At 43.9% G+C, this 72089-nt stretch overlaps 1 protein-coding gene across 1 annotated transcript; it reads right to left on the reverse strand.

Annotated features, from left to right (window-relative positions):
* Positions 1–519: 519 nt before the first annotated feature.
* On the reverse strand, positions 520–21096 carry LRRN1 (leucine rich repeat neuronal 1). Its single transcript, XM_075158587.1, has 2 exons — positions 20881–21096; positions 520–4340 (listed from the first exon to the last, which is right to left on the reverse strand). The coding sequence occupies exon 2, from the start codon at positions 4106–4108 to the stop codon at positions 1958–1960; it is 2151 nt and encodes a 716-aa protein (XP_075014688.1). The 5' UTR covers positions 4109–4340; positions 20881–21096; the 3' UTR covers positions 520–1957.
* Between the last annotated feature and the right edge of the window lie 50993 nt (positions 21097–72089).

Consider the following 72089-nt stretch of genomic DNA (forward strand, 5'->3'; position numbering starts at 1 on the left):
ATAGTAGCATAAGTACTTGATTTAAATGCATAATTAATAGCTTCACTCAGCTTTACATTGAAATGCAAGATCAACAAGGCCTGTATCTAAGGGACGCACTGAAGTTTTTGCACCAAAGCAGCTTATTAGTGAAACTACGCTGATAACTTTTCATTTTCAGGCAGTTGGCTGAAGGGGAAAAAGAAGTTTGAAGCTATTTGTAAATTTTGGGAGGGGTCTTTGATATATTTGAGAAGCTAGTGAGTTAAAAAACTTCAAACAACCTCAAAACCCAGGCACATCCATTATTTTAACAATTAACTTTTACTTACCAAGAACGTATTTGATATGTAAAAACATGTAAAAAGTTGCACATTGATAGTGGTCATAAAGTGTAGAAAATTCTGTGCTTCTGATTAGGTATCTATTATAACTGTAGCCACGTACGTCACCAGAAACCCACCCTGCGTGTGACTCGTGCAGTCCCTGCAGAGAACTTTCATGGGTTCAGAAAAGACAACGTACAAAGCTTCTGTAGGTTCAACTGTAAATTATGCATTTATATTATACATAGAAACACCACTGCTTTCTGAGTTTTTGCACTTCTAACATATTAATTCAGTAAAATACTTGAGTACTGGTTAACTTTAAGCCTGTAAAAAATAGTTCAGTAGTGGACCCAAACATATCACTGTCTTGTTAGTTTTAGCTATCTTAATTTCTGCTTTTGAAGGAACATTAATCCAATTCACTTTTTTTTTTAAAAGTATATGCCAGGATTCAGCTGTTTTATTTCAGTTTGGTAGCACTGAGTTGTTTGGGGTTTTTTTTGTCCTAACTGATCATAATGACAGCTAAATGTCAGCTTCATTTGTATCTTAGCTCAAAATATAAACAGAAAAGTGTACAAAAAGGAAGATGTTTTGTTACAAACTCAGAGAATTATTTTTGCCGTGTACCTTATGCCAAACAGTTTTGATTCTGCATGTGACTTACAGTCCAAAAGCCATACCCATACATTTTTCTGATTACATTATTTCAATATTTTGCATCTAGTGCAGAGAAAACACTGCTATTAAAATAAATGCATTTTAAAAAATTGGAACTTTGTTGAAACATAATTCCATCGAGGAAAAAAACACAGTATTTTTATATAACATTATGGATATATTTTATGTCAAAACATGATCACCAGTCAAACTAGTGACATCTAAACCCAATACATTATTGTGACTTCTAAAATAAAAAATCAGAACAAAACTAAATCACCATGCGTTGGTGATTTAAACACAACAAAACTCTAGTATTCTTCCAAAGTGTCTACTAAATATAATAAAAAGAATAAGAGAACAATTAACATTTAGTCTGTTACATTAAAAAATTGGATGTACATATTTCTATTGCCTGTTAGCTTTACCTAAGCCTTCTCAACTACTACAAAAATAAAAAGAAAAAAGAAAACTCAGTGTTCAAAGTCGAAAACATTCAAATCAGTTGATACAACATTACAGTACAGTCAACTAACATCATTCAGGGTCTCCTTTTCTCAGTGTACGAGTCCTCAGACCAGCGTTACAAACCTAGTTCAATGCAGTTTCAAAACTGTGTGTTAGCTTTGCAAGATACTGTACTCTAGTGATGGCTTCAGAAGAATGGGGTTGTGCTACTTTTGAATCACAGGGTTACCCCAGCCTCTCATTAATTTTATTCAGCACTGTAGTTAGAACAGCATTAAGTTTAGCACAATAACTAAAAAAAAGGGAAAAAAAAAAAGAATTGGAAGCTAGGTGAAGCTGCCATTTGTGTCAAACAATTGCGATACGCTATACTAAAAAATTCTGAAATATCCACCTGTCCTCACCGCTCTGCCACAAACTAGCAAAGTCAAAAATACAAAAGTCTTCAACTTCTCATTTTTGCAGAATAAAGCAAAAAAGTCTTTGTGCTCCTTACTACCAGAAGCAAAATATCCTCTGAGTTACCACATGTAATAGCTTCTGGATGTGTCGACTTGGGTTGGCTTGGTCTCTGCAGAACCATCCTTGTCTTTTTCACTGTCACCTTCCCAGAGATTAATAAGTGGTGGGTAGAGCTCATTCAGTGGGATTGAAGAGGTCTTTTGCATATATTTTTTCAATGAGTGGTGGTAGTTCTTTCTCTTAAATCTTTTTGCAATATAAACAGAAATGGAGGCGAGGCTAATGACAGCAAACATGGATCCCATTACTGCTGCGAGGGCAGTGCTGGTTTCTTGGTCTGAAATATCTAGCGCAAAAGCTGCATTTTTTGTTGTAACATTAACACAGGACTTCTGTGTCTGCTGATGGATATTTGACACCGTTAGACACACTTCATAATCTGTAGATGGTTGTAAATGCGTGAGGTTATATTCATGCACATCAACCGGGACCCTAGCAGTGTACGTAATGTGAGGGTTGTCAATCTTCATAGTGGCCGATGACCATTTTAAATTGGAAGTCATGACGTTGGAATTAACTTTCCAAGAAACTAAGATTGAATGCGATTCGGCTTGCTTAACGTAGATTTTCAGAACCTGGGTACCATCCAAAAGTGTTCCGTTCACCCGGATAGTAGCAACCCTCGTGTCAGCCCCTTCTATGTTTTGAGCAACACAGGTGTACCTCCCGGAGTCTTCAACCTGGATGTTAGAGATTTCCAAGGTGCCTTCACTACTCAGCTTGTATTTGTCAGAGAGACTTTCAACAGTTACTTTATTGCCGAGAGGAGTGACCCAGTAAATTTCTGGCTCAGGTTCTGCCATGGCCCGACAATCTAAAAACACTGTCATGCCGATGTCCAAGTTTAAGTGATTTGGAAAGGTCTCATGAGAGATCATTGGAAGACATTGTTCATTTGAATCCTGTATTAACACTTCCTTCACCTGCTGTCCTCTGTATTCTGGAGGCATAGCGCAAAACATGGATAGAGGTTCCATGAAACGGATATTGGTTTTGTTTGAGTTGATCCAGTGAATGACACAGTCGCACCTGAGCGGGTTACTGTGGATACTGATCTCACGCAGGTTTGGAAGGGATTCCACCGTCTTTTGGTAGACTGCATTCAAGGCATTGTTGTTCAGCATCAAGCTCTCCAGGGCAGGAACGTTGCGAAATGCCAAACGATGTATGTAAGACAGCTTTGGATTGTTGGTGGCTTCAAGCTTTGTAAGTTCAGGCAGGTTGTCCAGCGCATACCTATCAACAGAAACAAGTTCTCCCATATTATTGATTCCAAGCTCTTTCAATCTGAGCATGTTTTTAAAATCACCTTCTTGAATTTTATGAATGGGATTTTTGTTGAGATCCAGGAATTTTAAATTTGGAACTTTCTCAAGTGCAAGCTGAGGAACTTTTACCAATTTGTTGTCATAGAAGGAAAGACTTTCAAGACTATCCAAGCCTACCAAGGCATTGCCGGGAATGTCTGTGAGATACATACCTGCCAAAACTAGACTCCTTAAATTTGAAAGTGGTTTGAAATTCATATCTAGTATTCCAATCACTGGATTTTCTCCAATCATGAGAATCTCTAAGTTAGGAGTAGAATCAAACCAACGGCTGTCAATAACCTTTAGTTTGTTGGAGTTGAGATGTAATCTTAAAAGATTCTTCAGGCCAGAGAACGCATTTGCAGAAATGCTGCTGATCTGGTTGTGATTTATATATAGCTCCTGAAGATTGCAAAGGTCTTGCAAGCAGTAGTCAGTCATCTCCGTTATCTGGTTTTCCTCCAGGTGCAAAGTAGTAAGTTGAGTGAGATTTGAGAGCCCCACATCTTTGATACTTGTGAAGTTATTTTGTGAAAAATCCAATTCTGTTAAATTAAACAGCTGTTGGAGTTCATCTGTGGTCTTTGCAATGTTGTTGCTTTGTAACAGAAGGACTTGAGTGTCACTGGAAAGATTGCTGGGGATTTTTGTTAATCGAAGGTCATTGCAGTCAACTGTTGTGGCTTCCCTGTATGTTGACTGTGGTGTAAACCATGGCCTGATTTCACATACACAAAGCTGTGGACATTCGTTACTCTGTATGGAAGACTCAGTTAATGAATTCATTAACAATTCTAGCACCAACTGGCAAACAGTTAAAACGACTCTAACCTTTGCCATGCTGGTCAGCTAGTGAGTTCAGCTCTCCAGCCCCTTAAAATAACAACAGATTGAGAGGGTAATTTGTTATCAGGCAGAAAATGTAAAGCTTAAAGTTTAAGGTGAAAGGCTTGGACATCCAGAAGGTGAAAGATGATTTTCTGAGTTTAGAGGAGACAAGAAATGGTCTGAAGACTCTCAGCTGCTCCTCTGTGTTCCAGAATCTTCTGCAAATCAGTGTCTGAAGAAGTTCCTGAAAACAGATTAGGGTATATGTTATGCTCATCTCATATACAGTTCATATATTATTTAATTTCTTCATCCTTTAAAGAAAAATATCTGAAAACAATCATTATTTTAACATCTCCCTTACAAAAATCCTCATCTGTAATAGTTATGTAGGGTTTGGAACTCTCTTCTACTTGGGATTTACATGAGAAAACTCTCTGATAGTTCCCAAGTGAGTGACTGTAACGATGTATGCAATCATCTGAAAATAAAACTGTTGGATACCTTTCAGTTTTACTCTGCAATATTTGTTTGAATGGCTTGAGAAGTGCTAAAGATCAGGGACATACTTGCCAGTGCAGCTAGGTCTCAAATGAGTGTTCAGAGCATAATCCTGATGGGAGTCAGGGTGCCAGAGCTATCCCCAGGGCTCGGATTTCAGGTGCATGGAATTAAGGCTCAGGAAGATGTTGATTTATAAGTTTCAAGCCATATGAACTTTGCCAAAATTCGTCTGAGTTAATCAAATAGGTTCCAGATAACAGCTTAGATTTAATCCAGCTAAGCACCAAACAATAACAGTAAATTTGATTGAATGAATGTACTGTCCTTGATTCACAATGCAGTACAAACAACTAAAATAAGGACAGTCATCATATGTGAATTGTTTACCACACAATTTATATCTTTTTAGCCTGAAGTTGCTCATGCGAGAGTATGTTTAAATTAACCCAGCAGTGTCCAGTGTACCTCAGAAAATCTGTTGTGTCATGGGTCTTTAAACACATATTCAAGAAAAATCTAAGCTCTTAGTAAAGTCTTTCTCATTCTCACTTTATTGAAAAAGTAAACTCTGGGAAACAGTTTGTTATCTGCAAACCTATGTATTACTGCTGCTGTAAAAAGCATGGACACAGTTTTGAGAGTTTCTGTATGTGTACGTGTAAAAACGTGCAATTCGGGGCCTGTGGTGCTAAACACAACAGCTGCCTATCTTCCCGTTCGGAAGGATGTTGCGTCAGTGATGGTGATGCTGCATGAACTGATTTTCTCCAACTAGTGCTTGTGGTGGTGATTTCACGTGCCTAGCGGTATTCCTCTTGGCTCGTTGTGCACATCAATATTGGCAGATAAAGTACATCTTTGCAGCATTTCACAGTGAAGGTTAAACAGGTTAGTGCATGTGTTCAACAAGCTTTGAATTAAATACAAAGCATACGTGAGCAAGGCATGTGACAAATCTGAATAAGGATTTAAAGAGCAGACCTCTTGAAATTCCGAGGCGACACTGTAAATCTCATGCTCTAATGATTGCAGTTGAGACTTCTCAAACAAAAGTTTTGTCTTTTTATGTAACTCAAATAATCAAGTTGTGCTATATCTGAGACAGAGTACATAACAATGATAAAATGCAATAGCAGAAAGCAGGAAATAGAATCTTTTTCAATTACAAGGTAGTGAAGCTATTCAAAGTCCACAAAAGATATTACTATATAAAATAATGAAACTAAATACAGCTTTTAAAAATAGTTTTAAAATGGTAATCTAGATAATGGTGACAGGAATACCACTTATGCAACGCTTTTACTTCAAAATCTGGTGAGCATATTAAATAATGAAATTATAATATTTTATTTCAGATTATGATACAATGCTGTAAGCAGAACACACCGAATGGCATTTTTATTTTGGCATGCTGGTTTTTGTTCTGTGGTTGTTTTGGAGGAAGGGAGACAGGAATGTTAGCCAGAAAGCATTTGACCCTGTTGAGCTAAATTTTTCTCTTTGGTAGCTGAGACTTGAATGAGAGATGAGAAAACCATGGTGGCAGGGGAAAAGCCAGATGCAGAACAAACATTCCTTCTCAAATAACTTTCAACTGATGGAAGAACTGAATAAGACATTAACTGCATTAACAAAAATAAATCCTAACGGCACCGTAATAGTAAGGAATATATTAACACAGAGTGATGAGGAGGCTGGCATAAATTGAGTTATGCTGACTTTAATGGATGCTTCTCTCAATTACAATCCATTTGTAGCTGACCCAACCTAGACAGTTATAGGAATACTGATGATGTCCAAAGTTTAATTGATTTAATTCCAGATTTTTCAAATGATAGTAGTTGCCAGTTAATAATGCAGGCAGTGATTTCATCTGGTAACAATTTTAGACAGGTACAGGAGGTGCTTTGAGCTGCCATTACATGTGGGCTGTTCCCTCGCGCAGGGAGATGTCTCTGGTCCAGCCCTGCAGCCTTGGCTCAGCGAGGCACGACGGGGCAGCAGCCTGCATCAAACCAGATGCCACAAGAGGCAATATTGCTCCAAATATTCATGCCTTCAGAGTCTCTCCTGTAAGTTTTTTCTAAGTAGATGAAGAGAAAAGAAGTCCATGCCTTATAAAGCTGTGGGCCCTAGTGATGTTTTAGTACTGATTTAGTTCTGATGTAGTTATACAAATCATGTAATACTTTAAAAATGAAACTGCCCGAAAAAAACTTCAAAGCGTCTTTAAAAATACGTTGGAGCACATCTAGATTTTGGAAAAAATTCAAATTTGATCCTTCCTTTGTTGAATATTTATATCCTCGTACTTGCACATTACATTTATTGTTCATCCTTGGTAAGAAGGCATTTCTGTTTTTATTGAATAGAGTTCTGGGTTTATGATCACTGTAGACATATAATTTTACAAGTTACTAGTGACACTTTCTCTTCTCTAGCTATTTTCTACTGCAAATGGATTTAATTTTCTTTAACTGGAAGGTGTTCTTTAGAAATGACCTGCACATTACTGTCTCCAATCTCACCCAGCCCAGGGCAGCTTGGATGAAGCTATAAATGAAAATCCAGTGTAATCAAAAAGTAAATTCTGATCGGCTGCACATGCCTCAGTCCATTTTAGTGCTGTGCTTATGTGAATGGCAGCCCAGAGGCCACAGCACGAGGGAAAAGCCAAGTCATGGACTTCTGCTTTAGCTGCTGCTTATGCTGTAAAACCCCATCCATCGCTCTGATAAAACTAAAGAGGCAGCTGTTAACCGTGAAAAAGTGCACTGCATTTTTTTTGTATAACTAAAGAGCAATGGCTGCCTTTGTTCTGCCGTTTATATCTATATATGATATGCTTGACCATCTCAGCTCTCACGTTTGTAAGAAGCAGCTGCCAGCTCTCTGAGCGGTCACCGACAGCCGTCCCTTTGCCCCTGGATGTCTTGGCTTTCCCGTCTTCGCAGTGTTGGCAGGACTGGTCCCAGACACCTCTGTGACATCTAGTGTCCAAAGGAATAAAATAACACAATGTTTTTTGCTGGAAGACTGTTTCTTGAATGTTAGATTCTTCTTAGGTTCTGAAATCCTATCTAGAATTACAATCACATCTTTCCAAATAAAAACTAGGCAAGATATGTATGTAGGAAATCTTTTTTTTTTTGGTGGATGAGCTGGAGCACAACCAGGTTTTGAAAACAAAATCTGTGACAGTATGCAGTTCCAAATAGCCACCAATGAATAATCACCAAGCCCATGTGGATAAGCCAGGGGTGGTTCCTTTGAAAGTTCCCAACTCACTGGAATCAGGGAGACTGAATTGAGAAGAATTTGAGCGTTAGCATGTGCCCCTTTCCTGCGAGGCATCTCAGCATCTTGCCCAGTGAGATCCTTTTTGTATTAACTTGTATGTCCCTAGTAGCTGAGTGCAGTCCAAGCCAAAGACAAGTCAGGGGATCGGTTCAGAAGATCTTGGCTTTTGAAGGCCGGGGCATGTGTCTTAAAGAAACACCAGTTCCAGAGCAGGGGCAGAGGAGTGGCTCCGGGCTTCCTGGGTTAAGGGAGATTATCAGTCCTCAAAATCTCCCTTAGGACAGAGTCATATCACAATTTTTTTTTTTTCCTGAAAATGGTATTTAATATGGGTCATGTTATTGATGGCACTTGTTTTAATTCTGTGTTAAATTTTTTTTTTAAAAATACTGGATGGGGAAGCTTCCCCTAAACAGTAAGGAGGTATTATACCTTATTTTCTGGGAGATAATGAGCTTGTAAAGGATAGCTTTTAGCATTTTCTGCCTTCCCCTCATTTATTAAATTCGTATTTTCTAGTGTACTGAACCACTACAACAGTCATAAAAGCTGTTAATTTGGTATCAACAGAAATAATGGTTAATTTTATGGGAGAGAGACGGAAGGGCTAAATAAACACACTTGCCATAGCACCTCTCAGTACCTAGTGCATTAAGAAACCACATTTCTGTCAGCAAGCAAACACACGGCAGCTGTCTGGGATATTAACTTGTTCATGCTTCTTGTGGGCAGAAAACGTGAGCATCATTCTTGTGTCTCCCATCCTGGAAATGCAGTGGGGAGGGTTTGTGTAGGGCTTCCCTTTCCAGCTAGGTTGCAGAAACTGCTTAATAGTGAGAATTTCTTTGGCCCAAGAAATCATAATGGGGGAGTATTTGGTTATGGAGCAGAAGATCCTTCATTTCAGCATGCCTGTGGGGTGGAAAGAGGTGTGTGCTGGCAGCCGTAGCCTTGCTGATGGCTGTTCGAGTTTGTCTGGTTGTTCAGGCGATCCAAGGAAAAAGTATGTTTAAGTCCACAATGCAGCAAGAAGAAACGATAAAGGGACAATCGTGAAATAAACTGTTCATAAAAAGTGTTCATAGTTAACTTGCTAACTAGAAAAAATAGATGTTAAACATTTTTTCTTGGTAGTAGGAAGACGAAGTATTGCCACTTCCATGACAATTGTATTAATGCCCGCTATTAAAAATTGCTGAAAAAAGAAACAATATAGTTTGCCCATGGATATTTGGAAGTCTGTTTTGAAACGGCAATACTACCACAGAAAATCTTCTCTCTCCACAGCTAAATGGTTCATTCTTGCAAAATTTCTTTTATATTGCAAGTAACATCAGCACGGATTTTGGTTGGCAGCCATATATACTAGATGTGCCTAGGTAAAAGTCTGAGGGATTAGATACATGATGAAAATTACCTTGAGCTAAGGCAAGCAATTTATTTTGCACTTGCTGTGAGCCAGAAGCACATACTGATCCACAGTACCTACCCATCTCTCCACAGAAACATTTTCATATATTGAGCCTAAGTAATGTAGCTAGTCTTTCGGAAAATTGTCTGTTGTACTAATGTTCTGCTAATGACTCGTGCAGCCTTCTTGTTTCCCCATCATCATTGTTTGTGAAACCACTACCATATAAACACCCTCCATCATCAGTCAATTCGGGAATACTTGTCCTGGGCTGCTACATCCTGGATCCAGGTGTCATTAGGAAAATGCATGTTAGACAGCCCAGCACCCATGCCCAGGGATCTGGAGCGTACTGCAATGACCAAGTATTAGTGCCAAGGCATAAGAACGGGTGAAGCTTCAGCTAGAACACGGTGATCGAGAAATAGGAATTCAGACTGGGATCAATACGAAGTGTTACTCCATAGTCAGGGAAGGAGAGAGCCTGTTTAGACAGGGGACACTGAAAGACGTTGGCTTGGTTGGTCTGGCAAAGATCTAGCCTGAAGAACTACTTACGCTAGAAGCAACACTGGAGATGAACTGGCCCATAATGAGCTCAGACTGAGTTCGTTACAGTCAAGTTAAGACAGTTTGACAAGTTTAAGGAAAAGGTATTATGTGTATGTTGGAGGTAAAAAGGGACTTGCCTTGCTTTGAACTTCAGTAGGGCCTTTGCAGTTCTACATCCACCCATTTTCTGCAGAGAAAAACTGAGCTATTGGTGCCATACTACGGGTGAAGAACAACCTTTGACGGTGCTTTAGGAGAGAGGCATTTGAGTAGTGCCACGTGAATATGTACGTGCACCCACTAAATCACACAAGTAAGCACAACACAAAACCTGGTCTAAAATGTGTTACTAAAATCGGGGCTTACTCCAGTCAAGAACATCAGTGACCTTGTACATCCTAGAGAAAGAGGCTGGACTTGGACTTTGAGTTTAATAACCAGGATATTTGCAGTTAACCTACAGAATGGGCTCCTTTCCCAGGAATCAAATTTACAAGTGCAATCCTGTCTATTTAGAAAAATACTGAGGAGTCATGCCTGATAGTAAGCCTTTTATATTGAGGTTTTTGAAGTCTCCGATGTCATCAGGAAATAAGCTATCTACAAGCCTGAATGGTGTAAAATACAGAAAAGTCAAGCTGAAAATGATGTGAGTCAGTTGAAAGAGCATACCAGAATCTGAAAATAGGAGCCTGTTATTAAAAGCAAAGACAAAAACAAGGGCCTATAGGACATGTAATAATGGTATAAAGCTTCAAAACACATCCTCAGGGATTTATAATATTTAAGGTTTGGGGGGCATTTTGCAAATAATGCCTACTTTTTCTTCTTGTCTGTACACATATTCCATCAAAAAAAAGTCAGTGTTTAATTATAGGGAAAGCTCTGGTGAGGAAGTGATTTGCTGTATTTCAAGACAACCTTAGCATGCTTTATCTGTATTCTTTTGAAAAATACTAGCCTTATCTCCACGGAAGAAATGCAAAGAGCATCCTATTCATAATGCCTGCACTGCAGAAACAGCATATTAAATCTTTAAATTTTGTAATTTATTGGGGTTTATTCTTACGACTTGCAACTGATACAATGGTTTTCATTAAAATATTGAAGTAAATTTGCAGGAGAGAGAAAAATTATTTTCATTCATATACTGATCTCAACTACAAGGGGCTGGATACCATGCAGAGTACAGCTACTGTATATTGATGGCCCATCAAATCAACCATGGAATTGCAACCCAGCTTCTGTCATCTGTTTGAAAATCTCTTACAAATTACCATTAACAAGTCATATTAGAAACATCAGGAATAATAAGTGCTTTCCAAACAGTGGGTTGTCAAATTATATAGTCTGTTTGTTTTTTCTTTAGGAAAGAAAAAACTCATAAAACCATTTAAAAGCCTTGAAAACCTGAAAGGCAAGATGTGTTTGTACAGTAGTAATATTCTTACATTAGAAACCCAACTTATTATCTACTTTCATACTATGCTTATTTTCATAAAATAGATTAATCTTGGGACAATATGCGCTGTTCTTTTCTTGCCCATGATTCTAGCTTTCATGTCCTGCTGCACAGGGTCTGCCCATATTCAATATCAAGGCAGTAGAAAAGCTTTTATTTCATTCAATGGAGAAGAATCATGTCTGTGATTATTATCCTCATTCCACGTAATTACCAGATAAAATTATTTGACTAGATCAGCTTTCCTGACAGCCACCAAATAACTTCCACTGTCAGGTTAAAAGCCAGTTTCATGAGACCTTCCTTGGAGCTCTTCCCTCCTGCACTAAAATGCAGGACAACTACCTGCAGTTGATGGAGGACAAACTGCTGGGGAAAAGCTTTCATTTCCACCTGTACATGCTGTAATGCATTCATAGCCTTCTGTATATTTTAAATACGAGGGAGAATTTAAACCTAATTGGTTTTAGCTTGTACAGTGTCTAAAGTTTACGGAGCATAACTAATTTTGGAAGACCTGTTCCAACTATTTTTTGCATTTAGTGTATCTGCTGGCTGAAGAATGAAAGAGGACCAAGACTAGAGAAATACTGCTTCCTCTTCTAATCATATTTAAAGAATAGAAGTGGAATTCAGTCTTGGCATACTTGGGATCTCAGAACCACATGGAAGGACCTGAACATCTTGTTACCCATGGGAGCACCTACCTCACTAGGGTTTCATACTAGGACAACTCAGATAATCTCTGCTTCTTACTATCTATCAAAATCAGTATAGTTCAAATAAAAATGTTAAAAAGAGAAATCGCTCTAAAAGAGGAACAAAGGCATTAAAAGATGGGGTTGGATTTTGGAGTAGAATTTCCTTTTTGGTTTTTGTCTACTCTTGAGAGCCAAGGCAGCTTGGCTAGTGGAAGTGAAATTATTATGAAATTATTATGAAATTATTATTTCATAATAATGAAATAAGGAGCACATGAGAAATATTTTTAACCACAAGAAATATGGATGCCAGAACTCCACAGGATTTTCACGAAGCAACAGAAAATCCTCTTCCTCTCTTTTTGCTGACTGGTTTTCTGGCAGCATGATTATTTTGCTTCCTACACAGTTCTAGATCAAACTCCAGTTTTATGAGTCATTCAGGATCCCCCACAGTTGGGAAAGACCCTGGCGTGTAAGTAGTTGCTACTACCATAAAGGATGCCAGAAAATCCTGTGCTAGAAATGGTAGCCAATAAATAAAAACTGAAGTGAGTCAGTATCTCAGTATATGTTTATAAAATCAACATAATAGCACTGGCTGTAGGAAATGCAGAAGACTTGTTATTAAAAAAATCATATGTATGCATATGTATATGTAATAAGGCAGCCATCTATAGCTTCAATTGTTTATCTTCAAGCTTTAATTGTTTATCTTTTTTTCTGGTCCTTGTTATACTCTACTTTGATAATTCCATTTCCTGTGGCTGTACTATGTGTTTAGTTTTCAGTTATTAGTGATTAAGTATTAAACTGTATTTTACTGTTAGCCTACATCTACACAGTTTATACATGTAGTGTGCTTACACAGACTTAGAATAAAATAGACTTTTATTGATTTTTTTCCCCAGGAGTTATATGCTTGCAAGATCAAATTCTCTATTTCTGAGCTATATTTACATATAAATGTTAATAAAACCATATATTGAATTGACTGATATGGAAACACCTTATTGTTCACTCAAGACTGTGAACATACCAATAACAAAATAAATGGATTTATCATGGGAGATGCTGGGATTAATATAAAGGCTGTTAGCATCAAGACAAAGATTTGGAACTCAACCAAGTCGAGGTGGGGTAGAAGGAATTCCATTAAGTGGACACAGATTTGGTTTTGGTACTACTCTGAACTAAGGCTTTACTCTGATCTAAGAAAAAAGTTATTTTCCCTCCAGTTAGAGAGCTGTATTACATGACCCTCCCCTATCCCTTTTCACAAGTCTTTCCGCACTTTCGAATGGGCTTCTACGTGAAGTTTTTTTTGTTTTTTCTGAAGACTTCCTTCTTCCATTCACAACTGATAACCCAACATACCGTTAGACTGTACTGAGAAAATACATGTTTTACGGAATATATGTTTTCCATCATTATTTCATTCCAAAGTTGTTTAAGTAGTACTGCTTGGAATGTAGAGCAGGTCATCTGCCATGTCATTAGGAAAGGAAGGCTTATTCAACTGAGAATGGTAAAAATGCTAATAGCCTATATTTAGCTATTTCTCTTTATCTCACTATCACCTAAATTTTGAGTCTAACTTTGTTTCATGCAGAAAACAGATCACAATCTTGCTTTGAGATGTTCATGAGATTAATAGAGAGAGAGAAAATACATCATATTTAATGCATTTGTATGTTTAAGAATAGACCTATAAATTGTTCCTTTAGCTTTAGTCCTCAGTTTTGTCATGGCAAAGTCAGCATTTTTCCCACAGATGGGTTTATTTCATAAGTGTTTGCAAAATACAGAGGTACTAAAATTGCTGCCTATTGCAGAAAACATAGGAGAAGTTATTCCTCTCAAAATTTCAAGTTATTGATACTTTATAGATAAAGTCTTTACCTAATTAAGATGATTCATTCAGGCACAGTAATGTTTAATTTGTATATACTAGACTAGTTTCACTTAAAGGGGGCAGAAAGATAAAGGAAAACATTTGCCAATGAATTTATAAAGAACACTTACTTGGTTTTACTCGGTGCCTTATGCTATGATGAAACCATTTTAAAAACCTGTTTTCAAGCAGCTATTTAAAAACTTTTCTTTTTGTAACTGGTTCACTTAACTGGTTGTTCATTTACGGGTAAAATAAGTTATTTTTGCAATGCATTTACAAGTCGCTGCAATGCCTGTTATGAGTGGTGGATCTCTGTAACGATCAATATTTACTCTATTTCTGTTAGAGTGATGGATCATTTGTAATTGAAAAATTTAGCAAGGCCAATCAGTAGCTCATCTGCATCCTAGTAATTATATGCAGCACATTAGCAAGGTATGCATTTACTAGGTATTTCTGGACTTGCTTAATCAAATAAATCGTATGATGCATGAAATAACAGAAAATGTAGGATTCATTATATCAATGATAAACACTTTCAAATTACGAAAAGACAATCCAAGCTTTGATTGATATTTTATAAAAAGCTATTCTACCAAATTTTGGACAAGCTCAATAATTCTTCTGAATAACTTTTATGTGTTTCTTAGAACTTAGTCTGATTCTTCACCATGTTGCTGACCAACCCCTGAAAACTACAGAAAACCTGGGCTTGGTCCAAGTAGCCCAAACCTTTTGGACCGCATGCAAACACGGGAGCTGAGCTGGCGTTGCGGGGCACGTGCTGGAAGCGTAGGTACCCTGTGCAGTGCTTGTCGTGTGCTGCAGTTGGGGGTTAGCGAGGAGATTAGTGTGAATCCAATTTTTACGTAAAGACAAACTCTAAAGATTGCATTTTACTTGATGACGCAACTTGCATTTGACTGTACAAAAGTAGTTATAAATTAAATAAAATTAAGCATTGAGGACTATATGATATGTGAGACTCCAGTATGGAGGAGAAACCCCGGGAACATTTCCCATGAACTGAAACAGCCCCTAGTCTTCTCCAAACCATTAATGTTATCTTTAAAACCTGCCTCCGATAAAATAAGGACTAGTGACCTCTGGTGAAATACTCCAGTGAAAGGGCCAAAACCAGCAGTTACAGAGAAGGAGATCTGGGTTAACTGCGTTGTCAGTGGTGGAGTTTCTCCAGTTTTGAAAGGTATTTATTGAACACAGAGGAATCTGGTTTTGATCTCAGCCTTAACCTTGTAACTTCTTTGGTATTGAATATGTGTATATGAAACCAGAACTTGTATTTCTGGAAGATAATATTGAATACACTTACAAGGAGTGTCAAATGGAAATAGCAGACTCATGCTTACAAAAGTCTCCTCTGTCCCAGTGTCAGCTATGCCATTTTTCAGTCCTGCACTTCACTTTCAGACCTCCTGCTTGTCTACAAAAGCAACTCTTTTGAGATGAAGCAAGTGACTCCCAGCTGATGATGCTGGTCTCAGAAGTGGGACATGCCCAGCCAGGCCTGGGGGCCCTTTGGGACCTCCCCGCTGGTGGTCCCCAGGGAAATGGGGCTGCACTGTCCAGCTGGGACTCAGGCTGCCAGCGGGATGGGGCAGCGATGGCTCCCACCCACAGCGGTGGAGAAACAAGCTGGTAGGTAGAACCTGCTCTAGTCCTGCTCCTGGAGCATCATGGCATGTAGAGCACCACCCACCCTGACACTGCCTGGGGGTCTGCTCCCTTCCGATGCGAGAGGAGCCCTCTCCGCACAAGCCGCCCACACATTACCACCCCCCGCCTCCTTCCCGGCCTCGCGGGACCTTGCTGGGTGCGGGCGAGGGGCTGCACCTCCCCGAGACTCGCTGAGCCGTCAGTGGGAGCAGCCGCACAGGCCCCCGCAGAATTCTGCTAACGCCAGAGTAACCAGTGAGGGGCAAACCCTGCCAAACACCTTGAGGGGGGCTTGGCTTCAAAAAGCGGTTGGGACTCCTGCTCTAATCAAAGCTGACAGATGCATAAATTTCTGGAATCGCCAGAGTTCGTTAAATTAAATACCTGGAAATGAGATGCTGACAATCTCTAAAATTTCTAAATAAACCCCATAAGTAATCTTTGCCTCCAGTGTTAAATGCACCGCTTCGGTTTGTGAATGGCCGGCGAAAATACTGTCCTGCGTTACCACGGAGGACTGAAGGGCGGCACCTTAGGAGAGAGAATTATGTAGCAAGACCACTGTAGCCAATAAAATACGGGAAAGAGCTATTTCTCTATGGCACTTCTATAACTTCTGTGCATTCTCAATATAGCATCCCGATAAATATTTCAAGACCATCACTTAAAATTGCCTTGCCCTGTCATTCTTTAAGTTAAAAAGAAAAGAAAAAAGCAATAGGTATCTACTCCATCTCAAATACTTGATCTTTAGAAACTGCGCCAGGTAAAAACTAGGTCCCATTCTTTGGATAATTCAGCCAGCTGGAAAGCCAAGAAAATGCTGGCTTGTATCACCAAATTAAGATCTTATGAACTAGAAGGTGAAGTTATAAGAACATTTTGCAGTAGAATTTAAGAGCAGAGACTAATCCTCTTCCCACTGATGCCAAAGACTTCTGCTGTCTTCAACAGGAGGAGAATTTGGCCGATACAAAATATGCCAATCCAGTATTTTCCTTCAGTGCTGTACGTAGAAAAATGAAAGACAACACCTAAATAGCAAAACAAAACTTGAATCAAGTTGCAGGGCTTTAAGCAGCAATGAATAAGAGAATGTGGTTTAGAAGAACTTTAATCTGGGTACCTCTTAAACCTGTAAGGAGGCATGTTCTGTTCCTCACCTTATGAAGTCCATTAGTGGAGGACTTAATTACTCAGCTACAGGAAAAGAATGAGACCGGAAAAGTCATTGACTAACTCAAGCACATCCTAAGTAGACTGTTTCTTATTAAAGTAGTCCTTTGATTTCTTTTTGCAGAATTTAAGCACTCCAAGTCTTAGAGAAACACCATTATTTACTAGTTTTATGCCATACCACATCAGTTTCTAAGCCAACTCCATGATTTTCTTGCCCATCTTTCTTCCCGTAGTAGGTACATCTTAATTGTAGAGACAAAACTGAGTATGGGAATATTTTCAAGTGCGCTTTCTTGGATTTCTGCAGATGCTCCTGATGGAGCAGTGGTGGGGGCTGGCTCCTGCCTGCCTCTGTGCTCCCCCAGGAACCCAACAGGCATTGCCAACCTGCGTAACACAACCGGGAGAAAAACTATTTAAACTCAAAAGTTCTGGTTTGTGTAGACCTCGCTGTGCTGCAAGTTATTTTTGAGAAAGATGTGTTTTGTATTTGTCATAGCATTTAAGGCCTGATCCTGCTAATTACCTAACTGCTCTTGAGTGGAGCCCGGAATTTACGCTTCCTGGGAGCATCATCTCCCATGATGGCACTTCCAACTGGGAGAAGATGCAAAAGTCAGCTGTCGTGAGGTCGAAATGCAGGTTCCCTGTCAATTAGCATTACATAAACAGATGGGAGGAGAAATGGATTTATGTGCTTCCAAAAACTTCACATAGATTTTCTTCCGTTCTGTGTCTACAAAATGTCTGCCAGCAAAAAATCTGGAGCTTGGCAGGATGAAGCCTCACACGTGTATTGTTCGTGTAACTATGGTAACCTACAAATGCCACCAGTGTTTCCATTTCATACACAAATGAGGGGACAGCTGTGGAGACCACATGTCTGCCAATGGAATAATATATGTGAACTAGGATGGCTTGGTCAGAAAATTACAACTCATTTATATTAATCAGGGCTTCAAAGAACAGTAGTTAGAAAGTGCGCAGTAAAAGAAAGTGATTTTTATTTCTGAAAATGTTTGGCTCTTCAGTAAAGATTTTCAGCATCTTGCAACTTTGGTGGTTGGAAAAAAATAAAATAAATGCTGTTAACAACCAGTGCTCTTCTATAAATGTCACTTAACTTTTTTCCTTTGGTTTTGTCTTTTTCTGATGCCTGATCCTTGTCTGAGCCTGACACAAAGCCCGACCTGGAACCAGGCGTGCTCCAAGGCATTCGCCTGGGAAAGCAGCAGTTCCAAAAGGAGCAGAAATAATGTGGCATAGAGCTCTAACCCATCTACCAACGTGAAGAAAACCTCTTTTTACTCATTGATATCATTAACAGAAACAAAAGCTTCAAAACAATTCAAACAAGAAATTTAAAAAAAATTTAAATTATTGTTTAATTGAACTTGGAGTTTATATCATCCCTAACAACAACAAAAAAATCCATAGACTCAATACTGCAAATAAATTACCTTTTCAGTAAATATTAAGCTATGCAAGCTGCAGTACCAGTAATACTTGACTGGGGTTATGATTCATCCAAGGTGCTTTAAGTGTCCCTACAAAAAAATAATCAGGAGCTGGTAGCTGCCGCCTGCCTTGGCAGCAGCAGCCTGCTGACAGAAGGATGCAGCAGGAATACAGCACGCCGATTAGCAAAAGTTTTCCCTGGCTTCTGCAGTGCCACGATACTGTATCGAAGTAAAACAAAAGGCTGCAGCATTACCTCCGCGTGGGCTGCCGCCTCTGCCACGGAGGCACCGCGCTTCACATCCCAGCGGCAATTAGTACTTCTTCAAATACAGACGGGTACTTAGTGTTTATTTATGATATGATGATGAAAGCTTTAACTAATTCGTATTTAAATGATCAGATTTTCTCCATGAGTTGGAATCAAATGCACATATAACTGGTTTTAAACCAGAGCTTCCTAGCCTCCAAGCTGGATCCGTGCCTACGCAGTTGTCCGAGCCCTGGTAAATCAGACTGAACAGAAGTTTCTTTTTGCAGCGTAAGTTTGGATGCGCTCAGCATTATTCATGTCAATAAAAAAAAGGTCTTTCACAGTTAACATTAAAAAGTTTTTATCCTTTTATAATCTATACAACTTGATGTGAAACCCTATATCCTTTAATAATCAGTAGTAGTATTCCTGTCTGTTCTAGGTAAATGGAAAACAGTTTATAGTCATCACAGTAACTGGTCTATTAAAGTCCAAAATGCCTACTAGGATATGTAATTTTATAGGGACTACATAAAATTTTATTCAGGCAACTCTTTAACCGTCAAGGCAAAAGCTAAACTTTAGCTCTTGCAAAGTCCAGGTTTCACTCTTTCCGGGCCATGGCGTGACACACTGCTGCAGCGCTGGGGGACAGGGAGGATGCCCGGGCACCGCGCTTTGCCCTAGCTGAGGAGGTATAGCAGGTGAAAGAGCCCATAGTCTGAGCAGACAGAACAAATCCTGTGCTCTTAACTACTCTGTCATCTGGGAAGCTTCGTGCATTGGTTTTTCTCTGCCTCAAGTGTGTCTGTCTTTTAAATTAATTTAAATTCCAACTTGCAAGACTTTTGGACATACTTTGGTAGGACCCTTCAGACAACGTCGGGACTGATGCAGTACGTGACTTTGGTACTTTGAAGCATACGTGAGATCACCTCACGTACGTCTAAATTATTCTCCATAAAAGGTTGATAGCCTTGTTCAGAAATACCAAGTTCGTTTTACAGGGATCCTTTAAGTCTGTGAGGAAAAGACCTAAAGGTTCACAGACTAGTTTTTATTGAAGAGATTCATTACTTGGGAACTATCACGCAGCTCCAGGACAAAAATATAAGCATCCTGTGCATGATCTCTCACCTTTGGACAACATTATTTTCTACTTTGAGTTTGATTCTCTTACTTTTCCTTCCATCGCCTGGTGGGAAAACGCACCCAAGCAGCACTAAATAACTTAGGGAAAGATGTAAAATAGCAGGCCAGCATCTGTTGTGTTTCCGCCGGTCGGGCAGAGCCGCGGGCACAATGCGCGCTCTCCCCGCGCTCGGAGGGGCTGTGCGAGGCGGGGGCGAGCCCCCGGCCTGAGCGGCCCCTCTGACAGCCCGCAGCCCCCAACAAAGGGGGGGGCCCTTTGCCCCGCTCCGCGGCCGCGCAGGGAGGGCCCCGCCGCTGCGCCGGGCTGCGCGGACAGACCGCGGCCGCCTGCGCTTCTCCGCGCATCTTTTAGGCAACCGACTTCCAAAAAAACCCCCCAAAAAACCCCCCAGCCGCCGGTGCAGACGGGAGCTGCGGCTGGAGGCGGCTTCAGCCCCTCTCCGCCGTCCAGCATCCCCGCCGCACGCCGAGTTTTAAACGCCCCCAAAGCGCAGTCACACAGGTGCGAGGCGGCCGTTCCGCCAGCCTGGCCCCGCGGACAATGAATTCGGCCCTCGGAGGAAGGTGGCGGAGCCGCCGGTGCCGGGCAGCCCCGCTCACACTGCGCCTTTATGCCATTTTCTTAAGGGCTATTGTTACACTGAAGACTCCCTGTCTTTTCACATTCCTCCGTGTGAATGGATGAGGCAAGACATCTGCCAGGATACACTCCCATTTGCATGCAAATGGGGGGTCGGGGACGCCGGCAGCCCTGCCGCACAGCCGGCACCGGCTCCGCTCCCCGCCCGCGCTCCCCCCGCGCAGGTACGCGGCCGCCGCCGGGAAACCGGGCCACGCGGTCCGCCAAAAGCCGCGATTAACATCAAAACTAACCCGGGGGAAAGCCGGACGATGCTGCAGCCCCCGCTATTCCGCGGAAACGCCGCATCCGCCGTCCCCATCGCCCGGAGGTGCGGGGCGAAGCGGCCCCAACCCCGGGGCGGTCCGAAATCGCCGTCCGCACGGGAAGCCTTGCTGCCCGCTGGAACTTTCCCGGCAGCGGCCGGGGCGCGCCGGCTCCCCCGGGGGCGCGGCCGCTACCGCAAACTTTCCTCCCTCGCGGCCCCGTGCGGGCCGGGCCCCCGGGGACCTCCGCCGGGGCGGGCCGCATCGCACCGCGGCGGCCCGGAGCGGAGCGCCCCGCGGGGCTCCGGCAGGCCCGGCTCCCTCCCTCCCCGCAGCTCGGCGGAGGCACTTACCGGCGGCCGGGGGTCGCAGCCCGCGCACCCGCGGCTCTCCCCCAGGGCTGCCCGCGGCGGCCGCTGCGCGGGGGGCGGCACATCCGCTGCTGCCGCGGCTCCACGCCGAGCTGCGGAGCGAAGCGGTTTGAAAACGGGGTAAGGGGGCGGGATCCCTCCCGGAAAGGGGGAGCGGCGGCGGGGGATGCTGCGCCGGTGCCCGCCGCCCCGCTCTCTGCCGCCGCCGGCGCGCACCTGGGTAGGCGCCGCCGGTCAGCTGATGGGCTGCGCCTCCATTGGCCGCCCCGGCGCGGCGGCACCATCTGCGCGGGGCGGGGCGGGGGAGGGCGGGGCGGGGGAGGGCGGGGCGGGGGCGGGACCCCTCCCCAGCCCCGCCCTCCCCCGCCCCGCCCCGCGGAGGGCGGGGTGCGGTGCGGTTGCAGCTTTGTGGGTGAGCCCGACTTCCTCACCTCGGTGTGGGCATCTGTGTTGCTAATCGCTTCATCGTTAGGTTTCAGAGTTAACAGCTCCTGGAAGAAGGTTGACTCACATCCCCCTTCCAGTGGCTGTTGAAAGTTATTTACGCACTCCAGAAGGTGTGGCATCACTGGTAACACATACTGCGGGCCGTTTTGGCTGACCTAACGAAGAAAAATGTCACCGTCGCTATACATAATGCTAAGGCAGAGCGTGGACCCACCGGGGAATGCTGCCAGGTAACTTTCCACCTACCACCTGAATCCTGTTTTTCATTTTTTTACAAACTTCATTAAAAGTGACACAAAGGATCAAGGTGTAATGCCAAAGTACTGTGTGGTGTAGTGGCCTTCCAGGGTTCAAACATTTGATTTTCTGTCCTCTGTAGAGAAGCAAACCTCTAGCCATGGAGACGCGGCAGTGCAGTGCTGCTTGCGACGGTAACTGCTGTACTGCAGTCGCTCGCTGTGCCCCGAGGCTAAGCACAGGGCATTGCCAATTGAGGCATTTAAAGACAGGGGAAATTTTCCTATAGGTAAGTAAAGCAGCATTACTCGTTGAAATTACATTCGCGTATCCTCTATGGCTGCTTGAATAAGAGATTGATGAATTGGCTAGGAGAAAAGCAGGCTACGACTTCAACCTTTAGAGTCATTTGAGCCTGAAATTCAAGGATTTAAAGCTGTCCATGTAAGCCCTTGGATATGTGCAGCTTCCCGTTCACTCCCAGTTTTCTGTCTTGCTCTTTTTTCAGTTATCTTAGTCTGGAATTACTGACTTGCACATTTCCCTGCGTTTGCTTGTCCTGACCTCGGTCTTTACCCGCTTCGCTGGCCAAGTTCCCCATGTGTGCTGGGGGGGGCTTCTGCAGCTGGGCATCAGAGTGCCGTCTCTCCAGCCTAAAGCCTTCGGTGGTAATACAAGAAGTGATTCACTGTATTCAGTCCGTCAAAAACCTGCTCTGCTCCACTATCCAGATGCAGAGGTCGTATATAGACAGGGCTGAACGTGCAGGTCTCAGAGAGGTAGGCTTAACTGGGGTCTTGGAGTTGAATTTGCAGTTCCTTATGAACAGGATGTGAAGTGGTTGTTTCTGTCTCTGGGAGAAAGGTTGGAGTCTCATCGTCTAACTCAAGGACCTGAATAGGTTGACATTTCATTTTATGCAGTCTCAAGCATGTTTGAGATACAGTTCTCCTTTACCAAAATAATAAAATGATTACAAAAGGACTTGCATAGAAAAACCTATTATGGCACTCTGCAGAAATACCAAAATGGAGAGCTGCCTTAGATTTTATATGCAGCAGAGGACCGGTGTGGAAGAGGAGCGCCCTGACGACGTGTCGTGCACAGCTCTGCCGCTACAATGGCAGGTGACTGTGATTGCTGAAGAGGCAGTGGCAGTGACCAAGCTCAGGGGACTGGACAGAGGGACACTGTGTTGAATCCCAGACTAGTAAGTGAGGCATTAAAGGACTAGTAATATTACCCGTGCTGTAAATACACACAGGGCTGATGTTATTCTTTGACTCCAGTTTTGCAACGAGTCTGAGTTGCTTCTGGTTTACGCGCATGAGAACACATGCAACCCCTGTGCTCGTTCCAGCTCCCGTTAATGCCACTGACTTGGGTTTGCCAGGTCCATCTGCAGCACCACCATAGCAGAAATGACTTCTGGGTCCATTTCAGAACCGCTTGCAATACCAAATGACATAATTAAGTATTCCTTCCCACCTAGTTCAGCTGCTGCTTTTGGTCTGCCCAGCTTAAAAACCATCTTCTTTCCCCCTTTTCTCCCCACCTAGTTCTCTATTGAGAATATTTTGGCCATGTCAGAGAATTCAGTATTTCTTTTCTGTGGCTTGTTTGTTGAAAACCTTCTTAGTGTGAAATTAACTTTGAAACTCATGGACCTGGCAAGGTATTGAACTGACATCTGTAGATCTAAAGACCTGCTCTATTAGAGAGAAATCCCCAACGAGATGTTACTTGGCCAAAACTAATATCTTTTTTGCTCAGTGTTTCTGTGTATTAACATCAGAATATAGCATCTCAATTACTCGTGGGGGGAGTGTGTTCCAATTCTGTGTGAAATAAATGAAAATACTCCGCAGTATGTAAACTGTAGGGGAACCCTTTAACTTTCAAGTGGGTAGTGATATAAAATCTTGACTGTATGTTTGCTGCATAGTGGCGTATTTAAAAAAAGATGAAAAACACCCTTTATTGCTTTCCATCTAGCTCTGAGACAAAGGTTTCTATTCAGCAAAAAGGAGTTATTTGTGGTTGGTGCCCACGCTGGTGCCCTGGGCAGAGGGTTGAGCTGGCATGACGGCTGGTTAGCTGGTGCCCACGGGATGGAGCCGCACAGAGGAGCTGGGTCTGTGCAAGTTGCGTGGGGAAGACTGAGCCCGGTGCCGCCTTCGCGTCCTGCGGGGAGAAGTCGCACGTGTCCGTCTGGCACTTTTTAGTAAGACTGAGCACTCAGTCTGCTTGGAAAGCGTGAAGGTAAAGCAGGTCGCTCTATCCTTCCCGCATGTGGGGAAGGATCTGAAGCTGCTGTAAATTACAGGCTGCGTTTTACTCGATGAATCAGTGATCCACAACAAACATCTTGTACTCGTGGTCAACTGATACAATGGGAATTTTGGGACCTATACACTGTGTTAATGAATTATGTTCTTGTGTGTGTGTGTTTGGGGGGTGAGCAGCATTCTTTTGTAGCAGGTACAGTGATATTTCTGCTTTTAATAGAAGGAATTTTAAATTCAAATAACATCTGGTTTTAATGTTAAAAAACCTGATTACAAGTATGGTGTAAGGCTGTATGTTCTTTATGACGAAAGGAGAGGAGAAAGATAGGTAGAAATAAAGATGCTGCATTGTTTTTCATTAAGCATACATTGACTAAACTAACTAAATCCTGGAGATTCAGCCTCCCCCAAAGCCAGACTGTGATTCTGAGGTGCCTGCAGGGAAGATCACTTACGTTTCAACCTTGCATGTCAAAACGAAAAGAGTGCTCCTGAGGTGGTGCTGGCAAAGGTGCTGTGGTTGCATCACTACTCTGGAAGAGGTGCACAGGAAAGGCATATAGGTATGAAGTATAAAGCATATAAGGTATAAAAAAGGCCAGTAACGGCGTTTTATAGAAAATCTGCTGTCCCTTTGCAGGTGATAGATTTCCATTGCCATTGCTCTGCTGCTTCCGCCTCCACGGCGGAGAGTTTCTCCCTTGTGAATACAAATGGGCGACAGTTTCTGGTGCTCACGGGAGTGCAGCGATGGATGCTGCACCAAGGGTCACACGTGGCCGCCTCGTGCTCAGACAGAGCAACGGCTGGTGTCTCAGGCTCCTGGGTTGGTAACTGAGCAAAGGATGGACACAGAGGAAGATGGCAGAGGGGTGACCTTGCAGTCTTCCTCTAGAGTTATGACTCAGCTGCTGGCTCTATTACGGACATCTGCATGGCCTCGGCCGAGCTGTTAAACTCTTCCTCTTCTGTGAAATGAGGATTCGCAAGCTTCAAATTTCCCTCTCTCGTCTGCTGTGGTTGTAGTCCCAGCAGACTGGGAGGAGACACAGAGAGTAGCCCGAGAACTGCATTTTGCATAGCTTAGCCTGAACTGTAGCTCTATTAATACTAAGGTAAATATAATTTAAATTCAGTTTGACCTTAAGTGGCAGCTGTGACAAAGCATGGCGTGTTTGAGGTCTGGATACAATTATTTGGAATTGCTAAAGACCATACTTCAATCATGACCTTTAGATTGCACCGAAGCCAGAGGAGGTCCCTGATTTTAACTGGTGAACTGCAAATCACCCCATTGGAAAGAGACTTCAGAAGCTATTATAATCACAGAGACTATTTTAAAGTGTGTAGAAGCTATAAGCAAAATATTTATTTTACACACTTGTCTGCATTTAATCCATAACTCTGTCTGCTACGATAGTGTTTTACTGGTGTAGATGAGGCAAGTAAGCTGAGATCATAGCAGGCATGTCCTATGAGGCTTTACAGAAAATCGTTGCTTTTTAATCCCTTTATCCCTGTTATTTCCTACCACTGTGAAAATCCAGTGGCAGGGAAGGCTGGCGCAGTGTAGGACAGATGCATAATATGTAATGCTAAGCAGGCAAAAATCCTTCTGTTTGTATAATACTCCAAACACATTATAAATGTCAATGTTAGTGCTATGTGTCCTACATAAATAAAAATAACTTATCAATACTCAACCGAGTATTATACATCTTTGGGCTAATCTCGTTATATGTGCTGTCTTGATATCAATGAGTGATCTTCTAATTAGAGTTAGCCAGAAAAGTTGAACTGGACTAGTTTATGGAAAGCAGGTACCACCCAAGTGGCTACCTGGGTATAAAAATGAGTTGTGTACTGCATGTTATATAGCACCTGATCTCAAGCCTTTAATTTTTTTTTTTTTTTTGCATTATTTTTTCCCTTCATAAACATTGAAAGCATGCTTAGACAGTAGAATTGAGCTCTAGATGTCCGGAGGGCATCTAGAAATTTTCAGGTGCATGATTGCTTCCTTGATCTTCACATTAAAGCATCCTCCTGTCTGTAGTAGAAATTTAATCAGCTGAGCTACATCCTCTTATGCTGAAAGGTCCGGGAGCCCTGGAAGTTGGCTGATCATGGCACTGTTGAGACTATTTGTACTACACGGGTGAGAATGGATTTAGATAAAGTGCACGAGAAGGGCTTACGGTAGCTGTAGTGAAAGCGAGACATTGCCACGTGCCTAGTGTTTGGGGAAGGGGGCGTACTTTATAAGAATTTCTTATACGTATCTTACACGTGCATTTTGACAGGGAACATTTAAAGATGAACTTGGCAGTAAGTGCAGTGCTGTCTATGAAAGATTTGTGTGAGTAGTAACAGGAACAGTTTTCTCCCGAAGTAAATCATGCCGATTTCAGGTCATCCCGCCTGGCTGGCGAGCAAGGACAGAACCTCTGCAAAACACCCAACCACTTTTTCATTGCTTTAGGATGTAATTAGAGGCACCCCCAATCCTTTGAATTATAAAGTGTTGAATTATAAAGATCAAAAATTGTGTGTTTCTCTCCTGCTCTCTCACAAGGGAGGAAATTGGAGTGATGGGATTTTCCAACATGCTGAGCGTAATTCAGTTCCTGTTGGAATCAGAAGTTTTATCGTCTACTCGATAGAAGTACCGCAAGGCCTGAGCTTTGCTCCTCTTGGCAGCTCACGGCCCGTTACACTGCGGCGGGGCAGCCCGGTCCTTGCGCGCCCGCCCCAGCATCGCTGGGGTCCGTCCTCTCTGCTGCAGGCCGCCAGCACGCCGCGGACGCCCGGCCCTCCTGCTCCCCGCTGCTCCTCTTTCGCAAAACAAGGTTGTTGCTATTTATTTATGCAGTTCAGGGCTGCAAATCGTAGCTAATTAATGCATGCACAACCTCTTCCCCATGTTATTAACCACAGAGGAACAAAGCCTTCTGAACCACCTCCTTCCTTTCTCGCCCTGTTAAAATGCCGAATGATTTTCGTGGCAGCTTTGCCAGAGCAGCTCACAGGCTGGTGGCAGGCTGGAGCACGGGTCTTCCAAAATGCTAGCTGTAGGGACATACCCCAAATGGATAAATTAGAATATATGTGATCTTTTAATCTAGGGCAAGAGAACATATGGAGCATCAAGGCAGAGTCAATTTAAGATGTTGACAACAAAAACATGGGTTCTCTCAGCCATAATAATTTAAAACAATGGTTCATTTTTCTGCTGTTCCTGACATTCGGTAGAAATCACGGGAGAGTGACAGGTTCTCGGGCTGTTCTCATCCGACTTTAAAAACATCTGCCTTAGGAAATTACTTTGTACCTCACCTATGGACAGTTTTCCAATTATTTTACTAAATAAATACAAGTATTCTGTAAAAACAGCTGCTACTCTTAGAAGGTGTTTTTCCATCAGGTAAAGTCAATCAAAGAGAATGTGCTGCTTTTAGATAAGTGTTCCAGGAATAAATGCAAAGAGAGAGCTGAAGAGCTGCAATGCTGAAACGCGGAGCAGGAGGAGCCCTCCGAGCCGCGGCTGGCTGCGACGGGCCCCAGCTCTCCCTCTGCACCCTGGCTCCTGCAGCGTCCTATAGCCCCTCCAGCTGCTGCAGTTCTTAACGTTTTATTTAAGTTTTTGGTTTTTTATTTAAAGGGATAGAGACAGTTTACACTCCATCGATGACTTTGTTGTTTGCATGTCAGCATCCCACCATGCACATTAGAGGCAGAGGCTGTGGTATTACCTCTGTTTTGTGTATGGAGGGCAAACACCTCCAGAGTAGAGGAGGTATTTGGCCAACATCAGGTAAGAAGTTTGTGGCAGGGCAGAGAGTTGAACCCAAAGTGTTTGAGTGCCAATCCAGGACTGGTTAACCACCCAACCCTGCTAGTCTTCAAAATACATTTAAAGGCTTTTTTAGGTCTGAGATGGTACTGTGGAAGCGTACTGTTAATGCTCGTGGTGATAGACGAACTGCTCTGTCTATACTGGCTGGCTGTCCATGGCTTCCGCACGGAAACCTTACAAGCCCAGAAGAGACGGCTGCTGGCCAAAGCACAGCGCTGTGTTTATGTGCCATGCCGCAGCGGTGTGACTGTCATCCCGGGGAGAGCCATCAGGCACCCGCGCATCAGGTGCTTGTGCACTTGGCAAAATCTAGCCAAGTGCTGCAGCAAAACCCCGCACCTTTCTGTTCAAAATCCACGCAAATCCTGACAGCCTCCTGGAGCCCTGCTTGCCCATGAGGAATGCCGGAGCACAGGCCAGGGTGAAATCCAATAGAATAGTAAAATATAAGTGAAAAGGCTGACTTTCCTGTGGATTTTCTAAGCATGTAATAGAACTTAATAGAGCATTATCTCCCTCGCTAAGGAATGATAAGATGGCTGTAAGAGCAGCTTCTGTAGACCCTGCTCCTATAAAACCTAATTGGTTTCATATCTATTAAATTCTAAAGGCCTTTCTTTAAAGTTGTGGGTTTTTTTAAAAAATCAAATAATAGATTTATTCTTGATGTCTTGGGCACATTATTGCAGTAACCTCATCCTTGGACCACAGCTTTGGCAGAACACACACATCCGTAATGAGGGACTACGTGTTCTGTGGAGTTTTTATTACAAAAGAAAATGAACAAGTATATTAGGAAGAAAGAGGGAAAATAGAGAAGACTACTTTTTGGCAAAGCTTTGTATTACAGATCTCATTTCTCTGGTTGCAGCTGCCTTTAGGCACCCATTTCAGTGAGCTGCTATATTATGCTTAACTGTAGATGCTTCCCAAATTTGCTCTTTGGTGAAACAGGCATTTGTGCAGGTTCCCCATAAAAATGACTGATGTGAGTTTTACCAGGAACTCTGGCATTTCTCCATTGTAAGAAAGGATTACATTTTTAGAGAGATTTATCAAGATGGGAATAGTGAAACAAACATTTTAAATGTCCAGTTTAATCCTCTCTCTTCCCCCAAACAAGCCTATATGGGCAGGATTTTTAGCCGTTCTGAAATGAAAGCTTCCTGAAAGAAATATATTTCCCTGTGGGACTCCCCAGCTTTCAGTCCTGCTTCTGTGGGAAGGTAAGAGAGCTCTGTTGTCATTTACTATTTATGAGATGTGCATTCATATTGCCAAGTGACCATAGGATTCTGTGCTCTTAAGAATCTGCAAATGAGATGAAGCTCATTATTTTTTAATGCAAAAAGGATTATTGCGATCTTAGTGCAGGGATATGTAACCTCAGATATGTGTCTTGCTGTGGGATATATATTGAGGCTTTTGCTTTAGGAAGCCAATAAAGTACACACAGTATTTTCCAGTCATTCTGTTCAGCATATAAAGGTCATATTTATTAGAAATAACACTAAAGGGGATTTTTTTTTTTAATTGCAGACCATGACTTGCAGGAAATTGCCCTCCTCTTTGTGTGCATTTTGCTTTACAGTGTTGAGATAAATGCAGGGGCACGTTTTCAAAATAAAGCTTCTCCTCAATAAGAAAAGCTTCATTATTATCCACTCCTGTCTCCACGCACAAGAGTTGGTCTCACGGTCCTAAGGGAAAGCAAAGTCTGGTAATCAAGTAATCCCTTGTTAATTTTTCCCTCAGTAAATTAGGATTTACTTTATAGGATCATGTTATTGGGTGTCAAGCCATGGCCCTGCTCTGCCAATGATAGGCACTTCGGTGTTTCTGCAGATGAAAGCATTTGTGTGGGTGTCTGGCTGCCTGGGAGTGGGAGTCTCTGATCTGGGAGATGGGGCGTAGTATCTTAGGAGGAAACTCAAGCAGCGAGAGAGCTGCAAAAAAGACATTAAATCTGCTTATCGCACCCACAGTTACAATATGCAACACCAGAAGGAAACCCATTCTCTGTGCCCGTGGTGGTTGCCTGGCACGAAGCCGTCCGTCGCGGTGCCCTGGGTTGCTCCCTCTGACGACGGCGGGTCCGGTGCTTGTCCCGTGCTGGCCGGGCGCTGTGCACACTCGCCCCCCCTCCCCGCGGGACGTTTGTGCTGCCAGTGCCGATACCTCCTGCAGATGGGAGGTTCTGGTGGTCACTGCCGAGGTTACTTTGAAGCAGGTTCATCGCATGGAGTTGTACAAAGAATTGTTGGTGGAGGGCAGCTCCAATACACCCGTAAGTGCCTGTGCTCTTCTGTGTCACGTGTGTGTGGTCCCCTTCACTGCTAAAAGAGTGCTGCAAAACAAACACAGAATCGGGCAGGACTGAGGAGATTTAAGAGGGAAGACAGTTTGGACGCATTTATTAACCAGAAAAGCTGGATTTTCACTGCTGCCTATTAGTATACAGAAACTATACCTTGGTTTTGCACACTCGTATGGCCCCTATTTAAAATACCTTGTTAATAACGAATGTATTCTCAGAGCAGTTCACAGAATAACTGAAGAAATGGCACATGAGCTTTCTGGTTTTATTTCTGTCTTTCAGGTGTGCTCAGCCCCACACGTTCACTCCCGGGTCTGGGCCGGGCAGGGAGCCGCGGTGTGCTCTGGGGTCGCACGCCTGCAGGGTGACCCTCACAAATCCCGTCATTCTCCACTCGTCCCTACGGCCTCACCTTTACAGTACTGGTCCCACCGCTGCCTGGCTGTGCTTCAAACGCAAATTCAAATCTCTCCTCTGATTTCTGGCTACTTTGCCGATGCTGGCTGTGCTCTGAGCCTGGCCTCTGCCACACAGCCCGGCAGGTCCCATGCAGGGTTTATGCAGAACTTGAACATTTTCAAGCCTATCGATCTGAATCAGAAGTGTCAACAGGTAGAAAAGGCGTTACGCTTTCAGCTGAAGGTACCTGATTTAACAACATGCCAAAGACAGGTTCAGGCTATTACAGAAAACAGTAAATTAGAAGGAAAATATCACAGCTTTGCTGTACGAGAGAAGCATCAAAGGGCATTAAACAAGTACCCAACTGCCGAGCGCATTGCGGAGCCCTGGGGACTGACATCCCTGCTCCAAGGCAGCCTGGGATCTGCAGGGGGGAGGCACAGGCCAGCCGAGATACCCCCTGCACATCACCGTCCCTGCTTTCTCTCCAGGACAGAAGAGGATAAAGGAAGGCAGCATTTATTAAAATGCCCTTAGGGAATTAGGTGACCAGCTCCCAGGGAACAGAGGCACTTACAGCCTTAGAGGCACTTAGGCGCCTCTTAAGACCCCGGAGTAATTTCCTTCACTGGGTTCTTGCTCTCTTGAGCTCATGCTCCACAAATGCAGTAATTGCAAGCATTTGTTTTGAACCATAGAAGCCTGAGCTCCAGAGCAAGTTTTATTTACTGCAATTATATCTGGCAGGTAATTTCTAATAAACTCAGGAAAATGATAAACCTCTCACTAAATTCATGAACAGAAAAATAGCGCAAATTGATCAAATAAGCTCTTTCCTACATAATAAAAAAATTATTATGTGCATAACATCCTGGAACAGAAATAGCTCTGGTGAAACCATAAAGACAAGGAGGAACTTGCTAGAGGCATCTGTGCAGAGTTTTTAAATTTGGGTTCACTCCTAGCGAAGCGCCTAGGAATCTGCTTAACTCCACACCGTGAGTTATTACCCGTTGCTGGTGGTGGAGCTGTTGGCACGCACGCCCGTACCTTGACCCTGCCCTGCCAGAAGAGCGCTGGGTTATTCTGAGATGCAGCCCTGGCAAGCTGGAGCCCCATTTCTGCCCTTCTCGTTGTTGACTGAAGAGCAGTCGTCTTAGGGAGCAGAGCGACCCTTGCTTCCTTTCCATATTTATTGAAAATGAAACCAGACAAAGTGTTCAAAATATAATATGTGAGATTTATTCCACAGTTCGTTTAACTGAATGTATGATGTCACTGAATCTACATTTCAAATAGCTGAATTCAGGTATTGGGTTTTTCTAAAATGAGCTTTTAATAATTATTGAATTTTTTCATCTCTGCTCTGTAGCTTAATTTACATTAAAAATTTGAATTTCATCTTAAATTCTCAATCTAGCAGTGTTAACCTCTCTGAGATAAGTAAACGATTGCTACAAATTAGGTCTGGGCTTGGATGCTGCAGCTGATTAACATCACATAAGGACAATTAACAGCATTTTTAGGAGGGGATAGGAAGAAATTATCATATGCAGTTGAAACTATAAAGAGAATTTTAGGGAGGTATGTAATTAGGCAAATTAGGCTAGGGTAGTGGCTTTAACATTCCTACCGTGTTGAAGAGCATTTATGGAGTCCTTAAGGACCATATAGGTTCTTTAAGAACTATAGTCTTACATCTCTTCTAAAAGATATATTTACAAAACAATTTAAATGTCAAATTCATTCCATATTAACATCATACCAGTTCTAAATGATCTGGCATCACCAAGAAAATTATGAGAGCTTCCCTGCCTGAACTCTGAATTTATTTCTCATTTGAGTTTGAATAAGGGGAAAAGGTGGCTTAGGAAATGAGAGCATACATTTAGACAGGTTAAAGAAAGCTTACAGCAGAACTGGATCTTTTCGATTTCCACAGTAATATCTATCTGCATTCCCTTCTGATGCCATTTTTTAAAAGCATTCACGGGGCAGTGGTTGAAGGAGCTGCCATAGGGCTGGGAAGGCCGTGTAAAATAATACGAACATAGCTTTCCCATTTTCCAACTTAAAGCATCATTATGTATGACCTCCTGTCGCTTTATGCTTCATTATCAATCATGATCTGAGGGCTGAGGAAAGCTTTATCTGCAGCCTGGGTTGTGAAGAATGGCAGCAAATGGAAAATTAGAAAGGTTTGCTTATCGTTCATGGGAAATGCTCTCCTTTGAAACCTCCACTGTGCTCCCCAGACTCCACGCGCAAGCCTAGATAGAGAATAATGTTACTGCGAGGCTCGTATTTCCCTCGTCATTTAGAATAATGGTAACCAGGAGTGACAAGCTGCGAGCTGGAAATTATCCATCATGTGGCATCTCCGTCCTCCTCCCAGTGCACCGCTGGTTAGTCTGTGATTCCAGTTGTTGTGGCACTGGTTTCTGCTTGCATGGATGCAGGGAAAACCCGGAGGTATGTTGTTTTGGAAGGGCTCACCCATCCTCCAGGACTGTTGGGTTTGCTCTGCCAACCCAGCGTCAGCCTGGCTGCGGAGCGGCTCTTCGTGCCCACGCGGCCTTGGTGGGTACGTGGCAGCGAGTGCCGCTTGGCCAGGCTGGCGGTGTGCAGCTTTGAGGGTTTCTTTCTCCTTTTTGTCATCTCCCCGGCGTGGTTTCCTCTCTGAGCTTGACTGATACTTGATCCCTGTGAGTTTCCCAAACAAAGAAGAGCAATTACTGTCTCTGATTAAAAAGCCTGGGCAGCATGGTGTGTGCAAATCAAGATAACCATTTATCTGCAACTCTTCCCTGTCTGCCCACGGCGGCTTAGGCTCAGCCTGCGTTCAGGTTGCAGAAGTATTTGCTTTTGCTGCGATTACAGCGTGGGATGGTGAGAGGGGGCGAGGGGGCGGCAGGGGCAGGGGATGGCTGTGGGTCTGCGGAGGGAGATAAGGGCTGGGGCACTGGGGGGGAGAGCTGCGGCGCTGGCCCGTCACCTGCACATAATGTGCTTTTGCAGAGCGTCGGTAACAGTGACAGGCAAAGCCATCAGTTCTCTCTGATGCATTGTTCGGCTTCAGGCTGAGGGCAACCCATGTCCTAGACTGCCCTTCCCCATGTCCCATCCCGCAGGACACCTGCCACCGCTCCTGGTCACGCTGGAAGGATAAAACAGATGTAAGTGTTTTATTTCAAGGGGAGCACTCTTAACACAATACTGCTAGAGCTATCAACATTGCTATCAGAAGCTGAAGTACTCCTTCCTTGGGCACTAAAATAAATTTCCGAGCACACTTGGCTAGAAGAAAAATGTCTTCAGTGTCACCCTTAAAAAATGCTGCTCTTCTCTGCCCCTGCAAGAAGGTTTGGAAGGTAGTGTATATTTGTTTAACTCGCATATATACTTCATAGCATTTACATGCCTCAGGAAAGACGTCCTTGATTAACATAAAGTGCAAGACTGAATGCATCAGAATACAAACCCCTTCTGTTCTCAAGCAAGACTGAGCTCTTGGAGGTGAGTAGCGGGAACCCAAGAGTGAATGTGCCATCGGTGCCCCATCCTGAGACAACGCGGTGCTGTTCTGTGTGGCAGAGGGCAGTTCTGTGCTTGCTGCTTTCATCTTCCTTGTGTCTGGAGAAGCGATGCTGCTGCTGAGCCTCTGGGGAGGACAACATGAAGGCCTGACAAACTCCTCCGCCTCTTCACACCTTCTGGGATCTTGTAGAGGACTATGCTGTCTGTGTTACAGCAGCTGAGAAGGCCACAGGGTTGGCCAGGTCCCTGCTGGTTGCCCAGGAACCAGTTAGCCCCAGTTAGTTGCTTTCATGGTTTGATCCATCACTTTGAGATTATAACGCCCGAGATGTATGGGCTGTATGTCAGCATGAGTCCAGAGGCTGTTCTCCTGGTACTCAAGTCAAAGCAGCTGTCTTCCATCAAAACAGTAGCCCTTTGGGTTTTTAACTCACCTCGGCAGAACATCATGGCCTTGGGTGATAAATATCATACTGGAGAAAGCTTCCAGAACCACCACCTTAAATCTGTCTTTTATGACTTTTAAGTACTTTACATATTTTCCAGTATTTCTACATCATACTGAATAGTGTTATACAACGTTAAACGTATCTCTTACCAGGTTACTACAAGCTCTGCCCTTTTAAATGCTTGACCAAATTAATTTTGAAATAAATTCCATGTATATTGCTGAAGTTTATTCTGCTATTGAAACCTTGTACAGAAATCCTTTATCCGTCCTGAAACTTCAAATAAATCTTTGCTTCTTTTAAAATAACCTTTGAAATGTTTTTGATCAAAATGAGTGAAATAGCAAGAATAATAGATGTTGTAGGATTTGTATCCAGTATAGTTTCCTGCTTCTCCAAATGCTTTTGGAAATGCTGATTGATTTGTAACAAAGCTTGAAATGTCATCAGGAGGAATGAATGAAAAAATACACTACTCTAATGCATGTTGAAGTTGAAATTGGCTCAAAGTTTTAACCTTTAGAGATGCTTTTTACTTTTTTTTGCTTCTTTAACTTTTCACAGCACTTACATCGTTGGAAAGATAACTGGGAATAAAATGCACATAGAGGAGATTAATAAATTATGCTTTTAGTTTTGGCACATTTACAAGAGAGACGTGTTAAAACTCCGATTCAATGACAAAAGAGAGGATTGCTCTACTGGAAATAAAGCCTGCTCGTTTTGGTAAAGGGGGATGCTGCACTGCTATGTTCTGATGGATACATGGCCTGGCCACATTTTGCAGGTCGTTTTCTTGAGCGGGGGAACAATCCCCGACTGCGCCCACGAGCAGGCTGCCCTGCACCCAGGGAGCGTGCGGAAAATGCCTCTGCTTCTTGCTGGAGCCTTTACGTTTAATATAGGCAGGATGAGGGGATGGTGCGGGGACTTTTTAGCAGGATGGGATCATTTGTGTCTTGGTCAATGGTTGAAGCCTAGCTGGAGAGCAGAGCAAAGTCCTGGCAGTGTTTCCTACCAGCTGGTTCTGTTGGTTCAACCATAAATATAGTATATCAGTGAACTGGATGTATGTTTGTGGATGAATAATTAAAAGGACTTTGCCTGCTCTAGAATTTGCAGTAATCAAAACTGCAAAATTAGGTAAACATTGTTTGAAATCTGGCCAATTTCTGATACAGCAAGAAGACCCTTCAGTGACATTAAGGCTGCTCCCAGGCCGCCAGCTCGTCTGCGTCTTGTCCTTGCCCCCTTTGCTGGCTGGCTGTATTCCAGTCTTCAGAGCGCTCAACATTTTTCACTCCTCAGGTTAGACATGTGTGGTGCCTTCCAAGGTTTGCTGCTTTTTTTTTTCCTGATGAATTTACTCACTGGAGTATAAAAAATAATAAAAAAAGCCTCGGGACCTATCTCACTGAAATTAGTCTGTGATTGCTTCTGGCTGGTGGAAGATTTACAGCATCTGGAGCTGCAAGCGCTGGGGAGACTCCTTGGGCCTCACTTTCCCCTGTCTCCTTCCTCCAGTAACCGCTGATATTTGGGCAGTGCAAAAGCAAAACGGGAACGGAGCAGTAAGCTGTAACTGGATGCATTTTATAGTCACTTAGAAATAACTTTGCGCAAGCGTAGGTAGGTGTATCATCCTCCCTGCGTCGACAGTAGCCATGAGGTTACATCACATCTTCTCAGTGCTGACCGCAGAATAGTGTAAAAATGCTATCAAATGTGGTATTTACATCTTTTGCACGGGATTTTGTGGGAGGAGACCAGGGCCCTTTTCTTCATCCAGCTCCCTCTCCTGCTGTACCGAGGGCTGTTCCCTGTGCCACGATGGTGGTGTGATGGCGAGGAGAGGAGGGGAAGCAAGAGGTACTGAGCAAAACCATGTCCTCATCTTCACGTGATGGCTTACAGGTAACACCAGAAAAAAAAAATGCAGGTTCTCAAGTTCCAGTTCACACCTGTGTGGAAACTTGCTGCCCCATCAGAGATGGGGGTAACCTGCAGTAACCAAACCCCTTACTGCAGGGCGTCTGTGAACGCTGAGGTCAGGAGGGAGCTGCACTGCAAATGAATGAAACTCCTGCAAATGATCTGGCTTAATCCTGGGTCTGTAATTACAGGCTCTCTCACCTTGTTTCTAGAATTCTTTTTAGCAGAAAAGGGCTCAGAATGAATCCACCTATCTCATTTCAGCCTCATGATATGTTTGTTCAACATTCAAAAATCAATGTTGAACTAGAATTTTGTGGGGAAGGAGAAGATCCATGGAGATTACATTTCTATTTCAGTGCAATTTCATGTTTTACTGCTGCATAGACTAGCTAGTTAATAAGGCACCCTTGAATATGAGGTCCTTATTATATTTATTGCTGTGCTGGTAGGTAAAAATCAATCCCTGTCATGTTTATTGGTGACTACATGCTATCTTTGGTATCATTATAATTGTGTCTGTCATTGATTGACAGCAGCCAATAATCAAAAACATTTTTGTAGTTCTGATCCCTCATCAAAATACAGAGGGCAGGGAGTGTCCTTGTGCCTAATGCTCTTCTCTGGCGCTCGGATGATTCCTCAGAGCCGTTGTCTGCTGGTTTATTTTGATAAGGAAACTTGCTTGGCGTTGAGCGGGGATGCAGCGGGGATGGCAATGGAAAGGCTGTGCAGAGGCAGAGCATCACCTTTGCCCGAGACTCCTTCTCCACCGATAAAACCATCCCTTCGGTTTTAATGAAATCCTTTCTCCCTGGAATCTAACACGAGCCCATTGAAGCACCTGACAGTAATTCTTCCCCTGACTTTGTATTGGGATAATGGGCAGTTAATGATAGTTTTGTGCTCGGCTGGGGAAAGGTGATAAGGAGAGGAAAAAAATGCATCCTTTGGAGAAGCAGCACATACGTCTCCTGGATCTCTGTCTAGGCCTTTTATCTGATCCGGAGAATGAAAAGGAGATGACTTAAATGAAATTTGACTGTGATAATCTTCTTGAAAACCTGAGTGGGGTGGAAGCAGGCTGCTGAAAGGAGATCAGTCCCAGGCTTCGCGGACGCGTTGGCTCAGAGGTTTCGGGAAAAGCCAGGGGAGCTCCTCCAGAAGCCACCAGACTGGTGGCTTCATTTTTTTGAAGTATCTATGAGTTAAGTTAGTTATAACACTTGATTACCTATTTAGCTTTCAGCATCTGATTAAAAAAGATTGATTACTGGATTTGAACTCAGATTAATTTAGTTAGGGCACCAAAACTAATGACATTTACATGAATTAGCTTTAGATATCAAAATCTAAATATGACATATAATGTCGACCATGCCTGTAATAAGAAATACCTACTATACATTAGACCTATAGAAACTCAGTTTAGTATGTAGTCCTCATGAAAAAAAAAATGCTTTTACCTGCATACATTACATTTCTCTTCCCTTGGCTGATAATCCTCTGCATGTTAGTCTCATGACTGCTTTAACGATTTTTGAATTAATGGTGAAATTATTCGTTTGGGTAGTAGAAGCATCTGTTTCAGTATTATATCCTTGTCTGGTATTTCTTCATTATATACGGGATGATGCACTAGAAAGGCACTTGAGATGCAGGTTATAAGAATACCACAAAGGCGCAGAAAACATTTGGAAGAGTGCTCTGTGAATTCATATGCATTTCTTTTAGAGAAGATCACACATATAGATGGGTAACGTTTATCATTCCTTCTTTCCAGGGCCACAGGGATTAACTAGGGAATGGCTGCAAAGGGAGCGGTTGCCAGTAGCTGGTTCTGACATGGTTGTGGGTCAGAGGGTTACAGCTTTGGTCAATGGGAGTCTGGGTTCAGAAGATGGGGAGCAGAAAAGCTTGATTCCTCAGGGACCACAGAGCTGGGCTAAGCAAGCTTGGGCTGTCCAAAGAAGGAAGGTCTTAAATCCGTTGTAAGACGGATGCAGGGCTCACTGGACGGCGGTGGCAGCGGTGGACGGAGTCCGGGTGAGGTACCAGGAGGAGGGGGTGGACGCCGTCAGCTCCCAGCGAGCCCTGGCAGGGCTGCGGGGCACGGAGAGGACTGCACCCCGCCGACCGCTGGTGGATAAACCTCTGCTGTAAGGGGATCCTGCAGTTCGGCGGGACCGTACTTCTGGTTATGAAAACGGACGGCTGGAGATGGAGGATTTTGGGTGCAGGTTCAGCGATGCAGTACGAGGGCTGATACCCACGTGGGCGAGTGGGTTATGCTCAGTTCTGTGGGGTGGCTGCGCTCCGGACAATACCGATCATCACAGCTCTAGGCTTAGAAACCAGTTTCTTGGCTGACCATGGAAAGCCTTCAGTTAAAATTAAATCGTGTGTCCCTAAAGACAAAAGGCTTATAATGAATTTTATGTGAGCTGTAAATCGCTGGGCTATCGTTAGGGCTAAGGTTAGGTTTCAGGTTAGGGTTCAGAGTAGCATCCTCAGGAACCCATTTTACTCTTGATCCTCTGAATCCCTGCTGGGGATAAAAGGCTTATAGTTAGTTATCAGATGATAGCGATGGCTCCCTCGGCTGCTTTTAAGCCCAGGTTTGGTGCAGATGTTAGATGAATTTTCAGAGGAACAAAATGCTCAAGAACTTGATTCATGGGAGGATCTTGGCCCATGTTTTATAGGTCTTCAAGGAACCACCAGAAAACTATTTTCTCCTGCTCTTTGTTTTGAAGCCTAGCTCTATGGTGCATGAACTGTTGGCATAAACTCAACTCAGAAGGAAATATTACCCATTTGTCAAGGAAAGTAGCTGCACATATTTTAGCCCTACAGCCCCACAGGCTTTCAGATATTACCCAATAAAACAAGCTAGTCCACTCTTGCCTTTTGAAAGCCCAAACCCAACTCCAAGTCTGTTTTTCCTTAGAGTTCACCCTATACCTTTTTTCCTTCTGGAAGACATCCCTAGCCCCAGGAGCCGTGTCTGGCTGGGCAATAGTCATTGCCCCTTTCTGAAGGGGAGCCCTAAGCCAAGCCCGTGGTCCCTGCAGTTCAAGCCTGCCAAGCTCCCCACCGGGAAGGTCCTTCTGCCCACTCCCCCTGGCTCCTCCTGTGCTGCGGCTTCGCTCCTGCTCATCCTCAGTGCCTCAGAGTAGTTACAGGCTTTGCATCTGTTCGAGGAGAGGCAGCTGGGTGCAGGAAATGGGGAAGAGAAGAAGAAAGAGGGAGGAAACGGGAGAAGTGTGAGAACAAAGGCTGGAAGGAATTTCTGGGGGGTTTCTCATGTTTCCCGACCTCCTGCGGTTACTCCACGTCTCCTTGAGGACACGCACTTCACAGCTGAGAGCCACTGGGCTCCACAGCCTGAGGCTTTCTTGGCTTGAAATTCTGATCTGGGCCAAATTCCAAGGATTTACTCATTTAGATTAGTAAATCTAAGAGAAATTAAAGATGAAGATGTATTATCAGAGTCTTTAGGTCCTGTGTAATACTGGTGCATGCCTATGATTTTGTCATTACATCAGTTCTTGAGAAATAGAAATTGCTTTCAGTAATTTAATCCTTACTCTATGTTATTGCATTCTTGTGCTGCTTCCTTGACCCGGCGTCTCTTTGCTGAGTTATAATAGGTTTTTACAAATTTTCCTTGGATATCTATGTCTTCAGGAATATCAAATAACTGAATGGCATATCCATTCTCTTTCACTCGTAACCGAACATGAAAACTGGGTTTACATATACAGTTCATAGAGCTTAAGGACAGGACCATCTGATCGTCTGTTCTGACCTTGCCTGTGTCACAGGCTATACATTTCTGCCTCCTGCCCTTGTATTGACTGCAGTAGCTTATATTTGACTAAAACAAATCTTAAGTGAAGGCATCCGGCTTTCATTTGGAGTCTGCAAAAGGTGGACAACGCTCTGCTTTCCAAAGTGATTAGTTAGTTACTAGCATTGACAAGTACTTATGCTTTATTTTTGGTTTGCGTTTATCCATCATCTAGTATCTTCAGATATTGTTTCCTGTTACTCCTTCATTCGGCGTTTTCTCCAGGAAAACACTGACTTCAGTAACGGAGACCTCTCGTTCTCTCCACGGAGAGCCAGCTCCCCGCACCCAGGCTCTTCTGTCCTCACCTGGAAGATGCTCTCTCCAGCCACATTGGCAACGCTGTGCCAGATTTCTGCGCTTCCTCTAGTTTTCTCGTTTGTTTTGAAACGTGTGGGTAGGAGAACCGTGGAGAGCGTGCCGGTGCCGCGGCCGGCGGTGATGTTGCTGCCTGCGGGTCAGCGCTTCAGGAGTGCGTCCTGGGACAGTGCCTGGGGCGAAGCACAGGCAGGGTGACTGGGGGGCAGTCACTCGTGTAAAGCATCTTCTAAAGTAAATGGGATTTTTTACCCAGCAAGCACTAACTTTCATTCATTTGTTTTATCCCAAGCCAGTTTGGTTTGGTTCAAAGCAAAATACTCTCAACAATTTTTTTTTTTTGGGGGAGGGGGGGAGTGGTGTTTTAATGATCTTGAAAGTTGGTTTCTGTGTCAGGTATCAATGATAGAAAAGGGCCTGGCTCATATACTGTCCTTAAATAGCTTTTTCTGTTGCCACCATCAAAGGCAGAATAGCATGCTGAATGGGCCACTGGTCTAATCCAGAAGAACTTTTCTTATATTCTTATTTTAGGATCTAAAACTTGCATTCTAATAACTTTCCGGTGACTCTTCACAAAGTACTATGGCTTCCTCTGCAACAGCTTTTTCCAGGACTACGACTTTCATTTCGGCTGGGGCTGCTGAAGGCCTGCTTTGCACACTGCCTTTCATCAAGTGTAATGTAGCACTGCACTTAATTAAAAATACACACTCCACTGCCAGTGTTTGAGTGGAGCTGAGTTCATATCCGGAGTTCCGCTTCAAAGGAAATCATCATGGGAAATCATGTATTTTGTATCACCATCCTTTATGTAATGGTTCATACCAGTGATTATTATAGAGCAGCAAAACATCTCTTATATTCTTTCCTTTAAACAAAAGGATTTAAAGATTACCAGCCCATTAAAAATCATTCTCCCTTTTAGAAAATAAATAAAGGCTCATACCTCTTGCTGTGCAATTTGGAATGGGGTATATGATGCTTCAAAGTCTTTCAAGAAATGATAATGTAACGTGTCATTAAGCACTGCTCCATCATGAGTAAGAGTATCATCAACATGAATGTTACCCAGGATTACCCCGTAATCCCCACGGACAGACTGCCGTACCTGCAGAAATTCCGATGCCGCATCAAGTCTTAAAGATATTGATTCAGTGAAGGCAATTGTGATTGTTTTTAATACAATGTGCTAGGGCGTCCTTTTTAGTGTGGAATTAAATCCCAGCGGTTTGTTGTAAGCCTGACCCAGCTCATGCTCTTCTTCAACCCAGGTAGCGTCCATGTTCCTGCAGAACCAGACCCACCTCCTGCCCCCAAAGTCCCCATCAGTCTGAGAGTCACCAGTATAGATTTCCTTCTATACTGGATAGGTGAGATGCCCGTGTCTGGCGAGGGGGCTGATGGTCAGTAACACTTAGTATTTTCCATTTTTGTACCTGAAGACTACAGGGCAAGGTCATACCTGGCAGCTGGCATTGCAGCCAGTCATGTAGTAAAAAAGATTATGCATTTGCATTTGTTTCTGAAACGTATCTGATTCTCTGCGACACAGCTTTGCAGGGTGAACATCCATCAGCTGCACAGCTGGCATCCTCTTCTGCCACTAACGCTGCCTCTTCTTTGGCTGCATGGAAACATCTCACATGCAGCAAGGACGTGGAAGTGACTTTACCTGGGAACGTAATAGCATCCCTGAGCAAGGCAGACATGCAGGATTCTCAGGGGTTTTTCAATGGCCATGTTTCTTGTGAAAAGTAACTTTTTTCTGATGTTCCCAAATGATTTTTAGAGGATAGGAAGCCTAGGTGTGTTTAAATGCAATTTGTAAAAATGGTCCTGGTAGCATCTACATTTATGATGTCTGTGAGGTTTCCTCCCAAGTGCTCGGATTGCAGTCCTGCTGGTGTGGTTTTTAGCCTGAAACCCCAAGCGATCGGAGGGCTGGGCTGCATTCATTACTTCTCGCATCTGGTCCACGTTAAGCGAACCCTTAATGCTGCCCAGGCTGAGGCGCAGGGGCAGCACCTTACAGCTGAAGCTGCAGGGCAGCTCTGTGGCCCAGCAGAGCAGACCTGCAGCTGGGCTGAATTAAAACCCCAGCAGCTTTTTCTGCATCCTCAGCTTCAGCTGGGTGTGGGAGGGTGCTTGACCCTAATATCTGCTGGTGTCTGGCCAAGCAATGATGTAGTTGAGAGACATCATGGAGCCCCTTTGTCCTTCCCCTCGTGTGCTGAGGTGCTGGCTCTTCGGAAGCAGCTAGCTGATAATGCACTTTAGGTAAGTCTTGAAGGTTACTGTAATTTCACTGTGTGATCTTGCTGATAATAAGCAAAACAAGTTTGTTTTTTTTCCCTGGCAGTAGAAGGGGTGCCTAGAAAGAACAAGAGCATGGCATTAAAAATAGCTACAGGGAATCTGCTGTGCTTCTTGCAGCCTCTGTATTGTTATGCTATTAATAATGTGCTTCAGACATCTGTAGAGCTTCCACTCCTTCCTCCAGCAGGTGCCAAGAAACAATAGATAACCCAGAGTCATTAAACTTGTGCTGCCATGCAAAACTTTAATAGGGACCCACACATTTATATGTCAACAGATAAGTACGTTACTACCAAGCATTTAATGCGAACGGAGGGTTATTCTGCTGTAGCGTTGTCAAATCAGTACAATTTTCTGTTTTAATAACTCCTTACAGGGGCTTTAAAATCCTAAGTTGAATTTCAGGTGAAAGCCCTACATTACAGGTGGCTGTTCTTCTTCAGTCTGTATTTGCCCCCCAGCCAACAAACCCCTGTGGGGAAAGGTGGGGTTGTGTCCTGCCAGGCTGCGCCTTTAAAAGTCCGCAGCAATCATTTTGGAGATGTCTTGGCGAGCTGTCCCCAAGTGTAAAATCACAGTGTACTCTCTGCAACGCTGTTCTTGGTCTGTGTGTACGTAATCATTTTGGTTAAGTAGAAAAAGTAATATTCTATTCATTTAAATATTGTAACATCTGACATAGCTGCAACGCTCCAATATTAATGGCTCACTTGAGGCCAATTCTTCTACTCGAAGGGCTTTTTCCATCGCAAATTCATCATGCAGGCATCAGGCAAAGAGTTATCATTCACTTTTTTTTTCCTGAAGGACAGATATTGATATTCTCCCAAGATGTGAAAATGGATCCCCTTATCAGCACTGCTTAGCATACAGGCTGTGTGCGGAGGCTTGTTTCAGCGGCAATAGCATACGATTGAGGGGCCCTGTGTAGCATCGGGGCTTTCCCATAGAGCAGTCATGGGAATGCTCCGATGTTACATCTTCAGACTAAAAAGCTGGATTTTTGTTGAGTTTTGCATTCTTCATTCCCTGTGTCTAGCAGGATACGTATTTTGGTCTGGGTAGTGTGAGCTCCCATGCTTTGAAATCGCGTGAATGTTAATTGGAGACAAGGACAGATGTCTTTGAGTAGCCCAAGGCATTGCTTGTGGGGCGAGGAGGACCAGCACAAGGGCTGCTCCTGGGCTGCAGAGCTGGGCTTAACTTCCAGCTCTTCTCCACTCTCCCGGTGAGACTTTGAGCAAAGTTGCTGAGACTCGTGCTTCCATTTTTCATTGCTGAAATGCACAAAATAGCCTCTTCTTTCCATGTGCAGTTCTCTCATGTGCTAGCAATGAGTGTTGTGGGACAGAAATCCTTTTCAGCTCACATTTACGTGTGTAGCACAACAGGCGCTTCCCCTTGGTTGAGGTCTCAGCTGCAGCACGGCAGCAGCGAGGTCCTGCAGCCCTGCTGCCGGCCTCCGAGGACTTGCCGAACAGCACAGATGTGAATGAAAACACAGACTGAAATGCTGCTGTTCCTGCTCAGCTGTGCTGAAATTGCCTATGGAATGTGAAAGGCTCCTAGGCTGACAGCTTCTCGCAGGCTGCGAGCAGGGCTTCCAGCCCCCCAGCTTCGGGAGCCGGACGTGGCAGAGGCGATGCTCTCCTGAAGCCTGCATCCCAGCCTTACAGAACATGCAAGGCAAAGTATCATTAAAAACCCAAGCCTGGATGGTTTTTGAGAAGTCCAAGAATGTTCTCCTATGGTAGCGTCCCAGGTTTGCTTAAGAAAGTATCTAGTAAATGCCAGTAAAATTAATGAACTGCTTTTGGCTGGTGGGTCTCCAGTGATGGGTGATTTGGAGTAGCAATGAACAGGCGGTCTTGGTGCTGCCAGCTGAGGTCTGAGTGTTATTATGCAGGGCAGAATTGATTGATTTCCTTGTCTAAATTATTCGCAAGCTTAGTCATTACTTTTGTAGCTGATAATTTCACTGGAGCTTGAGACCTGCCCTATTACGGCTTATAAAAGTTTAACCATCAGTGAACTCTTGGGCAGTAAATCATTGTGGTGCTGTATTGCTCTTAAAACTTCATTGAAGCACGTGGTTGAAAAACCAGGAGAAGGGTGGAGGATTGCAAGGTATGGCATTTAACGCTGAGACATCACAGCAAGTTTCAGGATTTGTGTCTTGATCCAGTACAACCCTTATGCATGGGTCTGATTTTAAACTTGCCCTCTTGAAGTCGCATCCTGTAGTGCTCTGTGAGGTTCAAATCCTACTTTGCAGATGATCCGGTGGTTACTTTTCTCCAGGCGTTCTTCTGCTGGTCCCAAGCATTTACGGCGAGGCCCCTGTTGACTGTCTTGGGTGAGAGCATTTGACCGATGGGGGTTGCCCGAGGGTTGCGGGGTTGCCCTCAACAAGCACGAGCAGCATCAGGGACCGTCTCCTCGGGGGCACAGATGGGCTTCAGGTTGGGTTTCAACAGAGCTGTACCAAGGCAAGCTTTTTTTTAATTTATACTTGGCTACTTTTCTCCTTTTCAGAAAGCCATGTAGCTGTCTGCAGAGAGTGTTGTGAAATTATTTGAAACGTCTGAGACAACGGAGCCTGGACTGGTCTAGAGGTGATATATTTATTTAGTAATACATGTATATTTGTAATTCCAGCAACTGCAGCTTTGTACTGAGCACTGTACTGCGAAGCACATGCCTGCTGTGCCAGGGTTTGGGTCGGTTTTTGGGGGGTTTTGTTTAGTGTTGATTTTTGGTTTTAGTATCTTAGCTAGGCTTTAACTAGCGGTGGGTAAGGTTACACATTCATTTAAATGCAAGGCGTACTGAAGTCTAGAATTACCTGAAATAGCTTTCATCTGGTGTGACTGTAAGCTGATTAGATCACACTTGATTTCTGCGGTTTTAAGAAGCTCGCTTTAAATGCAATTAAACTACTTGGCAGAAAAATGGAAATTTAAAAAATCGTTGAACAATGTAACTGGGTTCCCTAATTTAGTAGGGCATTGTGGGTGCGTTAATGTGCACAGTCCCTTGTGGTGACCTACCTTCTCGTTAATGGAAACGCTGATGATGCTGCACATTTCATCTTGGGCAAAGGCAGAGCGGTCCAGGGCCCTTCATCACGCAGCCCCTGCGAAACTCTCCTGACCCTCTTACTGTGCTCACCAGATATTTTTTATTAGTTTTAGTTGTTGAGAGGAAGAAGCAGAAATAAAACACAACTAAAGCGTATTCTGTAGTCTGGTAAATAGTTTTTGTGCTTAGGTTGGTAATTTTTGGTTACGGTTTTACAAACCTGCATTTCAGAGGTGCTTACCTACGTAGATAGCACAAGAAAGCATCATTACTTTTAAAAAATCGGGTTTCCTTCTGACAGCTGATGTGGAATCGGCGCCTCGCAGGCTGGCAGAAGCGAAGCGGGGATGCCGTTCATTTCTTCAGAAGTTACTGCAGTGTGTCAAAAAAATGCTATTTTTTCATAGCATACGGAGTGGTACGTGCCTGCCTTTATAATATGACCTATATAAAGACAGTGTCAAAGCTATCATTGTTACATGCTCGAGATTCTGGGTTTATTCAGGAAAAAAATCCAGTTTTTTAATAGCAGACTTGCATGAACATGGAGTGCAGAATCCGGCCCCATAAGCCTTCCTTGCTCTGTGAGGACGCGGATCAGCTCCTCTCGGTAATGCCCTGTAAATGAGATTCCATGCCACGATAATCGTAAGAGCTGAACTAATTTTTTTCATAGCAAAAATAATAATAATTTAAAAAAATACTAAGAAAAAGAAAAATAGTAGCTGTTAAAATTCTGCCATTATTGTTCATTTATCGTCTCCGCGCTGTCTCCCCTACCCATCTTTCCTATTTCTCCATTCTGATTAGAGCTGTAAGACCCAATTTATTAAACCGCAAGTCCATAGTAAACATCTTGATAATCATGTCCTGCCAATGCCAGCTGAAAGCTGCTAATGGTTCAAAACCTCCTGACTTCATAGAGCAATTTTCCAGCTGTAGTAGATTCTGCCTGCTCCTTCAGGAGAGTGCAGATTTATACCAGCATGTGGTCATCTGGAAAGCAACTTTTTGGTTGTGAGAGTCTGCGATGGGAACCTGGTGGTAGCGTTTCTGCAGGACGTTCTCTGACACCGGCACTTAATTGCCGAGGAGCTGGAGTCCGAGGTGTGCTGGAGGTGGATGTGGCATAGAGTCTCGTTTGGGATGTTGCTTCAGCAAATGCTTTGCCTCCAGCTCTTTCGTGCGTAAACTGGGTCCGCTCCGAGGGCCAGGACGGGCTGGAGAGGCAGGAACAGCACTTCGGGTTGGTGCAGTGGCTGTTAATTGTGTACGTGCTTGTGCACACCCGCACACCTAACGCACACAGGCAACGGGGGGGTAAAAATGGCTTTCTGTTATCGCCAAGTTCATCAAGTAATTGAAATCGTTGTGCGGTAGCTCTTGTGAAGGCGATATGACGCGGAGCGGTCGGAGGGACGGCAGTGTGGAAAGGTAACGGTGGGCTCGAGGGGCAGCCCGGGCACCGAAAGGGAGAGAGGAGGAGGAGTCGCAACAGCCGTGCGTGAAGGCAGCTAATAATAAATTAGCATCAGCCGCAGGTTGCAGAACAGCCTTCCCGCCTCTTCTGGGGATGAAGAAGAATGATTCCGTTCTCATCCGTCCTGCTTGCGATGCCGTCCTTCCTCGGCAGCGCCGGGTTAAGGGCATCTGCCCGTGCCTTGGTCTCGTAAGACGCGATGCTCTGCGCCGCCGCTGCAGGCTACAACGCGTCACTTCGGGCATTAGGTACCGCTGGATTTGCAGCTTCCAACTGCATCTTTGCAATTGCAGTATATGTATTAGCATAGGGGATTTCTCCTGACAATTTAATGATGCTGATTCAGCTTCCAGAGGAAGCCTGTTTGTTCTCTGTCCAGAGCAGGTCTACTCACCGGGATATGGGGAAGACAAAGACCATTTCTGGTCAGGAACTGATTTCCACAGAGCTTTGCCGGGCCTGCCAAAGCACTGGGAAATGCACTAGGAATGTAAAGGGTATTTTCTCGCATTCATTTCTGTGTGCTCAAAGGGAGGGAAAAACCATTAGAAACTTGAAAGTTGGCATGTTTTCTTGCTACCCGTGGAATTACTCTTCAATGTTAGAGCTGATTGTGTAAATTAACAGCACAAGAGATGACTGGGGAACCTGCAGCTAAACTCCCTCACGAGGCTTTCCAGCCATCCATAAATCTTTTGAATTGTACTCTCCAAGCTTATGATGTATTTAAAGCCCCATGAGCAAATTACAGATTTGCATTAATTTCCTATATAAGCACACAGTTGTTATTCGTTCTGTTTTATTATAAAAACTCTTCAATATATATAGAGAGAGAATTAAATGGCGCTGATTAACCTCAGTTCTGGGTGGGTCTAATTTCACTTGCGTTGAGAAATCCTACCCTTCCGTTCCCATTCCTGATTACCATTTAACCACACGCATAGGGTTCGCAACAAATTTGTCATCATTCGTCTGCCTTAACTCCTTCAGTTCTGTCTTGGTCCGTGACGTTTGTGCATCTTCGTGTTAGTTGGAGTTATTGGAGGCACTTACCATTTGTCCTGGCATGACATATTCATACAGAGCCTTGAGATACCTTCAGCTCTTTCTCTGCTCTTTCTGTTCTATCTACATAATTAAAGTAGTTGAAATCTGCAAAGATGGACACGGAATCAACCCAGAGAGATAAATATGTCTACTCATATTTGTTTCTCCTGCAAGATATATTCTTTATAAATCCTTCATGGCACATTAAAAATTGACTCTTCCTTGTCTCAGTGAACAAAATAATTGTGCATCACCGACTTTCTCCTTCGAAAACACAGAATGGATTGCTGTGGTACTTTACTGAATATTTAATTAAATTAAGGTTTTTTAAAAAAATTGAGGAAAAACTCATTCTGATATATGAGGAACCCAGGAACCTCAAACCTGCAGTTGGTTTAACAGCAGCAAGCAGTTTCTGCAAGGATGCTCTGTGAAGCATGGCTAACACAGGTTATTAGGAAGGATAGTTAGGAAATGCATCAATATTTAGAAACCATGACTGAAGAGTCTCATTTTAAAAAAAAATACTACCTATAGACAATAAAAGTGTACCGTTGAAATGAACAAGTCTGGTTCTTAAGGAAGCATTAACCTTGCTTTGATTGCAAGTGCTTGTTAGCCATGGCACAGCCCTTGTTTTATGGGCCGGCACTTAGCATGCGATGAATGCTTCACGCTTCCCTGCGGTAATTCCCTCGGACGGCCGGGAAGCGCCAGCCTCTCTCAGCAGGATGTTTGCTGAACACAGAATCTTTCAGAAGGAAGGAGAAGGTGATTTTTCTAGTGTTTGAAGGAAAATGTGAAAGCATACCTCATGCTGTAGCTCTAAGTCACCTCAAATTTTCCTTTACTTTTTTTTGAGTGCAGGTTGAAAAATGGTCTAGAGAAAATGCAGAATTGTAATGAAGCTTCAGCAGGTGTAGTATATTTAGAGAAAAGTTAAGTAACAGGACCTGCACTTGTAATAGAAGGTTTGCCACTTTGGGGTGTTCTGCTAGTGTTCATGAGGACCCTGTCCGTAGACATACCTTCTCCCCAGTGTCTTCCTTGGAGAAGGTAAGCCAAGAAGAGCCCCGTACTTGGAGCAGAAGATGTTAATATTTGCGGTAGTATCTAGCTCTGGAGGTGACCGTCTACCAGCAGAGGCAGCTTTATCCTTGTAGGCAGAGCTTATGTTCTGCAGAGGGAGAGTTTGGAGGCTCGGGGGGTCATTCGGTTATCCTAATGAAGTGCCAGGCAGTGAAAGGGGGGGAAGACTCTTCTCATCACCTGAAGCACCGCAGCACAAGTTCCCTCGCGCCGCTCGCTGCAATTTGATGAAAGCGCGTTGCGGATAGTGTGCTGGTAATGGAGCTATTTAGTGTGGGTTCATTATGACCATCTGTTCAGTATGAAGGTAAAAAGGTCAACCAACATAATTTCCGCATAGACCATAAAACGGCATCAAGGTGTAACGTTTAGTGTCTTCCAGTGGATAATCCAACCGATACTTCAGAAACGCTGTGTCGGTGTGAGGGTGTGCGTGGGGCTGCGGAGAGAGACATGGCAGCTTGAAAATGATCGTGATAAATGCTTGCCATTGTAGGCTTAGCTTTTACCGCATATAAATAAGGTCAGTCTTTTTGTGGTAGATTTAACACAAGATTGAAAAAGAAGTGAAATGTGTCAGTTTTATCATATCACAACACATTTCTGGGAGTGTTTAAATAGAGTGAAATATATAATAAGGTATAATATTTATTGAAAATGGGGTTTTTCTCTTTCTTATTCTTTTTTCCAAGTGAAAGTCTTGAATTAAAATAAAATTAATAAAAAAAGGGAGAAATATTACCAGTGTTGAGTCTTTTGAAAATCATGTCTCGAGACCTTAGAAAACACAAGATTAACTTAAGTCTCAATATTTTAGAATTTAATTAAGTTTTGTCTCGGGAAGAGGTGGGGATCAGCCTCTGGGGTATACCTAGGTAGTGCTTTGAAACGTCTTTCTTCCACTACAAGAGCTTTAAATATGTGTATTTATGCGAAGAGAGAGCTAGGACTGTAGAAATAAAATCTGCTGGGGGCCAGGACCCGACGGATGTCACTGCCATCCAAAGCTGTTGGGGAACGTGTTGGGTCCCGTTAAAACTGAGATCTCTAGTGTGGCTAAATGCGATTAATCATTCAGGATAATTGTTCCTATATTTAGCGGAGGTGTGTGGGAGCACTGGTAATTCACAGCCTCTGTGCTCGGCGGCATGCAAGGGTAGATCAAAGAGGTGGGCAAAGGTCCTGAGGAGGAGCAGCACAGCCCTTGCGTTCCTTTTCTGAAGCCTTCTCCTCCTTTCCTACCCATCAGATGTTTCCAAGAGGGGACGTAGTGGCCGGCAGGGCTCTGGTGGCTTCCCCGCAGCCTGCGCCTGGGCAGGGGCCGGCGGTGGCCCTGCCTGTCCGGGGCGCTTGGCAGCTGCAGCCGCGCCGCTCGGTCAGGTGGTCTGACGAGAAACCCGAAGGTTTAGACGGGGGTTTTGTGCCAAAACGTGACATGTCGTGTCTCACATCACCTTGATTTCACGTGATGTGGTGCACGCTGTGTACGGCTCCTGTGAACGCTGGTGACGAAGGCATCACTGACACAAAATACTGAATGAATTAAAAAAAAAAAATTCTCAAAACAACCCCCAGTTTCTTTTTAAAATGAATTTTGTTTTGAAATGAGGGAAACTACTTATGCAAGAGACGCTATCAACATTTTGCCCCAAAAAAGCTTTGTCAAAGCAGGACTTCTTGGATAAAAAAAAAAACAACCACCTCTTTCAGCAAAGGTTTTGGCCAGCTCTAGCGTAGATCCTTGTTCTCTACCTAGGACCCATCGTGCTTTTTTTGACAGCCAGATCTGCAGGGCACAGGCTCTCCATACGGTATGTGTGTATAATGTGGAACTGGTTGTGTTGAGGTTCGGCTCCCCCCTGCAGCCGATGATGGCTTTGACCCCCAGAGCCCGGCCGGGGCTCTCGGACCTGCCGCGGGGCCAGTGCATCCCGCCCCGCCACGGGCAGCTCTGCCCTGATGCAAACCTGCTCCTTGCCTGGGGAGCATCGCTTCGCGGTGCCGTCGGCACGCAGTCGCCTGTTTACGGAGAACAGGGAATGCCATTTTTAATAAATAATCATACTTCCCCTGTGTATTAAATTGTTAAATGAATTAACCTAACTTTCTGCAAAATGTGTTTTTAAAACAAATTTTATGCCTGCCATACTGGCATATACTGAAATCTATGGGGAGGAACTCAATAAAATGCTGGCAGCCTGGGGATTTATTATTTATGTAATTTTTGAAGGTTTTCATCTTTCTGGAGCCTGTAAGCAGATGGGCTTATAACATTTGATTTCCCTGGATCCTAATTAAAGCTGGGAACATTGAAGTTAAGGAATTAAGTGACCATTACTTAATTTTTCTCCCATTAAGATTTTTTTTTTGTCTTTTTTCACTCTCTCCAAGACTGCGCTAACTTTTCATATATTTTGACAGCATTTTGCAGTCGTAGCGTCGTTCGGAGGGAGTCTGAAGCAGCGTTTGGATTGACACGCCATTTCTGAAAACGTACATGTCAAATTGCCTTGTGCAATATATTCGCGCTGGCTGCGGCCCTGACGGCTCGGTGTCGGTGGGCGCTGGGACTGCCGGCGTGACGGCAGTGTCGGGCGCTTCACAAGCATGAGTTCTTCTGTCCTCATCACCCCCGTGAGGCAGAATGGGCCATCGCACCTCCGTGGGTGGAGGAGATGGAAGGGTAGGATGGATGCTTTTAATGAGGCTTGCAGAGATGCATCCCTCGTGTCTGCATGCTTCCTCCTGCAGCTGGCGTGTGCAGACCTTATCACCACGCTGTGTGTTCGGTACCACTGCTCGCCAGGGGCGTTGGGTATCTGCTGATACAGCCTGGCAAATGAAACAAACAAACAAACCCACACCAAAAACCCAACAGATCAATCCCGTTGCTTCTACAGGTAACATAACCTTGGACGGGACGCTGAGTTTCAGATCCCACCAGTCTTGCAGAGTATCCTGCTCATCGCGCCGTCCCTTAGCAGATGGCAACCCACAGCCCTGTATGATGATGTTATCAAGTTAAACTGTGAGTTACAAATGTAGCGTGGGGTTCAATGCTTTCTGATGGGTATAGCTTTACGTTTACATTTATATGATTGATTTTTTTGCTGGATCATCATTGCCAAGGTTTGAAATGTTAATAATTACAGCGTGGCTGTTTCAACACTGTGGGGGCTGCTTCTGCTGTTCTTCTGGAGAAAGGCTTGCAGGTGTGCCACACTTTTAAAGTCCCAAATCCACATCTGCTAATAGGCTCAAGCTAATAGAACAACAGAGGTTTGTGTAGTATAAATAAATGCGATGCTAAAAAATAAAATAGGCAAACCAGATCTCCCCAGCACAAAAGGCAGGGCAGATTACAGCTGAGAAATGGCTCACGGAGAGGGTGTTTACCGAGTGCTGTGTTTCGCTCTCTGGCAGCACGGAGCTCATTTTGCCATGTGTGGTTGTATAGCCTGACAAACAAGTATTTCTATGAGCCTGCAAGGAACTCCTGGAGAAGTATTTTTAAAATTAAGTGGCAAAAAAGTAATTGTTTGTGTTTCCAGCTGTTTTCCTAGCGAGGACTTTTGAACTGGCACAAAGCACTTCCGTGAGCGTTAGGAATGGCCTGGGGTTTTCTGATGGGGTCGTTAGGTACGTCTGCTTCCAGTCTGATCCCACTCGGATACACGGCTACCTTAGACATTTCTTCCCTTCTGTTAAATTGCTCTGGGCTTCTAATGGCTGCAGTTGCAGTCATGGTTATAGCTCTGGTTGAAACTGGAGCAACAGAAGATCAAGATGTGGGCTGTGAAGCAGAGACCGCACTACAAACTGGGATGAATTAATTGCTAACATTAAGAAAGGGAATTATACAGTCACACTGATGAAACTCATGGTTCAGGCCACAGGCTGATTGCTTAAGAAGGTCAAAAGGAGATGCCTTATCCAGATACTTCATTGCTCAACTGGCTGCCTGGCCCTAGGCTAAGGTGGTTGCCTCTACTGGAGTCGTTAGGATACGGGGATTAGACCAGAACAATGGCGCCTGGAGTTGTTAAGTGAGTGGTAGATACAATATATTGTTTGCTGGGTCTCTGCCATCCCTCTTGCTTTTTAAACCATCATGGTGTAAAAGCTCCGCGTCCCAGCGTGGTGGTTGCCCACCGGCTGATGGACAGCAGCTGCCTCGAATCGCGCAGGACCGAGGCTCCTGGGCTGGACGCTGCCACACCATCAAAACCTAATCAAGGCATGCTGGGATGGCCGTAATTATTGCTGTTAGTTAGGCAGGTTCTGTCCAGATACATGGCAACAGGCATAAAATAAAGCCACTTTTGTCATTGGTATGGTAAGATGACTGAAACGAGGCGGTGGGTTATAAAGGCATAAAGCAAGCTTGGAAATGTACTGTCACCTTCTCGGAGATTTAGAGTTTATCTGAGTATTTCCCATCTGCCTCAGGAGTGATCTGCTTTTTAAAAAAAATTTCATATGTTAGAAACAGAAGAATTTGGGGACTTTTTTGAAAAGGAAAAAATGAACTGCTAAGCATTTAGACACTAAGAGAGAAAGTGTGAATCTTCTAAGGAGCTACAGTAAGTTGTATATAGTACGTGAGTAGTCCCACACAGTTTTGTATATATTTTAGTGCTTCAAAATGGCTAATTTCCCAAAGATAAGGAAAATTGCAAGCAAAATTGACCGAGACAAAAAATGTAGAGGTAAACATGTGAATGAGATTTGGAAGTCTCTTACAAAGAGTCTTATTAGATGATTAAAAAAATTGTGATTCACAGCCCAGAAACATGACGGCTTTTGCTAAAAATCTTCTCTAGCTCAGAGCATGAAAAAGGCAATTATTAGATATAAAAATAATAAGGGGGAAAAAGAGGAAATTGATACAAATTCAAAATTTCCAAGTATGGAAAAGAAGGGAAGCAAAATAAACCAGTTTTGGCTCCTCTGTGAAGGAACTCTCCAGGAGCTGTTGAGTGTTTTGGCTGGGCATGATGATTTTGAACAAGTTTACTAAAGCTGACAAGCTTTCCGAGGGCTCTAACCCTTGTAAATATTGTTGCGTGTTCAAAAGGGCAGGTGGGTGGCCCAGCCTGTGCCTGCCACTTACCCTTCTGTGAATCATTTCAAGTTGATAGGAATTTGGTTGATGAAGAAGACAGGAATTGAATAAATTTCACCATCAGAGGTGATTTCTGTTGTGTTTTTTTTTTTTTAGGCTTTTAACTCAGCGTGATGTTTTGGTAATATGGGTGGTGTTATATTCAAGTAGTTCCGCCATGTGATCTGCCCTTCAGCTGTTTGAATTCCCAATATCTTGATTGTGTTTTCTACATCTTTTTCCTACTTTCTGGCTGCCTCGTAACTGCTCAAATACAGCGAGCTGCTCCCAGCGCCTCCAGAGCAGATCTGATGCCCTTTGGTACCAGCTCTCTAAACAAGAGCTAATGTCAATACTCACGGAGATCCACATCTCAGGTGCTGGGAGTTCAGCTGAAATATTCAGAAGTGAGGAAAGTGAAGGAAAAAACCCTCTTCCCTGTACTTAGCCTGGCTGTTCATCTTTGGGTGTCCAGAGCCCCTCTGTGCACTGTTTTTATGGTGGAATATTGGAGGCAGAAATTCTGCCATGGGGCAGAGAGAGGTCTTTCTTTAGATGTCTTTGTACTTAATTTAGCATGCAGGAGCAGCTGGTTATCAGCTGTCCGAAACATCGCTCAGAGAGAAGAGCGAGCCCTTCAATACCCGTCTCTGCACAGAGATGGGTGGCAAAGGCAGGCAGACCTGTGGGCTTTTATGTGTGAGCGATGCACGGACAGCCATCGTTTGGAGAGGGCTCATGGGGCCACCTCTAATTATACTCTTACCATAGCCGCTTGTCAGCGCATCCTCTGCTTCAACCTTGAAGCAAATGCAACCGGCCTGTTGGGAGAGCAGCGGTCTCGTGCTGCACAGCCGGTGTTTCCAGGGATGCTCACGGTTTGGAGGAGGGAACCCAATGGTACCAGGAGTCTTCTCTGCAGCAGCTTCCCAGTTTCTTTTTCTCCTCAGCAAGGAAGAAAACCAAGATATGTTACATCTGTGTTGGGCTGCAAGGAAACAGAGCAGATCTGTCATCTCCCAGCTCGCCTGTGTTTCTCAGCATGGCATGTGTGGTCCTCTGTAGGTCAAACAACAAATTACTTTAGCACTAAGGTGCTTGATGGGAGCAGTGCCCCCCTGTAAGCCTTGCCTACCCAGAAGAATTATTTCTAATATATCCCCCTCTCTGTGAGAGAAGGTCTCTCAAATATTTTTTATTTAAAATTCTTAAAATGTGCAAGTCTTTGCAGCAGAGAAAGTTCAGTTCCGTTATCCTTGCTCCCCGCTGACAGCGTTGGGGTAGAGGCACTGGAAGATGCCGAGCTGAAGCAGTGGTTGGGGACAGACTGCAAATACTGATCCTCTCCTAGGAAAAAGTAACGTGAGTCTGTGTGGCTTTGGAAAACGGCACAGGCTTTTTGCTGTCGTAGAGGAGTACGGCAAGGGCCGGGCTGCACTGTCGGGAGCGAGAGGGGTTCTGCTTCCTTGTGGCTGAGGATGAATATTTTAAAATTTCTGAATGTGTGCATAGATTTTTCAGCTGTGTGTGGAAAAAACGGGAATTCTTTGGTCTGTGCAAGCAGAGGGACCCGCGCGTCTCAGTGGCGTGCATCCCTTTGAGATGCAGGTGCTGATGTTCCCGGTCCCTCGGCATTTACAGTTCTGCAGAAACAGCGAGTCTTGGTGTGAATATACAGCACAGCTCAGGTCTTCTGCTCCTTGGTATTGACTGTAATTTGTCGTGTTGTGTACAACGTGTGCCGGGTAGGGAGAGGAGCGGGTAAAGCAGAGGCTGTTGAAAACGGTTCCTTGGGGCACGGGGTCAGCCTGGGCAGCCCAGCCAGGCGCTAACGGTGGGCAGGTCATTTACCAGCTTGGAGCTTAATTAGAGCAGTGGTGTGACGGGTGCTGGCAGGCTGCGTGATTGCTTTACTATTTGGGTGTTCTCTCTCTTGTGTCTTATCCCAGTCTTTAGGAAATACGTGCTTTCTTGGGCTGTTAGCAGCTTGTGTTTGTTGGCCTTCGAGGGACAGAGCATCAGCCTATTGCAGCTGATGATAAGAATCAGATTATTATTAGTTATAACATCATTTCTGTAGGTTACCTTCCAGTATTCATTTTGGCACTGTTCCAGAGTAATAAGACACAACCAGTGTTATTCCTGCCCAGGACAGTCTGTTCTGCTGCAGAACAAAATGCACGTGCCCTGGCATGATTGCGGGGGCATCGCAGACGTCGCCTGCAGCGGGGAGAGGTTTGTTTGCCACCGCTGGCCGCCTGGCTGGTAGGACCGGTGAATTGATGAGCGGACGTGTTCACAGTCTTTGGTAATTTCTTGGGGAGTTGGGAAGAGTGGTAGGGAGGGCCTCAAAACTTATTTCTCTGTACCCCTAAAATGGCTTAGTGGGGTGCTGCCGTGAGGCTGGCCAGGACGCGGTGATCGCCTGGACAGCGTGCGTCAGCCTGCGAGACCCATGTGCGCTTCCCACGGGGAGCGAAAGTTGCTCCCCTCCACCTTGCGCTGGTTGAAGTCTCTGCTGGTTTTGTTTGGGGTTTGTTATCTATATAATGCATGTTTAAAAACTAACAAGCAAAGCCAAAGCCCCAGGCAAACCCCCTCAAGAGCAAGGCAGGCTGCAGAGGCTCATCCCGGCCACCACCGTCCCTGCAGGGAGGGGAGGATGGTCTGGAATGGAAAACATTAAATAAAGTTTAATCCGCTAAAAATGTACCCATCTTGGTTAATTTGCAAACAGCCAGAGAAATGTAAAAGCGAATAACAGTACCCTAGCAGGCCTATTGCTGCTTAAATGTTTTGGTTTTTTTTCCCCAGATGCCAGGTTATTTTCCCAAGCAGCACAGTGCTGGGGGTTTTTCATGCCCTGTTTCAGGTGCTGGGTGCGCACACGAGCACTGTCTGCTTCCAAGTGAAATTCCCATCAGAATCCCGTTTTGAAGAGATGCTGCCGGTACTTCAGCACTCGAGATACTGCCCGTGCTTGTAACATCCGAGCCATCTGCAGCAGATTAACTTCCTCGGGCTTCTCTAAATCTCTCCTTCCTGTGATCTCCCAGCATCATTTACAAAACCCCAATTTATGCCCTCCAGGTTGACCTTTAAGCCTTTCTTACCTTAGTTGAACTTGCAGCATATGAATCTATTTACAAGGCTTTGCTTTCAACATAGCAGGGTATTATAGACTGAATTTTCACCATATGGCACTTCCTTCAGAGCTACATCTTCAAGAAATTGCTTACAGGTGCAGGGATCTCAGTCTGAGGCTTTTTCCAACATCATTGTGACCCCAGTGAATATTTTTATTGACTGTTTTTCTTTTTTCCTCTGCAGCTATCAGCTGTTGTGCTGACTTCCTCTTTTTTTTTTTTTTGCTGCTGTACATTCAGAGACTCGCCTTACTATTAGAGAAAAATCAAATAGTTACAATAACGGCTCAGGTCAGAAATATTCCATCTTATGACCTTTGCACGTCCTCTTTACTCGTGGGTTTTATGTGATAAATTAATGCTTTAGTGAGAAATGTTCTCAAAGTAGACATATTAAATAGCACTTGTTTTTGACCTGTGGCATCCTCAGGTCAAGAGTCTTCCAGATTTTCTTGCACAAGTTTCTGGTTATTCATCGGGTTTGTAGCTGATACATTTCTATTCATTTGGGTCCGTTAGGGAAGCAGCTGAAGTATTCTGAAGCATGAGATTCAGCCTTCGCTTTCCTTTTCTGAATACAGATGATCTGTGGTCGGCAGGAGCGGGGGTCCAGCCCGTTAGGTGTGGGGCTGCCTCGGACGGAGCCATCTCTGCTTCGCTGGTCGGCTCAGCTAGCCACAGCCTCTGCTGTCGTCGAGGTGTGGGGTGGGTTTCCCCCCCTATTACTCGGTATCTAGATGTCTGTATTCCCTTTTTTCTCTAGAGATGTGCTTCCATGTGAATTTGAAAGCCAAGTTAGACTGCCTGTTTTGCGATACTAATAATTGTGCTTTGCCCTATATATATCCTTACTCCCCAACCCAGGGACTGAGAATAGCCTCTCGATCCGTAACGAGGACGAAGATGCACATGAGGATGATGACAGGCTGCTCAATGGAAATGAGCACAGGGCAATGGAAATTACAATACCCAAGGCGGCAGAAGGGCCTCGAGTGCTTAATATGACATTATCAGGCAGCCCAGGCAATCCCAGCTGTGGATTATTGAGAGTTGTCCCATGAATTTTGAGTGTAATTCCAGGGATTTTTAATGAATCCACATCTGTCAGAGGTGCTACCCTGTAACCGGAGAGTTACCACGCGTAATACTTTCCTTTTAAAAAGGGAGAAGTGGCAGCTTCAGGTCAGCGCTCTGCGAAGCGTTAGAGAGGCAGGAGGAGAGAGTTGTCGTGGTCACAGAGGCAAAAGGAGAGTGACGTGAAATACGTTATTACCATTGCGTCGCAATCCAACTTAATATCTTTTTTCCTGTAAAAGGTCTCTTTTTTAGACAATGATAATGGTTGGATGTGATCTGTCTAGATTTAAGCAGAGCATCTGACACACAGGAAATTATTATTTGAAGTTGGTACGATGGCGATTAATACTAAAATTGTAAAGGCGAGAAGGAGCTGGCTAAAGAGGGGACTCTGTTACATGTGCCAGGGAGTTACTGGTGTGGGTGGCAGCAGTGGGGTTAGGGTGTGTGCTCACTAAGCCTGCAAAAGTAAAATGGGCAATACTAAGGTCTAGATGAGATATGGGGAGAATTAGATGACAATATTACTTAGGGTAATAGAAGTGAGAGGAAACTGGATAGCAGAAAATGCAAAATAGTGCTTTTATAGCAACACTTTGCTACCACCTGGGGACTTGTCATCTGGAAACGATGGGGAGGGGAAAAGATCTGACTTGCCTCACTCATCCTACAAAAAAACTGTTGTATCTGAGCCGCCTGTGAAAAAACTATGATTTATTTATTTTTTTAGGATGCATTAGGTAAGGCAGCCTTTAGTAAAGACTCAACAAGGTTACAGCTGCTGTGCGAGGCCTTGGTGTGACCTCGTTTGGAATATTCTGTGCAGTTCCAGGGATTGTGTTTCAAAAGATGAAATTATTTGGATCGGGTGCAGAAGAGGGCTTCTGGGATGATAAGAAGAGTGTAGGATCTTCCTTACCAAAGTGTATTACAGGAGCTTGTCTGGTTCAGCCTGGTAACTTGGCGGTCGAGAGGGGGTAGGCTGACTCTGGAAGTGCGTTTGGGAGTAAGAGTCGGCGAGGAAGAGTATTTTCTTAAATTAAAGGAGAACATGAGGTCACTATTAAATGAGCTATAAGTTGAAAATTGGTAAGTTTGGATGGAAAATTAGCAGGTGATAAGGTGATTGCTAGCCATTCAAGGAGTAAAGTTTTTCAAACTAGTAGTAGGGAAGAGGGAGCATAGCACATGTCCTGAACAGTTGAGAGCGTGAGCTTTGTTAGCGTCTCATCGTCATATTGGTGGGATCTGTGTCTGTCTGTCTGTCTCCCTGCTAGTTCCTGATCATTTTTCATCTTCCATTCCCACTGGATTTATTCTTGCAGCCCTTTCTCTGCTCCTTTCCTTTCTGCAAAGCGTAATATAAATGCTATCGTACTCTTGAGCGAGAGCTTTGGAAACCCAGCATTTCAGTAAATGTGGAATTAAAGCAGAATTCATTTATTTTGCCCTAAATGTTATATTAACATTTCATTTATTTATGTATTATAGCAAAGGGACGCAAACTAGAGATTTATGTGTCTCCTGGAAGACCGTTTTGATACAGTTTATTGAAATAAACTGGAAACATTAGAGATGCCTCTTTCAACTTGTGGCCTGAAATTAAAATGAAATGATCAGCGTATTGGCTAATTAAGAGAAGACATTTGTAATTTAAGTTTCAGTATTCAGTGTAGCTGTAAGTCACAGGGTAACGATGATAGTTAAAACAATATTATGAGAAACTGACGTTTTCATTCCAGTGATGAACTTGTGAAATGGATCAACCAATTTAAAGTTTAATGATGTCGTTAGTGTGGCTGAGTGCGCACGCTCTCCACTGGCAGCGTGCTGCAGTCCGCATGCAAAGCTGCTTTAAACAGGAGTTGGTTTGGACTTTTATTCAGCGATTCGGTTGAAAGGGGCTATTATTTGATATCACTTCAACCTGAAATGAGTGCCAGTTCAACTAGCAGGGAGTGAATTAAATTTGATTGCAACAATGCACATAAAAAGCCCATGTAAAACCAGAAGTTAAATGTCCTTTTATTGGGGTGAGAACTGTTAGTTTTGTGGAAGGAATTGTAAAATCCTGCAGAAAAGCGGGGTGGGGAGAAGTTTTCTTCACAGCCTGCGTTACGCAGCAGACAGGCGCCGATGGGGCTGGTGGCATTTCTGGGCCAGTAGCTGCAGTTTCGCTCCAGCCGGTCCCTGTGGGTGCCCCTCAGGGTGACCAGCCCCGTCAGCATCGGGCCAAGCTCAGCACCAGCCCGACGGGACTGTTGGGCTTTGGCTACCCCGGAGCTCGTACGTCTGCCCAGAAAGGGCTGTGCACGGTGCCCTGCGCACAAGGACCCCTTGCTTTGCGTGACAGGCTGCTGCGCTCTCGCAGGAGATGGAAATGGAGGTATCGATCAGTGGGGAAAAGAGGTGGCTTCTCGTTTGGGTGGTTTTTTGGCAGAGTTAGGGGCATCATTGTGGAAACAAACCTTACCGCTTGAAGAGAGCGTGAGCTGGTGGCACGTGCGATACAGATTTGCTGTCTGACTTAGTGGCACGCCTGGTTGGGCACTTCAGGTCACGCTGCCGGAGGACGAGTGGAAAAGCAGGAGCAGTGCTCCTCCCTGTCGGGGGGAGGTTACGGGACAGCTTTGCACGTCTGACGAGACCGTCCTCAGCGCAGCGTACCGTGAACCACACTTCCATGGGCTCGCTGTCACTGAAGATGCGTCTCCAAGCTGCAGGAGATTTTCTTGCTAGAAGTAACGCATATGTCCTTGCTCCACACCCAGTGGAGATGTGACTTTAACGCTTGTAGACCAGGCGATGAGAACCCAGAGGTGATCGCGGAGATGCTCACATCGCCCACGGCTCCCTCGGCAGCACGGGCGGCAGCTGAAGCTCTCCTTGGTGCTCCCGCTGGAGACCCTCCCTGTTGTCCTCTGCTGTCTTACCTGGTTTAAAGCTTTTAACCCAAGTACCGCCATTTCCAAGCTTTTTACTTAAAGCGCAGTCAGCATCTTGCTTAAAGCTTGCTTAAAATCACGGGCTAATGACAAGATGCTTCAGAGCCCTAATGAGCTTTGTCTTCCCCAAGATCTGACTTGACACGGAAAATGACAAAGAGAGGCCAGAAGCGTCCCTGTGTCGGTGTAATCCCATGGCATGTGAGCCCGTGTCCACACGGAATTCCTTCCGCTTTGGTCTGTCTCATCGGGTGAGGTGGTGTTTGAGCAGTAACGCTGTTTTCTTTCTGGTCGAATTAAACCACAAAACATGGTTTCACTGGAGAACACTCACAGTTCATTGCTGGAGCTGTTGTTTTTAAAAATGAAATTATTGAATTAAGTCAAATAACGAAAAGGAAATCACGGTTGGTTTATAAATGACTTGTGAACGTAAAAAGAGGCTACATTTGTCGACCGAATTATTCATGATGAATTATTTGCTCAGCCCTAGTTAGTAAAAGATTTCCAGTAATTCCTGCTCTCTTTTTCTGTGTTACTCCACTCAACCAGATAGCTGTTTCCTCTGTGGATGTTATATTAAAATCTTTATGTACAGTAAACACCATTTCTTATTGCAGGCATCTATCTTGAAAGCAAAAGTAAAAAAAAAAAAAATCAAAAAAGGAAAGGAAAATGCACCATGAAGATTGATTTCTTTTATATTTATTGAATTAAAGCTTGCAGACTTGATTTGAAACGGGGTCTCATTTGTCATCAGACTTGGTTGCATCTTTAAATAACCCCCTTTTTATCGAAATATGTTCACAACATAATTTATGAAACTAGCAGTTTGGCAGATTGAACTATATTTTTCTGTATTGAATCTCTGTTCTCTCTGATTTAATATTTAATAACTAAAGCATATCTGCTAGTGAACTAGATAGAAATGACAACTCTTCTATGTGGGCTGATTAGGGGAAGAAAATCCTGCAGGCAAGTAATATCTTAGTTTTCAAAGGATGCTTTTAAGCTATTCAATTCTTACTCCTCTTTGAATTTTTTATAATAGTTTGAACAACCTTGAATTAACAAATGTAAATTAGTGTTTTAAATCGTACTTCTTAAATACTTACCTAGATGACTTCACAGAAGTGAGTTCTGACTTCTTGCAAATAGATATTTCTAGGGAAGATCCACAACTTAATGACCTTGTTAGCATTGCGATAAAGGTATAAAATATTTTGTTTGAAATAAAATATTTGTACTGCAGAAGTAAGGCCCAAGTTTGGCTTGTTATTTAAAGATGTGTCTAACTCTAAATATATTTGTACCACCATTGGGTTGAATCAGACTGAAGTCAAGAATCATCTGATTTAAAAAAAGGGAAAAAGTCTCTCTAATGAAATTACTTTTTTTTTTTGAGAAAATAGGTTCCTTATCTCTTACAGATTTGATGGGTTCAGGGACTTTGATGTGGTTGCTGAGCTGGATAGCTATGTACACGAAAGTTAAAACAAGACATGATTGCTGCCCAAAACAAACCAAAATGGATCTCGTCAGAGGTTTCACTGACTTTGAATAAGTTGATATTCGGTATTTGCAGTGTGTGTGTCCGTACTGTCGGGCTGCGGCGGGACTGCCGCTGCACGAGAAGCCCTACGGCTCCAGCGTGATGCTGTACCCACACCGAAGGGACACGGAGGGAACAAACTAGGAGAAGGATTTGTTTGTGCTCTTTCTGGCTGGTTGAACATTCATAGCCCTGGCTGTAAAAGCATGGCTTGATATTTATGGCTGCCACTTTGGCCTTGTGCCTTAAAAAGAATATTCTGGTTTTGTGGTAGTGCAAGTCCGAAGGAGTAAACCTTCGGCCGAGGCCTTACCCCCTCTCCTCGGCTACTCGGTGCTCGTCGTGCTTCAGTGCGGGGGGAGGCGGCTGTGGCCAGGAGCTGCCCGTCCTCTGCAGGCACATCCACCCGCTTTTCACCACCGCTGCCATATAAGTAAATAGCGAAGTCTAACGTGGCTTTAATCTTCCTCCAGCCTGGGTTTTTGCAGGCTCGCTGCGGGCACCCGGTGTGCTGCATGCTGGCGCGCAGGTGGTTCCTCTTGGCCTGCTGGTTGCTGCTGCAGGAGATCTGGTCTGGGAGAAGGGAATTGCAGCCGTGCGTAAAGCTGCCGGGAGGGTTTGGACACGCGTTACCTGCCTGCTTTCTGCCAGCTTGGGCCCAATTCAAACTGCAAGATTAAATGTGCCTACTTACATCATTATATAGCATTTTAAAATATAGGAAGAGTCACAGCATAGGAAGAGTCATAGCAGCATTAAAGAGTAAAAAGCCCTTTGGCTTTTCCATTAAGCTGACCAAAAAAAAAAAACCAAACACTGAAACAAACAAACAAAAATTTCGATTTGCTTAATGCACAGTTACCACCTGCCCAACACTCACGCCTTCCCGGCTGGGCATGTTCTGGTAACAGTTAAACAGCTTTCAACTTTCCTTTTATTTTAGTGTGTTGGCAGCTTGTAGGTTGGGCATAAATATTTGGATGCAATTAGAATAAAGCAATATTGAATTGTTGTAGTGGGAAACCGAAAGGAGAAAGCTCTCCCTTCAAAAAGCAGCTCCTCTTGCCCTCCTCCTCCAGCCTTGACGCGAGGTATCAATTGCAGTCTGCTGGGAAACGACAAATAGCTTTTAAATTTTGTTGGGGATTTTTTTCCCCCCCCCTTAATTGTGCTTACTCCTGTCTTCCTCCAGCACTTAATTGATTTCTGCATCCTTGCAGCATCTTCTCCCAGGCCTGAAGGGCACCAGGGTGGCATCTCCCCCCTCTTCATGGCTTAGACCGAGTCCTAATAGGCGAGAGCAGTTCGGCTTAAACAGAGGCAGAGCGTCTTGAAAAACGTGAGGAATAATTAACTGGTAATTTATAATGTGTTAATTAAATGTAGTGATCATTTCACACTATTGCAATCTGTAATAACGCATGTGTGCCTTGGTAGGCAGAGATTTACGGCCACTTTGGAAAGGGCCACAGACCCTCTCCTGAATGCAGTAGATCACTGGGATTTGGCTCGCTTTTGAGAGCGATTGAAAGGTTTTGGCTGGTGAGAAACTGGAGGATTGATGGGTGCGTGCATGGGGGAAGCCTGGCCAGCTCCTGCCGGTTTTAATTTTTAGTCTTTTAAATGGATTTAGCCCAAGGGGCAGGTGCGGAGCTCGCAGCCCTTGGGAGGGGTCCCTGCGGCGCGGCTGCGGCCCCGCTCGCTCCCTGGCATCCCGGTGCTGCCGAGGAGGGGGAATAGGCCAGCCTGGGTCCCAGGAGGTTTTCCAGGCGGTGTGGAGGTATCTCCTCGCTGGCTCATGCAGCTGCCTGTCGGTGTCCGTGAGTCTCGGAGGCCGTGAGTCCTCCAGGCTCAGCACAGTGTGTCCTGCAGGTAGAAGTGAAGGCTTCACGCTGCTGGCACCCAAGGAGCTGCACCGGTCTAAGATTGGTATAAGTAAAGCAAGGACAAGAAGGGAGCAGACACATATACGGAAGATGGGACGGCATAAACAGGGTGGTCTCCTGCAGACCACCAGTGCGGCTCTGGCAGCTGACACCATTACACAGCCTATTTTTGCATCTTCAGGCATGTGCTCTGTCTCTTAAAAAAAAAAAAAAAAAAAAGCTCTTCCCAATCTTCCCAAGAATCCTGGGACAGGTGAAAAATATAATCCCCAGACCAAATGGCTGACAAAGATGTCTGTTGAAGGAAAGCTTAAAATAAAACTGTTGCTGGGGAGAAATGAAAGCTTAGGGTTGGGAAGTGTAACAAGACTTGTAATATTTAATTAAAATCAAATTTATCAAGGCTAGCACTCATTACACGGGATTTGGGTTTTTTTTTCCCCAAACTCCAGGAACTATGAAGTTCTCAAAGAACTTCAGTGATCAATAACCCATTAAATAGTGATACGAACTCTGAACCTAATTACCAGCAACAGCGCAGTAGAGCTTACCTAATGAATTATAAGAATTATTGGAATGGGTAAAAGTGTTTGGGGTTAATATCCTCTTTTTTAATATATTTTTCTCTATATACCTTGATCTCTTCAGTGCAACAGAATTCAGGCTAAAAAGGAGGATAATTAGACTTGTCTTTTATCAAAGCTCAAATTGCAAGCACAGCAGAAGGATGCTCTAACACTAATGCATCTGGTGGTCACATTCTGGTAACTTTGTTGTCTCATGAACATTAGGTGGTTTTATTTCTTTTTAGAAATATTTTGCTTATGGATGTGTTGTCTTTCTTAGCATTCTTCAGTATATTTAAGTCATATATTTGGGGAGAACGCAAACACAAGTTTGGGCTTACTGTGACTTAGTGGTCGAAAACCAGATACAATAAATATCTGGCTGTTGGCAGCTTGCTTGTAATTTGCTGGCTGATACTTACTGGAGGCTTCTGCTCTAATCAAGGTTTTCTCTGCACTCGCCAACTCAGTAGCCAGTTGGTTATCTCTGGGCAAAGGATGGAAAATCAGCAGTTTTGCTCTTTTTACTAACCATTTTCACCAGGGCTGAATGGCCTGCTGGAAGAGAGGGGAGCGTGAGCTCTCCCAGACGAGCATCTCCTGTGGTGGCTGTCAGAGGCAGAAGAGGCACTTGAGGGACCGCTCGGCTTCGTCCTGTTCTTGCCTGTGAATGCAAGAGACACTGACACTTTCTTTCCTCGTTTACCTGTATTCAATACCTGTATGTATAAATACATTTCTTCCTATGAGGCATCCAGTCTTGATTCCGAAACGGGTAGTAGTGTGGACTCACTGCTTCTCAGCTTGGTGTTACCCACGCTGATTAAGTTCATTTGGACGTCCTCATTTGAATTTTTTGGCATCCAGTCATTTATTCCTCTTGCACCTTTCAGTGCGAGGTTGAAGAACCCTCCAGTGCTGTTTTTTCCTGAAAATAATCAAGGCGATATATTGTAATCAAGCCACGCCTCAGTCGTCGTCTTGCTAAACTAGTTGAAGCTTTTTCCAGTTTCTTTCTTTTTTTTGTACCTTCAGTTGTTCTTCAGGTTTTTCTTAAACAATGAAGAAGAGGAATGAATGCTACACTGTGGTGGCATTGGTGTCCTTAATGCTACGTACGGGTCCCCATCGCTGCTCCCCGCGGTGCCTGTCCCCGAGCGACCTCCAGCGCGCAGCTGGTGGCCTCGCCGCAGAGATGCGCTGCCCTGGGAGGTGGCTTGGCTGGGAGACAGGGAGGCCTCGACGGGTCATGCATGGCAATATATTTGTATATACGTGTATATATAATGATATTTAGAAATGCATATGTAATTGTCAAGTTACCTGCTATACGTGACTGAGACCATTAAAATGCGCATGTAGCTAACTTCCCCAAAATGCTAAACCAGGGGAACTTCTTTAACTCAGCCCTTTATACCAGGAAGTTGCAAGCTTTGTATTTATAAAAAGGCAAAAAATTCCACCCAATTTTAGCTATCAAAGCTGAATTTGGCTTCTAAGGTTCATTTAATCACTACAATGGCTTAGTTAGAGAGAATGCAGCAGAGGGGTAATTTATCTTTATTTGTCAGCTCCCCAGGGCTAAGTTCTTTTGAAGGACAAAAGTGAATAGGAGGTAAGAATAAATTCTAAGCTGTCTAGTTTTTGACTTGTGATTTCTTTCAGACATTATGTTTAGGGAGTTTTCAAACAGTGGCATCGGGAGACCATGGGTGAAACCTGTAAGGTGTGCCAGCTGTGATTTGGCTTAGCCTGTAAATGCCATAGCAGTTTACACTTTTTAACCAAGGAAAAAGTGTACAAGGTTTAAAGGGGACAGGAAGGAGTGGAGTTCTTTGCAGATCTTCATAGTTATGGTGGCGCAAATTAATTTAAGCAATGCTAATTGGTTCAATGAAACTACGTTTTCACTCTGTTTCAGTGTGGCAGCAGTGGCACGAGCCTCATCCAACGCCCTCCAAAGTCAATAGAAAGACTCCTGTTGCTTTTGAAGGGGCTTGAATCTTTAATGAAAACTTCACTAAAGACAACTTGCACATGTCCTGACTAATGTTGTTGTAAGGGCAACTGCTTCCTGCTGTGCATTTAAAAATGGGTCACTTTTGTGATTAATGCTGATTCCTGGGAAAGCTATCCTTGCGCTAGGTCATCTGCACACGTGGACAGAGCGCTTCATCTCAAAGGGTCGCAAAATCGTCCATCAATTACAAGAGTTAATTGACACGTAAAACCCCACTAATAAAATTATATGATTGCAAAAATAAAATTACATTTGGGAATGGACTTTTTAACGTTTCTAACAATAAGTTTGCTCACTTGCATTGTGCTCCAGGTTTGGTTTTGTGGTTGCATTGTCCTGCTCTGGTGCCTCTGTTCAGGTTCTGATCCAAGCACTTAACTCATAACCTTTTTCCTATTTGGCTCTTAAATGGAAACTACCTGAATCCAAAGTTTAAAAAGTGCATTTTTCCAGTCTACTGTGGATAAAGCTAAAACCTTTCTAGGCCAATGGTGGAAATCTTCCAAGGACAGTCATTCTCCATAGGGCTAGGTCTTGGCTGCCAGAGAGAGATAACTAATGAACATTAACAGTTTGGCTAGAAACTGGTATTGTGGAGATGAAAATCAGGTAGGTTTTACTGTTCTGTTGGCTGATGAAATCATGCTTGTTCACAGGATATAGCGTTGGCATGATTTAGCCTCCATCAAAGCTGCTGGACTTAATGTCACAGTTGGATTTAGCAGTGAGATGGTAAATGCACTTCAGCTATCTCACCCTAAAACTTTCTACCTTTATTCATAGTGAAGCCAGACAATTCCAGATTTCTCATACAAAGTCAAATGCCACCTACGTCCAGTCTCCTACAGAAAATCAGAAGTCATCTTAGAGAATTAACTATATAGCATATATAGCATAAAAATTGATGTCAGAGCTCTCAGTGTTTTGGGTAGCTTATATTTGACACTGTTTCATTACGAAATGAGTGCAACAATAAATTTTGGGTTCCCCATGAAGTGTATCTAGATATATGTGTGGGAAAACTTTATCTTAAAATTTACCTTTATTATGACTTGACAAAATGCAGTGAACTAATGCTTACTAGTGAAATTATTTTAAATACAAACTCCTAAACTTAGGCTTATTTTTGATAAATATCATTGATCACATATGGAAGATCTTTGATTGTCCGTAGCAGAAATTGTAAAGATGCATAAGCGAAAAATTGTTTTTCCAAAACAGTAGGAGAAACTTGGTTGTAATAATAATATTTTGAATTAGAATATTAGGCTTTTATTAGAGGCAGTGTCTTGCAGTTAGGGTTCACACGTTTTGCTCTATCATATTACGGCATTTACTTTATATTCTCTCATTGCTCTTCGAACAGCTCAGTTTGGTTAATGGGGTTTAAGAGGTAAAATTCATCTTGAATCTGTTTCCTTGAAGAAGAATATTCAGAAGGTAAATCTGACTTTTTAGCTATTATAATTGCCGTGGATTCTTTAGTTCCCTCTTTCATTTTTCTCTTTGTATTTCATACTCTCCTGCCCATGTTAATTTTTTGCCAAGGTATCTTGATTTCCTAGGGATATAGCTAAGCAAGTTGACCTCGTGTATATGGTGACAAGAGGATACAAGCAGAAAAGGGCAAGCAGTGTGCAGCAGCATTTGTTTCTAGCACGTGATCAATGACAAATTTATGGTGGATGCTGGGGTTTATATTGCCCGCTAAAGCGGTATTCTTCCACAGTGGTGAGCCAGCAGCACACGCAAATTTCCAGTTTGACGAGGTTCAACTTCATTCACTTTTATGTGAATTCTCTGTTCTTTCTGCTGCGGCCCGGAGGTGTCGGGGAGCTTCTGCAACCGCCACCGCGCACGACAGAGCAGCAACGAACTAGTAGGGATGAGATGTGAAAACTGAGATAGGTTAAAAGCCCTTTGGGAAGCTGGGACAGTAATTAAAGCTGGCAGTAATTAAGTGTATCCTAGCTCAGGCAAGAGGAAGATCCACTGCAGTCAGCAGAGGCTCTCTACCTGGTCGGTGACGCAGGACGGGACCCAGAGGGAGCCAGTGGTCATGCCTAGATGCAAGATATGTGACTGTCCTTCTCCCTTCTTCTGGTGGAGGAAGAGGCTGCAGCAGAGCTGGGCACAGCTTGAGGTACACAGCAGTCATACCTTTCAGTTGATTTTGTCTTGGGTATTTTCAGTTTTCATCCATAAATTTGGATTATGGATGAGAAAGCCTGATGGAACAGGAGGACCAGCAAAACCCCGTGCCAGGGCTGCCCCGAGCGTCAGGCTCCTCCACCTGCAAATACTCAGCGGGATCTTCTGCTCTGTACTTGGGCACTGCCACAGCAGTAGAGACCTGAAGAGATTCGAGGATGTTCTGTAAAAGGAAGAGTAGCTGATAGGATCTAGGATCTATATGTATACGCATAAAGTGAGCTGTTCTCTGCTTTTACCGGTCTCCTGACTTTAAGCAGACTATAGTAATTTAGCTAAAACACAGTCACAAAATAATACCAATTGGCTGTCTTTTTATTAAAATTTTCTTTCTGTCTTTCCTGCTCTTTACCATAAGTTGACGAGTTTTAAGTGAGGGTTAAAAGCTGCAGACACCGAGGCAGCCTTGCATACAGCCCCGGAGAGGATCGGCAGCAAGAGGGGTTCAGGCTTGCGCCGTCCCTGAACACCTCAGCTCTTGTCAGCCACCGCTATTCAGTGGTTCCAGAAATAAAGATCTTTATTCCAAAACCCATTTTAGGTTGCCAAGTGACAGCACCGTGCTTGCCTTTCGCATTACTTACTAAACCCAGCTCCTAAAAGCAAGGAAACGAATAGTTAAAGGCACAATAAAATTCAGAGTACCAGGTATTAAATGCATTATTCTTACTCGGGGGAAAGCAATGCGCATTTCAGCTGGCATAAGGGCCAGACCTCCATCTCGGTTCAGGGATGGAGCTGAAGTTAAGCCCTTCAAAGCTGCATGTGTGGATCATGTCCCTTCCAGCGAGGGGATGCTCCGGAGGGGAGAGCTGGGAGATCGCACTTTATCAGGCTGTGCACTTGTCTTTTCCTTCTGAAAATATACAGCCTGTGGTGGAAGTTGCTCAAAAACATTTTTCAGCATCCTGCTGCTGTTTTTCACTTTTGCTTCACTCCTAGAAAACCAGGTATCTGCTATAAACGATGGCATTTCTAAGTGATGCACCTATTTCTCCCTTTAAAGTGCTTCTTGAACATCAAAATCTAGGTATGTTCCATTTTCTTTCCCTAGTATGATGTTAAAACAATGTGCCATCATTCCTGTGCTCCCTAGCAAGGAGAGGAGGAATTCAGGGCTGAATTATTTTGCCTTTGGGAACACCCTGGTCATAGCGTGGTCCTTAGGTTTGGAGAGAGAAAATCAAGTGGGTGATGCCTCAGCTTTTGCCTTGAATTTGGTACGGTGATTTAATTATCTTAGTGTGTAGGAGAAAATAAACTGTGCCAGATAAGCATCTAGAGGCGCACGCTGCCTCCCTGGGGGAAGGGACTGGAGTTGAGAGGGACTGAAATAGGATTTCTTAATAAAAGCTGGTTAACGTGCCTGCGTCGCTGGTCCCAGCATTAACTATGACAAATATGTATCTTTCAGGATCGCAGGAAAGTGCTGTTCAAATATAAATAATTCCTTCTCTACAGCATACTTGAAAAGAAATTGTCGGGTATTTTTGGTCAACAGCAGTTGGCTTTGCAAAACTCATCAGCTGTGATAAGCTATTAGGGGAATGTTTATGGACTCATCAAAAATAAGCTCCAAAAAGCGTCCATCACCTTTATTGCCCCTTTCCAAAGTGAAAGGGTTTATTTTGTTGCTGGAAGAGTTTGCAAAGGACTGACTGAAACTAGGGAAGATGGAGAGAATTGACAGGGTTTAGTGTTTTTCCACCCATGACATCAGGGTTTGATACAAGAAATGAGAGAGAATTCATAATTCATGTTCCTGTAGTACTGAAAATGCTCTAGCAAGTCTCCAAAACACAGAATTCTTCGAATTGCAGGAATAATCTGATGCTTTATGTTACTTCGGTTTAATATAGGTCTTCACACCCCACTCCTCCCCAAAAAGATAAATTTTAGCACCCCTAAGGTCAATGCGCCTCAAAACTATTGGCAAAGGGAAGGGGCTTTGTCATTTCAGTAGCGGTTGGGATATTCTGGGTTGGTTTCCAGAAGTTTGCAGAGTTTGTTTGTGGCTGAAGGCAGAGATGTG

This window comes from Calonectris borealis, chromosome 10 (assembly GCF_964195595.1).
Source record: "Calonectris borealis chromosome 10, bCalBor7.hap1.2, whole genome shotgun sequence".
In the NCBI taxonomy this organism is placed as follows: Eukaryota; Metazoa; Chordata; class Aves; order Procellariiformes; family Procellariidae; genus Calonectris; species Calonectris borealis.

What these genes read in the sequence shown, in the direction of transcription:
- LRRN1 (XM_075158587.1), bottom strand. Translation starts at nt 4,108, where the DNA reads ATGGCAAAGGTTAGAGTCGTTTTAACTGTTTGCCAGTTGGTGCTAGAA.